The 50,924-nt window shown below is 41.5% G+C and overlaps 2 protein-coding genes across 3 annotated transcripts; one reads left to right on the forward strand and one right to left on the reverse strand.

The window, feature by feature from the left end:
- Positions 1 to 445: 445 nt before the first annotated feature.
- On the reverse strand, positions 446 to 31,323 carry TADA2A (transcriptional adaptor 2A). 2 transcript variants are annotated; one of them, XM_007438792.4, is made up of 16 exons: positions 31,168 to 31,323; positions 28,945 to 29,032; positions 27,376 to 27,482; positions 26,850 to 26,909; positions 24,640 to 24,731; positions 23,273 to 23,430; positions 22,126 to 22,214; positions 18,750 to 18,822; positions 17,622 to 17,685; positions 14,571 to 14,614; positions 13,550 to 13,660; positions 10,838 to 10,909; positions 8,356 to 8,488; positions 6,371 to 6,414; positions 2,604 to 2,677; positions 446 to 860 (listed from the first exon to the last, which is right to left on the reverse strand). In XM_007438792.4, exons 2-16 carry the CDS (start codon positions 28,967 to 28,969, stop codon positions 675 to 677), a joined length of 1,332 nt encoding a protein of 443 aa, XP_007438854.1. In that variant the 5' UTR covers positions 28,970 to 29,032; positions 31,168 to 31,323; the 3' UTR covers positions 446 to 674. The 2 variants fall into 2 exon arrangements, with proteins under 2 accessions (XP_007438854.1, XP_025029323.1); XM_025173555.2 differs by lacking the exons at positions 13,550 to 13,660; positions 14,571 to 14,614; positions 17,622 to 17,685.
- Positions 31,324 to 31,435: 112 nt separating this feature from the next.
- On the forward strand, positions 31,436 to 44,986 carry RRP15 (ribosomal RNA processing 15 homolog). The gene is made up of 5 exons (XM_007438794.4): positions 31,436 to 32,432; positions 36,876 to 37,150; positions 39,831 to 39,928; positions 40,328 to 40,529; positions 41,698 to 44,986. Exons 1-5 carry the CDS (start codon positions 32,360 to 32,362, stop codon positions 41,857 to 41,859), a joined length of 810 nt encoding a protein of 269 aa, XP_007438856.1. The 5' UTR covers positions 31,436 to 32,359; the 3' UTR covers positions 41,860 to 44,986.
- The last annotated feature ends 5,938 nt before the right edge of the window (positions 44,987 to 50,924 follow it).

Raw genomic sequence — 50,924 nt, forward strand, 5'->3', positions numbered from 1 at the left:
ACTCTTGCTTTCAACATCCTAAATCTCATGGCCCTACCAGTTCAGCCACCCCAAAAACACCCTAGGTGCACATACTTCAAATTCTTGATACAGAATTTAGATACACAAAAAAGAGGTGATTGATAATTATTCTGCTCCACACATCATCCTGAACTGTATTTGCTCCCTCCTCCCCGCTTCTGAATGGGGTAATTTTAGAATGGGGTAATATGAGCATGTGGTGGAGGTTTTCTCTCCTCTAGCATGAGCCGAGCCTCTTGAAAAAATGAGCTGAAGCGGAATTTTTCTGCTGGTTCTTCCACACAAAAGCTGAGCACAAAACGTGTTCCAAGAAGTGAGCGTGAAGTGTGTTTCAGACCTGTAGTTATGCCACTGGTAGCACTGAAGCAAAAATCCTCCATGCCTCTCTTTTATAGCTACAAGAAGTGTGAGAAACAACTACCCACTCATATTTTATTAATAGATTACATGTCCTACAGTTCTTTCCAAAAAGTTCATAGCAGCACAGGACACACAATCGTTATACACCAGAGTTAAAACGAACCAATGAAGGGAAACGTAAAGGAAGTTTGCAAAGAGGCCTCTCCATCTTGCACGGCAGCCATGATAGGAGAAATCCCAGTCTTTGCATCAAAAGCGCTGGTAGAAAAGTTTCCATAGTGATTGCTTTTCCGTTAGGCTTTGGTGATGTACCCTTCTCGGATGAGGAAGTCGTAGATCTTCCTGGTCTTGTTCACGTCAATCTTGATTAGGGCTCGGGCCTGAGCTAGCCTCAGGCCCCCTTGTTTGTGGCACTCGTTGACTAAGGCAGCTTTGTACTCTAAATACGCTCCAGGAACCAACCGTACTATTTGGCAGAGCTAAGAGAAACCACAACAGGTTAGTCATGTGTCTCGCATCCCCATCACCCACTCCTCTTCACTTCCTCCCTCCCTCCCTCCCATCTTCACCAAGACTGCATCTGCCTAATGACCCATCAATGTTCGTTCTAGATAATGGACACCTTTCAAAACTGTGCCACAACCTTTTAAGAGGGTGCAGTGCAAAAGGATATGCGGTCTCACGCCAGCTGCAAAGGGCAGGGAAGTTTCGCTGCACTGTCCCCTTCGCTGCGCAAGGAGTAGAACTTGAGAACTGGTGAGTCACATATATGAGATAAGCGGCCTATAAATTTACTAAATAAATCAATACAATTTTCAGAGCAGTTCACCTAAGTATAGATGCAGTAGAGAACTTTAAGGAATCAACATGTCCTCCCCACCATCTGTTGGAAGAGGATACCCTGTGTCCAAAACATCTGGTCTTGATAACAGACAGAAATTCCACTCTTCTAAAATTGGGTGTGCTGGAGGGGAGGAAAGTTTGCTTCGTAATAGAGCTGGGTGTTCTAACTCAGAGATCTAGCTGTGCTTAACACAGGATGACCGACAGGTGCTAATCAGGCCGTCTCTTAACTGCCCCCCCTTCCCCAGCAAGATTAGTCAGTCCTTTTCTGTACCTTTTCATAAACTCAGGATGTGGCTCTGCCAACTATGGAAAGCAGAAACTGTCTGTGGAATGAGGTATGCAGACAGCGGGCTTACATGCTAGACATTAATTACAGTACACAATAAATCCCTTGCCTCTGCTGGAGGCTGAAATAAGAGCTTAGGTCAAAATCTGCTGTTTGACTCAGTAATGCTGGAACAGCACCAGCAGATCCTAAAAACTCTAGCCCATTTCTTAAGTTCCCAATGCTATAATGACCAGCTGCCCACATTTAATAAACCTTCCCCCTTTAATAAGGAAATGCTCTGATATAACCCAGCAGAATTGCAGCCACCAAGGAAAATGAAGCTTCTGTCAAGGCTGTGGGTGAAGAAGGTTCACCCGTGACACTGAAAGGCATGAAAAGTATCAGTTGAATAGCTAGCCAGAGTTTGTCTTGAAGGTTTGGGAGATTTGGGGGTGGGGGGGAGGCAACAAATCTCTTACTTTCCTGAGAGGAAGGAAGGAAGATAATCCAAAATATGCCCACCTCATAGTCCTAAGCACTTCTATTCAGGAATTCAGTGAATTGAAGGAAGTTTTTAAGATTTTTAAAGGCTATTTCTCCTGTATATTTCCTGAATTCCCCCCCCCCCTTTTGCACAAGGAATTCATTTCGTCTACTTCTGGTGCGTGTGTCTGAACATGAAAATGATTGAACTGGTAAGGGTGGCAGGGAAAATATTTAGACCCCTATGTGCTCCTGGAAGCTGGCGTTCCCAGTTGCCACTCTGATAGTTTATACACACGGGCATCTTGTGATCAGAGCTACTGGCACAGTTCTTCCTTGGACAAGCCCTGTCTGGCGATGGCATCATTTCAACTGACCTGCATTTGCAGGCCAATCCCAGAAAACAATGGTGGTTTCCTATGAAACAGTGATGGAAAAGATTACATGAGCAGGAAATACAGTAGCGTATTCCTTGCACTAGACTAGATTTGCATATCTGTCAGACAAAACAGGCGTTTGGGACTACAAACACTTCGACTGGGTGCAATCCGCGTTGTCCAAACAAGGCCAACAGTAATTTAACAGGATGGGGTTACTGTTTCCAATGAGTTTCTGTCTCTGTTACCTCTTTTTCTTTCTCATTCAGTTTTTCTGTCCCAGGGAGGCCAGTGAGGTTCAGCGGGGGGGCGCTTCTCCTACCTGTGGAAAGGTAACACAACCAACTCTGGTTAGAAGGAGGCAGGATTTGGAGAACCAGTTCTTGCTGTATTTCCCACACAGGCGCTGGGGGATTAGAAGGGGGAAGGAGGAGAGGGGGGATGGTTAAAATGGGGGCAGACAGATTTATGAAAAAGGTGCCCCACTGTTTCGATTTTGGCCCTGTTCTGAGAGGGCCAAAAAGGTTAACCTTGAGATGTGCAACTGGAGTCACTGATGCATCAGTGTGGGGAAAAATATGCTTTTCGTCAAAGCAGCCTTTTGAAGGCATTAGCCGCCTTTTGTAGTGTGGCAATGGAAGAAACTGGATGCTATTGATTACCCGTAATCTGTGATCTTGGGCTATCTTCCAAAGTCATTAATAACTATCAAATCAAATCAGGCCTCTTTCTCCTCTGGTACCTCAGTGGGAAAGGGGGTGTCCTGGCCTTATTTTGGTCCTGCCATCTCTGCCCCTGGCAAGAAAGATCTGCTTAATCACAGATCTTTCTTGCCAGGGGCAGAGATGGCAGGACCAAAATAAGGCCAGGACACCCCCTTTCCCACTGAGGTACCAGAGAAGAAAGAGGCCTGATTTCTCCTCTGAGGAGCCTTCCCCTTGGGTTAAAGACTCCCAAATATGGTAGTACAGCTTCTTAATGCTGTACTAACATATTTGGGAGTCTTTAACCCAAGGGGAAGGCTCCTCAGAGGAGAATAAGGTAATTTCTTGACTTGCCTTTGCTATAAACCTCTGCATTTCAATGGTAATCTAGAGAATTTAACAGGATCCTATGGGATTTGAACGTGAGACATGATAGCAGTCTTCCAATACTTGAAGGGCTGTCCCACAGAAGAGGAAGCAGTTACATTCTCCATAGTGTCTGAGACAGTGTTTCTCAACCTTAGCAACTTTAAGATGTGTGGACTTCAACTCCCAGAATTCCCCAACCAGCATGGCTGGCTAGGGAATTCTGGGAGTTGAAGTCCACAGATCTTAAAGTTGCCGAAGTTGAGAAACGCTGGTCTGAGGATGGAACAAGAACTAACAGGTGGAGGCTTTACAAAGGCAGATCCAAACGTGAGAGGAGGAGGAATTTCCTGACCATGAGAGCTATGAAGATTTGGAACAGCCTACCTCCTGGAATCATGGAGGACTTTATCAATGGAAGTTTTCAAGCAAAGGTTAGGTGGCTGGTTGTCTGCGATGGTCTGAGAATTCTTCCCTGGGCAGGAATCATGATTCTACGATTCCAAGGGTTTATTTAGCAATTAAGCCCCACCAAGTTAATTGGTGTTTCAGGATATTTTGCAGGAAATGAAGGAGCATATTGAGGATCATGGTGTGCAATACTTGGCATTATCATAAAGCTGGGAAAAGTAATTCCCTTAGAAGAGCCATTAGATTTAGTGGACATCTGAAGCCAAATGTCCCCTTATGGCTACTGTGTGTTGGGCCATACTTGTCCATGCAGAGAACAGGCAATTTTGAGTATTCAGAACACATCTGACAGGCTTGGGTGGTCTTACTGAGCAGGTTCAAGCCCTGAGCAAGTTACCCATCAGACACCAAAAATGTAGCTGAATGATTCACACTGAAACTTGTTCACATTATGAGAGGTAGTCACTGGAAAGATGCAGTTAAGTAAATGAGTAGGAGCATTTACTAGGCAATGAGCTGTCACAAGAGAAATGCCACTATTATTTCCCGTGGTCTTAGTCTATTGCAGCAAAGCCTACAAAAGAGTCCCGTGCCACCTTAAAGATTAACACGCTTATGGTGGCATGATTGAAGTCCACCAGATACATTCACAGTTATTCTGAAATAGGACTATATATACACCAAGGAGTGGGTGGGAGAAAATGTAAACAGGGAGCTCAGAGGGAAATGAAATGCCAGTGATAATTACCTTATGGACAGTGGTTGTTCTTAAAATGAAAAAAAGAACACAGCCTGCAAGTTTTTAGCTTGGAGCAAATGCAGGTGAAGGGAGACAGAAGAGAGGCATCTGAAACCATGCACAGAAAGAAAAAGATGGATAAAAAGAAGATTCTGTCTCTCCTAATATTAGAAATTGGAACTATCCATTAAAACTAGATGTGGAGAGATTCAAAACTGATCAAGGGGAACCCTTCTTTACAGAATCTGTAGCTGAATGGTGGAATGGAATAATGTCAGACCACTATTTTAGATGGCTTTCAAAAAGGCTAGGCAAACTCATGAGCTACACCTAGAAGCTTATGAACTCCCTAAGGGTGCCTATTTGGCTAGTGTAACTCAGAAAACTGGACTAGACAGGCCAAAGCTTGTATTTCCAAGTTGTTGGATGTAACATAGACATTCTTGCATCATCATCATCATCATCATCATCATTTATTTGTCATATCATTATTTATTGTGAACCACCCAGAGTCACTTTTTCGTGAGACGGGTGGCATATAAATTTGAAATATAAATAAATAAATAAATAAATATCATCATCATCATCATCTACATTCAATAGCTTCCCTTCCCCTTTGAGGTCCTACAAGTAACATTAATTGCTAATGTGTTTCATATATGCCTCATTTGTGTTCTAATGATTCCCAATTTAATATCAAGATCCTGATTGGGGAAAGACATCCTAGGACCCATTTTATGGGTGCATGCTGCACATTCTTGTGAACACCTGTCAAACAATCAGTCATGTACATAATGAGTGTGAATATGTCACAGGGATGTGTGTAATAAATGCTTCATTGCTGTAACATGTCATGGGATGTCCTGGCTTTCTTAAATCCAGTTGGCTGGTAATTCTGGAAAGGGTGTGTTTCTTGTGCGCGCTGCTTGCTTCACTGCAAGTTTTCTAATGTTCTATCGTGACTTTCTGGATTGCTGTTTGTGTAGCATACTGCAATTACCAAGAGAAGAGAATATCTGTAGCTCAGAGTTGAACTGTGGAGTCCTTGGTGCTCTCTGAGCTTGGTGGTTTGCTTGCAGACGTTTCATGACCCAACTAGGTAACATCATCAGTGCAAGTGGGTGTGGGGTTTGCTCCCTGTTTATATACAGTGGCTTGCCCTGCTAGTGTTGGTGGAGGTGTGATTTTCTCCTTGGTAGAAACACCAGGCAAACAATCAAGCAGAAAACTGTATATAAACAGGGAGCAAACCCCACACTCACTAGCACTGTTGATACAGTCGGGTCATGAAATGCCTGTAAGCAAACAACCAAGCTCAGAGAGCACCAAGGAGTCTGTACTGAAAATAATCTGCTGAAAAAAACCCTACTTTGGGCACTTGTAAGTTTGAAAAACCACCACAACTGCTTCTTTTTTATGGGCTCTTTGAAGTCATTTTAAAAAAAACATTTCCTGTTAATTTGAATGAATTATGTTGATATATGTTGCGTGCATTTTAGCTTACGTGCAGCTGATGTTACATTAGGAGGTTAAATTGATTTTAATATTTATGGTTATTTTATTGTGTTTCCACTGTGCTCAGTTAGAAGCACATGACAAACAAAACAATTCCTACTTATCCATTTGTGGCCTTCTGCAAAGAAGGGAGTGAGAACCAGAAACCTGCCAATCTTTCAGAACAGTTTTCACCAAGGCCTTCCTTCTCAAACTGGAGAGATGGCGAGCGCATTAATAGTTAGGGAGCCCGACTCCCTTTTCAGCATAACAACTGATGGATGAGCATGGAAGAAAATACCTGAATTTGATGTAACTGGTATTGTGAGACTCAGGCCAGAATCGCTGTAAATGGGGGAAAAAATGAAGCAGGTTAGCAGAAAGTAAGTTCCACACATTAGGGTTAAGTAGACCTCTCTGGGCCCCAAGGCAAAGCTCTCAGATCCCTCCCTTCCCCCATGATGAAATAAGCGATGTGCTAGCTGCTTCCAGGCTGCAGCCCTTGAGGAGAAAGAAAGGGAAAGTGGGTCACATGGTTGCTTCTCCAGCTGTAGTAGTAGGCCTGAACTTGGTGAGGGTTTCCTGCAATGTACAGGTAGTCCTCGCTTAACAACTGCCCTGTTTAGCAACCATTCAAAGTTATGACAGCACTGAAAAAGTAACTTTATGACTGGTCCTCACACTTATGATGTCCCGCAGTCATGTGATTGCCATTTGCACACTTCACAGTGACAAGCAGAGTCAATGGAGAAGCTGGCAGTGATATCACAAATTGCAGTCATGCGATGCCTCGCTTAACAACTGTGGTGATTTGCTTAACAACTGTGGGGAAAAGTGACGCTGTAAGTCAGGTGTGGTCACAAGATGTCTTGCTTAACAACTGTGTCACTCAGCAATGGAGTTGCCAGTCCCAATTGTGGTCGTTAAGCGAGGACTAGCTGTATCTCTTCTATAAATGAGTTCAAGAAGAGGTGCTGTTGCTGCTGAGGTGAGCGGCATAGGAGGAAGAGATGTAGTAGTATTACAGCAATAGCAGGTCTTTCTCCTCCCTCCAGCTCCAAGGCCCTGTGCTACCAAGTTTGCTTTCATTTCAGGATTAAAGGTTGCATTGCAAGGAGGCTCCCTGTGTCTGCAGACCCCCAAGGTGGGCATCTCCTCTTCCTTCACTGCTTGCATGCCTCATTCAGTATGTTCTCTCCTGCCACATCCTGAGTTTACATAATTTGTTTCTTGCCATGTGCCCCATATGTCTTCAGCAGACAGCAGCTAGGTGACCCAATGTGGTGGCCAGGGATGCATAAGTATCACTCTTTAGCTGTAGCATTGTGCAGCTGAGCAACAGATTGGGAGAACAAAAACCCCATAAGCAGCTGAGGACCAAGAGAAGACAGAGTGCTGGCCTCCCAGAGAAAAGAACCAATAAAGGCAGGGTTTGGGGAAGCTTAGACTGAATCAAGGGGGCACATTATTTGGGGGCAGTAGGGGGGAGGGTGGCAACAAAGCGCAGTTTCAGCTGAGCCCCACCACCTTTTCCCTTTGCCGAGAAGATAAAGGCCTCCCTGTGATTTCTCTCTGTTGCTTCTAGGAGTGAATGAGCTCAGAAAAGCATTAAGACTCTGGGGGTGGTCAATCTGGATTCCACAAAGGACATGAGGTTGAGGCCAGTCGTCTCTGAAGAACCTGGATGGAGGTCTCATGCTCATGCCAGTTGTGTGTGTGTGTGGGGTGTTCCTAATTGTTGGTCCCAACATTTGACTAGAAGTTGGGGGTGATGTCAGCCACAGATGCAGGAGAGTGCCAGAACTCGGGTGTGCTGTGGCTGCACAATTTTCAGAAGCCAGAGATGGTTGGATTCTTGCCTGGCTTGGCACAGCATGTGCACATCCTGCTTCCCAAGAACAATTGCTCATATCTGGGAAAATAGGGATATCTGCTTTGTCTGGGAATGTCCTTAAAAGGGCCAGTCCCCTCCTTCTTTTATAAAAGAAACCTGAACTTATCCTGTATTTTCACCCAAGATTGACAGAGCTCTCAAAAGATGGATATATAACTAGTGGCTTATTTTTTTTTATACTATCTAATCCAGTGTTGTCCAAACTTGGCCACTTTAAGACGAGTGGATTTCAACTCATGCTGGCTGGGGAATTCTGGGAGTTGACGTCCACTCATCTTAAAGTGACCAAGTTTGGACAACACTGATCTAATCATTCATTCCTCAAGCAAACCTGACAGTTTAAAAAATACCCAATTTCTTTTCTTTTAAGCCCAAAGCAAACCGGGACGCACATGTCAGCTTGTCGGCTGAGCCACTGCTGGCAGGCACTGCTGTCCTGGATGTACTGAAGGACTTCGGAAAGCATGGTGCGTTTTAATCGCTCCTCTTCGCGCACCTTCTTGAGGCGATCATACGTCCTCGCACCTGTGCCCAGAGAACAGAGAGGAGAGTTGTGTGTGTAAGAGGCCTGCTGTGGCAGATTTTCCAAAAAAAAAAAAAGTCGTCAAAAAAACCCAAGTAATTTTGCCCCTTCAAAAGTAACCAAATTTTCATCTGTGCAAAGATAATAAATGTAAAATGTGGTAAAATGCTAACCCTTACCACTAAATCTTAAGACTGCACATAGCCAAGGAATCATTGAAAAAAACAATCCTAATGTTTATCAGATCATGTGAAAACTGAATACGGCTATAAATAATTCTTACCTAGTTGTAAAAAAAAATCAGGTGCAATGAAATCAAAGTGTCTGAAATTTCCTGAGAAGTCACGCAGATTTGCTAGAGGTGCAATATAAGCTAGGAAACGTATTTTCTCATGACTACTAAGAACTACTACCATATATAAATGACTACTGCAGTTCATATTAGACAGCAAGAATAGGCTATGGTTCTCTGAGTGCATAATAAGAGGTAAACCCAAATTCGTTGTTTCCATAACCTGACTATAGGGTTTTTTCAGAATGCAGATAGTCCTCGAGTTACAATGGCAACTGGGACTGGAATTTCCATTGCTAAGTGATGTGGTCATAAAGTGTGACCACATCGCTTAGCGACAGCAATCCCTGCAGTCCCCGTTGCCATGGTTAACTGAGGATCATGGGTCATTAAGTGAGCACCTCCTTGAAACTTCCTGCAGGCTTCCAACAACCAAAGTCAGCAGGGAAGTCGGCAGGAAGTTGCAAGTCCCAGGCAGCTTGCAAGCAGGCCGGCAGGCAGGTAAGTGGCTGCTGCTGGGTGGAGAGGGAGTGAGGGGGTGTGCAGGTGGCCTTGAGGCACAGCATAAGTGTGGCGGGGCATGGGGTGGCTGCTTTCGGGTGGGAGAAGATGCGTGAGGGGTGGGGGAGACACAGCGTGGGAGCAGTGGGGCTTGGGGTGCAGGTGGGGGAGACCTACCCGAGCAACTTGCAACCTTCCCTGCTGGCTTCCCCACTGACTTTGCTTGTGGAAAGCTGGCAGGGAAGGTTGCAAATCGCGATTATGTGACCATGGGATACTGCAACCGTTGTAAGTGCGAGCCAATTGCCAAGCACCCAGATTGCGATCACATGACTGTGGGGATGCTGGGACAGCTGGAACTTCGGGGATCAGTTGTAACCACCACTCATTCAGCACCATCATGACTCTGAACGGTCACTGAACGAGTGGTCGTTAACTGAGGTCTACCTGTAACGCTCGCTGGAAAAGACCAGTTCTGCTTGTATTTATAGTGCCCATTTTATACTGGGATGCCAGAGTGAGGCTGAGCATCCCCCGCTCTGCTAACTGATTACTAACTTGTTTTCAGTATGAGACTGAAATGAGTTCAGGGTTCATTCTCCTAGAGTAATTTATTGCAAAAACAAGGCTTACTTTGGGATCCTGAATATTTGATGGTTTGAACTCTCATACTAAGAATTGTTGGGCACAGCTGACAGCAGATTATTTTTTTCTTGCAGGAAGCTGGACTCTAATGACAGAGCACATAGTTACCGTATTCTCTGATGAAAAGTACTCACATGGGTTTGTGAGTCAGCTAGCTCATTCTCAGGTGCACTGGGAATTGGTCACTGCTGCAGAATTTAGCAATTGCCATCTGGGGCATTCCCTAAATATCCAAGGCACTCTTCTATTCAGAGTGCTGGTTGTCACTAACAGCTTAGGTTTCAAAACACAAGTGACTTTTCTGATTTAGGAGTGGCAGTACCACACAACAGACACAGACAATTTATCTGTATTGGCAGTCCTCACTTAGTGACCACAATTGGGACCAGCAACTTGGTTGCTAAGCACTGTGGCCACTAAGTGGAAAACCACGTGACCACAATGGGCTTATAACCTTACTTCCCACTCGATTGTTAAGCAAAGTGCCACAATCACTAAGCAAAAAATCACACGACTTTGACTTACGATTTTACTTCCACCTTCTCTACTGACTCTGCTGGTCGCAAGCCAGTTGGAAAATACGTGAATCGTAATCATGTGACCATGGGATGCTGCAACCGTTGTAAATGTGAGGACTGGCCGCAAAGTTGGGTTTTTTTCCGCCATCATAACTGTGAAAGGTTGCTGCACAAGGTAAGCAACAACTACCTGGACTGTACTTACAAGTGCATACTAAATAATAATTCCCATACTATCTAGTCCAGTGTTCCTCAACCTCAGTCACTTGAAGATGTGTGGACTTCAACTCCCAGAATTCCCCAGCCAGCATGGCTGGCTGGGGAATTCTGGGAGTTGAAGTCCACACATCTTCAAGTGACTGAGGTTGAGAAACACTGATCTAGTTCATACTTACTGCAGAAATTGGTGATTCCTGCTACCCTGTATTCCTGTAGGCGTTTGATTTCAGTTCGCAGCTCAAACTCCACTGTGTCCCCATTAGAATAATGGAAAAATGAAGGAAAAAAAAAATAAAGAACAGGTTAAGTTGTGGCCCTCTGTTTTTACAGATTTATTATTTGTATTTAAAACAGATACTTTATGTGCTGTATAAAGTATAAAACAAACATTTAAAAACTTCAACAAAAAAGCAACATGTTAAAATGTAGAAGTAAAAAGTTAGTATGATAAAAAAAAAAAAGACAAAAATATCCTGTTCTTTCTTTAAGCAGTAGAAGCATCATGATAATTTTATTGGGCTGGGATGAGAGCTTAACTCTGGAGTAGGCTGGGCTAAGAGAGCGTGAAGTCCCCCAGGGAGCTTCTATGGGATCTCCCTGCTTCTAGTTCACCACTGGACCAGACTGGCTCTTGAGATGAGAGAGAAGGATGGGCCCAAGTCCCCCAGGAAGCTTCTGCAGCTGAAGAGGGACTTGAGCCTGGGCCTCCCTGCTCCTAGTCCAGTGCCTTCCCCACTAGACCAGACTGACTTAGAGAGGAGACTGATTTAGAGAGAAGAACTGGCCCAAAGTCCCCAGGGAGGTTCCATGACTCCACACTCTTAATCAGCATCTTTAACACTGCATCACACCAATGCTTGGGCTGAGAGGGAGGGACTGGTCCAAAGTTACCCAGAGAGTTTTTGTAGCTGATGACAGAATTGAAGCTGGGTCTCCCTGTTTGTAGTCCAACACCTTTAACACTATACCACCCCAACTAAACCACCCCAAACAGTGTTTCTCAACCTGAGCAACAATAAGATGTGTGGACTTCAACTCCCAGAATTCCCCAGAAAAATGCAGCTCTTAGTCACAAAAAAACAGCTCACTTCTGATTTACAGCATGCCACTTGGCTAAAATTGGCTTCTAAAGCAACTCATGGCACCTAAAATTGATAATATTATATTTGAGATATGTATCTATGTGTGAGAGGGAGAAAGGATCTAATCTGGCCCTGGTAGTTAATGGTCTATATCCAATCTCCAAGCTCTTCTCTCCAGAGCAGTGTTTCTCAACCTGAACAATAAGATGTGTGGACTTCAACTCCCAGCATAGCTGGCTGGGGAATTCTGGGAGTTGCAGTCCACACTTCTTAAAAGTTGCTGAGGTTGAGGAACACTGCCTTAGAGCATCAGTTAGACTAATTTTCCAGTTCAATGAACAGAAAAGTGGTCTTTGTGAAGGTGCTTCCAGTCAGCTGCAGGGTTGTCACAACCCTGCACTGATGGTGGAAATGCAGTGAGGCAATGGGGCCGATGGCACCTCTCATTCAGCTCTGAAAGGAGAAAACCCAAACTGAGGGCTGTGAGCTGTTCTGATCATTCCTGTGGACAAAAGCAGTTTCCACCTATCAACAACTGACAAAATGAGTAAAACAACTGAGTAAAACACTGACAGTGAAAAATGACATTCAGCACTTGTCAAAGGTAAAAACCAAACTCTTGAAAAACACTGGTAAAAATTCTAAATGGGTTCTATATTTTTACAATATTAATTTACAGAAATGGACAACAGGTAAGGTTTCTGGCTCAGTCCTTGGGACCTGTAATTAAGACGAATTAACATTGTGCAAAACATTTCAAATCAAATATTTTGAATGTGGAACACCCCATTTTGAGTTAGGGACATTTCACTGAAAAGTCACTCTGAGGTTTTTGTAAGCTGAAAGATCTCCGAAGGTCTCCAAACTACCATTTTATTAGATGGTATTGTAGTGGGTTGTGTATACATACTTCCTTTTAAAGACACAAGGATGAGGCTTTTGTTCTTACATTCCTTATTAAAGGTAAGAGATCGATCTGTTTAATTTCTCTAATTAATTTAATTGGGTTTATTCCAATTCTCAGTGCGTCTGCATCAACCCTTTAAAACCCTATTGCTTTGTTTGGGAAACGATAGCCAGAACTGCACACATGGTATTTTGTTTCAGGAAAAGAAAAATAAAATTGTTTAACTTCTAAGCAACAATTTCTGACAAGATAATTACTGCTTTTCTTTAGGGCCTGTGTAAAAGGAAACTATGTGTTGTGCACACAGACCAGTATTTTATTTACATACTGATTTCCTCTACTAAGAGCCATCCAAAGCAGCTGTAATACCCATTCTGGTCAACACATTTTATAACTGAAGTGCTAAAACTCAAGCAGGCTCATCAACTAAAAGTAGAAAAAATAAATTAACCATGCAATCTTCCCTGTATGAATGGTAGATTTTTAATTATTATATTGCATTCATTAATTCACTCCTTATCCATTTTAATTTGAACATGGTTATTTTATCCCTGTTTTTACTCTTTGAAATATTTTATGACAAGCAGTATATAAATGGTTTACAGAAAGCAATATAATGAAGGCAAAAGCAAATTCAATGTGTGTGAGTCTGGGCAATACCACTCTTTTTTATGAAAAGCTTAGAGAAGCTCCAACTTTACATCATCCTCCACTAAGCAGATCATGATTCACTAAACAGGCGTTCTCTGTCTTTCATTTTGTGGCAAGAAACACAGTAATTCTATATCAAGTGCACCAAGATGTATTTTACATTCAGGGTTGAGCCTTCCATCCCCGAAAAATTTCTCTCCCATGAGAAAGGTAAATAAATATGAAAAAGACAAACTAAAAATGCCTACGTGCATGGCTCTCTATGAATTTATCATGTTCCACTGGTCCCAATATTCTTGCAAAGCGCCTCATTGTCTCATAGAGATCTTGAACCTTTTTTGGATATCTTCTTTCCAGAACTGCAAGACAAATGCACCGAAAGTGGCACTCTTAATGTATACTGAGTCAAGAATATAATACTAAAGTCATATTTCCCCAAATGCTGCTGTGCTGATAAGCTGACACCAGGGCATCCATGGGGAGGAGGGGGGTGTCAAAAAGTCAAGATGGGGGCCACAACCACGTGGTTGCAGTGAGGATGCATGAAGACACCCCTGGTTGAGACTGCAATCCCAGAATTCCTAACACTTTGCACAGTGCTAAGATCAGACAGAAGTAGCCAACATCACCTTAAAATGTTCTCTTTTACTACTTTATGGGGGTTCTCCAAATTCTAGACTCTTATCAATATAATTGGAATTTAGACCGGTTTAAGCCTTATATCGTCCTTCCTTCATCCCCCCACTTAAATATCTGCCACAACCTGGTACACTAACATGGTTGATGTTGTGTGGGCACAGGTATTAACACCTTCCACACGCTTGTATGTTAGTACTGAAAGGAGGAGGAGTGAAATCAAAATGTTCTAACCAGAGAAAGCCAAACCTTTCATAGGTTTCAGTAGGATAAATGAGGCAGTGAAGACAGATATAACTAAGCTAACCAGTCAAAGGGGGTCTAGATGATTTTGGGGAACAAATGTCAAATGCTTCACCACTGTAAAAGAACGCTGCACATTTTAAAAATGCATATGCTGCTTTTCCATGGAGGTCTCAGAGACTTCCCATCCAAGAGTCTGCTTCAATTACACAATAGATCTAGGCTAGCAGATGTTTTCCTACCCCAGAAGCCTGTAACTTGTCTTTCATTTATCTCAGACATAATTACATGAAGAGCAAGCCATAGTTAAAATGTGAATCAAGTGGCACTGTTTCCGACTAATTTTAGTGAGGCAGCATCAAATGAAGGTCAACTACTTCAGGTACTTACTCTGAAACTTTCTGAGATTGATTAGTCCATGGTCTCTTATGATTCTGTAAGTTAAAAGGTGCTTATTAACAGCATTTCTAAGCACGAACAAGCACCAGCAGCAAACAACACCAACAACAACCTAGAGCGCCCTCTAGGACAGTATTTCTCAACCTTGGCGGCTTGAAGATGCGTGGACTTCAACTCCCAGAATTCCCCAGCCAGCATGGCTGGCTAGGGAATTCTGGGAGTTGAAGTCCATGCATCTTCAAGCCGCCAAGGTTGAGAAACATTGCTCTAGGGAAATGGCATCATCTTCTCCTTCATGATCTCCCAGAAAAGGCTTGTTAGAGTTTGTTGGAGGAGGCAGAAAAGTTTCCTTCTGGGCCTACTCATTTAGCAGAGTGACAGCCTGGGAACCTGAGCTTGCCTACTGGAGATAAAATTTTATTTTTAAAGTCTTGGCCAGTTTTTTTTTTTTTTAAATAATGCTGGGGGGATAAGAGTCCAACTCTGTTGTTTGATGTATCCAGCTCCAAGGACCTGTGCAAAATAGGATCTTCATTTGCAATGGGCAGACCATACAACCACTTCGTTTCATTTTTAACAAATGCCCAAGCTACAGGCTACCTTTTCAAATTCCTAAAATGAACATTGCTGACATGCCAAATGACAGGCTTGCAGTGATCCAGTTTAGGTGGTTGGATGTAGCAGATGAAATTTGCAAATAAATTATCTCCAAATAGATTCCCATCACTGTAGGTGCAACAGCCACTATAATACTGTCTCAACTTTACATAAAGCAACACTAAGACAACTAACCATGTACTTCAATTCCTCGGGGTGCTGGGAAAATACCTGGCGTGGAGCAATGAGCAGAAGAAGAGGGGTGACCAGCCTCTTGAGTTTTCAGTTTATCTAGCTGACTACATTTATTTCCTGTTTCTATTCTTTTTTTTTCTGTACATTTTATAAACACAGTAGACATAATTGCAATGATCTGTAGCAGTATTTCTCAACATCAGCAACTTTAAGATGTGTGGACTTCAACTCCCAGAATTCCCCAACCCATGCTGACTAGGGAATTCTGGGAGTTGAAGTCCACACATCTTAAAGTTGCCAAGGTTGAGAAACACTGAACTAGTGTGACAGAAAAACTTGAGCCATCCAATGGAAACACAAGTAGAAAAATAGCCTTGGAAGCCATTTTGATCTACAACAACTAGTGGTTAAGGGAGGTACTTTTATGCAACTTTTAGGCAGCCTGTGACCTTCTAAAACTAGGGCCAACATTATGTCAGCAGAGGCAAAATATCTTTTAAAAATGCAAGTTTGGGGACACTAAAACTACTCATCCCTCCCAAAGCTGGAGACAGTGGCTCATTCCCACTCCATTTCATATAGTCTAGCTGTTCCCTTCAAGAAGAGATTCCACCAAATCATGAGTCTAACCACTTCCCATAATGCTACAGAAAAGACTGCAACAGATATTTTAGCTGGCCACGGGGAAAGCAACAGAGGATCCTTTCCAGAAAATATTCTGTTCTCGTTTGGGAGAAGTATACAATGTCGGGTGAGTCAAACCTTTTTGTTAATGAAGCCAAATTTGAAGTGAGTTTTTGAAAAATACTGGGGCACTGATGGAGTCATTAGATAATTTTAAGGAGAATGAGGTCACTGACTGAATACAGGATGAAAAGTATTGTTAGCGAACTTGTCAGCAGCATGTTGTGAACCAGGCATAGCTGAAATGGAAGTGCACAGAAGCAGGGAGGATGGAATGTATTCATGTCTCTTAAAAACGTACTTGCCCCTCATTCGTGTTAATGGCTCTAGGTGTCTTTCAAATAAATTGATCAAATACCCAGCTAAAAAAATTTAAAACATTCACAAACATTTCCAAAAGACCTGGGCAAAAAGGAAAACATTAATCTCACGTCTAAGAAGGCTGGCCTCTACACTACCAGCAGGTTGCTTCACAGTTAGGATAAGCAACAACAACAAAGCAGAATTAGTCTCGGCACCATCTGCAACAGGACTTCTCAGAGTGGGGGACAAGCCACATGAGTCTAAGCCAGTGTTTCTCAGACTTGGCAATTTTAAGATGGGTGGGCTTTGACTCGTAGAATTCCTCAGCCAGCATGGCTGGCTGAGGAATTCTACAAGTCAAAGTCCACCCATCTTAAAGTTGCCAAGTCTGAGAAACATTGGTCTAGGCAGTCCAAGATGTGCCATTACACTTATATCAAGTTATGCACAGTCTATACCTCTTAATGAACAATGACATCTATGAGTTAGTTCTCATACTGAGAGGAATCCCAGTCACTCAGACAGTAAACAGATGTAGAGTACCTTTCCTTCACAAAAGAGGCTAACTACTAGCCTTGTGCACAGAAAAAGCGGAAGGAAACTGAAAAGAGTTTTGCCATCTTTAATTGCACACACATCCACATATTTATGTGGGTGTCTGGTTGTCTCACTTGAAAGTAGGGCATTCATTGGAATTCTTGTGTTGCAACCTCAACCTTAACCTTAACCTTCCTTCTAATGAATGTTAATCAGAGCTCTTTAATTCTTGTTCTTCAGATTGACTGTTTCCAGTTTCGGAGGCAAGGAGCCAATCCTAACAATATCTTCAAGGTTCTAGAGCAGAACACTCACCTTCTACCAGGTAGACAGTGGGCCGCTCTGTGATGAAAAACCTGATTTTTGGAGAGGTGGAACAAAGAAGGAATTCTGAGGGCCTATTTGACCCAAAAGGTGGCGGGGTGGGGGGTGGGGGAGAGTCTTTACTTTAAGCATATCCAAACTTCCTACTTTTCTAAGAACTGTAACTACTAAAAGAGTATAAACATCTGGCCACTCCACCTTTCAACTCCCCTCATCAGTACTCCCCATTTGATGCCAACATCTAACACCATACCTTTCCTGCTACATATATAAATGGAGCATCTAACAGAATTGGTTCCTGTTGTATCATGTTTATCCCTTTTGGTACAGAACTGCAATTAAGCTCCAAGGAACTGTGTAACTGTGGTGAAACAGTAGGGGGAAAAATTGCCAAGGACTCACTTTTTCCGTCTTTGCCTTTCCTTTAACCGAGAGTGGTAGATATCTACGACTGCAATCTTCAAAGCTGTGAAAAGTTCAGTGTCAGGGAGGGTGGGGAGAGAGACCAAAAGAATAAAAATCCTTCATGCAGGGAAAGAATACAACACTGATCTTCCAAATCTCCACAGCAGCTGCCTGTTTTCTTTACAGCGTGGAAAAGGGCACAAGAACGAGCAAACAAGGTGACCCAAATCTTGCTTTCAGACTTTGAAGAAAATCTTTTTCAAGGCACTGCCATATGAGACTCTCTTCCTACCTATACCCTTATGGTCGGGAGCCATTTATGAAGGATGCCCTTCAGTGTGACTGTTGTATGCTCATGAATAGCAGAATCCCACGCACCTGCTGACGTGGCCATGTTCTTCATTTCAGCACTCTACATCCAAGGTCCATTTTAAGGTTTGCTTTTTATGTGCTGTGAGACTTTTCCATACCAAGCTTCTGCTTGTCTGATAGTTGCAAATGTGCGATGCTGTTTTGTTTTATTAGAAACTGTGATTTTATGTTCTATGAGATGAATTTTATAGTGTAATTATGCTGTGAGTTGCTTTGGGAGCGCCTGCCTTGAAGTATAAATAAATCAGACTGAGAAATAAAATAATCCCCTGTAGCGTAAAGATGTTTCGTGCTGTGGAAAACTTATATGAAAATGTCCTAAAATTGCTATTTTTTTTAAAAGGTAACCTAGTGTGAAATATGCATTTTCAAATAATAAGAAAGAAAACCAGCATATTTCCAAGGACTTCAATATTATTGGATACCAAATGGCAGCTCCAGCCAAGTCTGTCTGGGCTTGGAAGCTAAGCAGAGTCCAGCCTGATAAATATCTGGATGGGACACTACCAGGAAACTCTAAGCTGTAACTAGACTAGAATTAAAAAAAAAAAAAAAAATCCTGGAAGAAATTACTTGGCAACTACTTCTGTACTGTTGCCACACACACACACACACGCACGCACACACACAAAACTACATGGACATGTTCACAAAATCATTACGAATCAAAACTGACTCCAAGGAGATTTTACTACTCTGGGGGTGGAGAAAAGGGGAAATATTCAGGATTTCATCAATGGAAGCAAAACTCACTGTGTAAAAGGTCTGAGTCATCCTCCACAAAATCTATATCTCTTAAATCCCATTCAGCATAATTGTCAAACTCCTGTGGAAAACGGATCAAAAAGAGGAAAAATTGTTCCCAGTTAGCTCTCAGTAACTCTTCATAGAGTTGGAAGGCAGACAAATAACTGAGTATGGCAAGGTTCACAAACATGCTTACTCATGTTTAACCAAGAAACACTGATTAATGAACATGATTTTCTGAATATGTACAAACCAATGAAGCTTAATCGCACAGGCTGGATTCACAAAATACATTTGATTAAAATGCAGCTGGCTAATTTTAAAGAGTGCCCGTGTGCACCTAGCTGCTGAAGCAACTTCTCTTTACAAAAATGTTCACAGAACAAATGGGTCAAAGTGCCAGTTGTACTGAGCAATTCAACTATTTTCTGCTGAGTATGGAGAAAAAAGAACTTTTAAACTTCCAGAGAATCCAACGGGTAGAAAATACTCTGGTTAGATTTCATCTGACCCATCAGTAAAGATACTAAATATTGCAGAAGTGGGTCCATTACTGGAATTTCGGTTTTCTAAATAGTATTTTTTAAATTTCTGATACTAACAAGCCCTATCCTAAAGATTAATAAACTGGCATTAAAGATTTGCACTTTACACTCTTTTGTATTGAATGGCAACCTTGATTGAACAGTCCTTCTTGTCTGACTTGGAAGAGAGCTGTTCGGTTCCAACCTGCTGCAGAATATCTGTCTTCACCACATAATAGTTAACTGTGGGTTATTGCAATGTTACTTAAGAAGTCTTTTACCATGTTTCTTCACGTTTAAGTTGGTGATGGGGAAAGCCCTTTTTGGCTTAGTTCCCATGGTTAAGTTTTACTTTGGACTGTTTTAATTTCTAGCTTGCTGTTATAAGTGGTTTCAGCATTTATAACTGCCTAGAGTTTGTTGGATTTTGTGGGTGTATTTTTAATATTTTGGATTATTGTACTGTTTTAATTATGCTATAATCTGCCTTGGGGGCTCCTGAAACAGAACACTGGGTTGTACATTTCCAAATAAATAAACGTTGTAAGAATACAGGTATGTAATAAAACTAGTAGAAAAAGTAAATTGCCCCCAAACTGGTCTTTAATCTTTCACTATGAGAAAGTAGGACTTTCCCTTGCTAATTAGGAACAGGTTATTAAAAGTAAGTAATATATTTATTTCTTGTCCAGCCCTAACCAGAATGAAATATTAGTCTGGCGAGGGGGGTGAATCCACACAAATTCATTTATCATTTCAGAGAGTCATAGTAGTAAACAGTTGCACTTGCAAATACAGACAGTCCCCAGTTTAAGAAAAAGTTCTGTTCCCAACGTCTGTCCTTAAGTCGATTTTCTATGTAAGCTAGAACAGTATTATTGTATAATACTGTATAAGTAGTATTGTGTAATGAACATGAACCATTGTGTATTCAACTCAAATTTTGCTACAACAGACTCTGTTCTTAACTATGGGTCGTCTGTAACCCAGGCATTCTTAACACGGAGACTACCTGTAATAGATATTTTATATATCTGGTAAAGGACATCACACCAGCTATATCTGGTATGTCTCTTTGCCTTAAGTGTGCTTTACCCTCCCCCTGCTGGTTCTAAGCACTGATTACACTGTGGGTAATTGCTGTGTTTTAACGTTCTACAGTAAGTCCCCAAATTTCATTTTTGTAGCCTTTTCATCAACTGCTCTGGCATTTTTGAGATCAGGAGTTGAGGACAAGGAGAAGTGGAGGAAGTAACATCTCTCTGGCAGGGCAACTGGCTTCTACTACATGACATTGAGTTCAACTGTGGGTAAAGATTAGTACTGTATATAGAGGGGACCATAAGTTGTTGATTTTCCATTATTCATCAAAAAGATTTATATAATGCTCTTCAGCAGAGCTCCAAGGTAGTTCACAGAAGCAAACTTATTAACAGATTATGGTCTAGACCAGAAGTCAAAAATAGCCAAGAAACACATCACCTATTAATGGTAACAGGTGGTCAATAAACTGAAACATTTGTACAATATTATAATAACAATCAGCAGCTCTCATGGAGAAATCATAGAATAATTAGATAAAATTGCCAGGTTTCACCACACATTTCCAGACTCTAAAACAAAATTTGGCAACTTTAAAAGTGACATCAAAATTAGTGGAAGGAATAATGAAATTGCCACTGTGGAGGAATGGATTGTGAAAATGTCAAAATTTGAAGAAATGGCAAAACTGACCTGTTTGGTCAGAGAACAAACAACAAAAAATTTTTTTGAAAGACTGGAAGCCTTATCTGAACTTTTTGCTGAAAGAAGAAAAAAATGAATTGATGATTTATGGATTTGAAGATTAAGACACGATTAAATGAGGGGTGAGGGGATTTGCAAAATGTTTAAGAGGGAGGAGGGACAATAAGATTGTCATTACAGTGGAACCTCGGTTTACGAACTTAATTCGTTCCGTGACTCTGGTCGCACCCCGAACCAAATTTCCCCATAAGGTTCAATGTAATTACCGTTAATCCGTTCTGGCGTGGAGGACAGGGAGGCAGCTATTGCTTGGAGGGAGAGTCCCCCTCCCTACAACCACGTGTCAGGGGCGGAAAATGGCCGCAGACCATGTGTCAGGGGCGGAAAAATGGCCGCGGACCACGTGTCAGGGGCAGAAAATGGCCGTGGACCACATGTCGGGGCGGAAAAATGGCCGCGGACCGTGTCACGGGAGGGAAAATGGCCGCGTATCCTGTTTGTACCCCGAGGCGGAGTTCGCAAACTGAGGTAAATTTTTGCGGCCGGAGCTGGTCGTAACCCGAAAAGTTTGTTAACAGAGGCGTTCGTAACCCGAGGTACCACTGTATCTGTTCAAAAGAAGGTTGGAAGTCATTTATATATTTCTGATCTTTAGTTTTTTTCTTTTCTTGCCCTCCCTTATTTTTATTTCTTTTCTTTTTTCTCTTTTTTGTTTTTTATTGTATGAAAACCATTAATAAATATACATTTTTAAAAAGTGGCATCAAAATTAGAATCTGTGAGGTAAAATGAATTTTTAAAAAATCTAGTCTACTAGGAAATTTACTTTTTATTTAAATGACTGCAAAGTGTTGTACATGGAACTGGTTCTTATAAGAGACTTGTAGCTTGTCAAAATAAGAGCACCAGGATGAGGAATTTAAAGTGGGCATTTCAGTTGCATGGCTGCAATGTGCTGCTTGCTGCAATGGCTCCTGTCCATTCTAGTAAACATCTGAGATCAAATTATATTTGTTCATGGTTAATCATAAAACAGTTATTTATATGCATACATACACACATACATAAATTAAAAATAGGAAAAACAAAAGTAAGCCCAGAGAAATTCCTACCTCAATGAAATCTGCCCTTGCTGGCATGTATCCTGCCATATCTCTGGAAAGAAGGGAATCAAAGGTAGGTCGGGGAGGATCTTCAGATGCTAAGAAAAAAAAATAAGCAATTAAAAAATAAAAGCTGCACCTTCACAGATTCCAAAGCTTACTAAGAGTAATAGAGAGCAGTGTTTCTCAACCTTGGCAACTTTAAGATGTCTGGACTTCAATTCCCAGAATTCCCCAGCCAGCATGCTGGCTGAGGAATTCTGGGAGTTGAAGTCCAGACATCTTAAAGTTGCCAAGGTTGAGAAACACTGATGTAGAGGAAAACTGACTTTTTAAAAAAGAAAAAATATTTTGTTAATTGTATGCTGAAGTTTCCTATAATTTATTTATTCATAGTTTCAGTTTCTATAGCTGCCCACCTGCATGCAACTCAGCTTACGGGGAGTTAAAAGCAACAATATAATTAATTAAAAGGCAGTAATAAAAATGGGGAAAAACACGATTAAACAGAAAAAGTAATCTATACCTCCAGAGGGCAAGTGCGACTGAAGAGAAGGCACGCACCTTGAGTCTCATAATGTGACACTGTTTAATAGGCAGGGCCCAAAGCATGCCAAAACCTATCAAATCCTCCTGGAAAGGTAGATATAGTTGGAGAGGCAGTCTGGGAAATATCTAGGCCCTATGCCATGTAGCACTTTATAGATGGCAACGAGAACCTTGAATTGTATCCAAAAGCCTAGTGGTTACTCATGCAGTGTGAAAAGGAGAGATGTTGCATGGGCATACTGTGATGTGCCCATGATTATTTGCACTGTGGCATTCTGGACCATTCTCTGCCACCACTCTGTAGCTCCTGAGTGGTTTTGAGGTCAGCCCAACGAACCTTCCTTCTGCAATTCTCCAAATATGTTGGACTGAATTACTTAATTAGGTGCCACCTAGTTAGGCCTATAACTCCCAAAATCCCAAGCCAATGTGGCTGAGAATTCTGGCAGGGATCCTCTCAAAATACCTGGAAAAACCAGGTTAGGGAGGTTGGCTTTTAATACCGATTTGTCTCTGATAACTCCATTCCTGTCCTTAAAGCCTGATCTTCAAACACAGAAGAAAAGAACAGGAAATCCTTTCATCTTTCGTTGTGACTGGCACTTACCATAAAACGGAATCGCTAAGCTGCTGTGCTGTTTCTCCTCTGTCTGCTTCAGATGTAATAATGAGGATGCAAAAAGGGGGTTATTGATGAAATGTTTCATGTAATGCTTTTCACATTCTTCTTTTGTCTTCGTGATCATCTGGTTGGCTACATCATGCCTGTGAGAGGGCAAGAAATAGGACCAATAACATGCTTGGCTCATAAAAACTGTGATGATTAGAGATGTGCAAAACCTGTTGATTCAGAAATGAAATGTTTTGGAGAACTCTGGAACGTTCAGTTTTCTTCTGGACCATGCCAGGAGCTCTCCAGGATCGACATACACAGAGAGGCTGCACAGGCACAATCTGAACCAAAGCCACTGTCTCCCTCACATTCCGAGTGGCAACTAAGACCTTGGTTAAACTGTGGATCAGAGCACCAGAAACAACCCACGTTCCCTCTGGAACCCAGTAGGGTCCGTCAGGTGCCTGGGGTGGACCAATCAAATAGGTTCCACCTTCCTGTAGTGGGGGGCAGCTTTCAAGAACTCCAAGGTCAACAAGGAGTGATTTGTTGATGACAAGGGACTGATGGTAACATCCCCCAACTCCAGATCACATCACCACTGTTCCAAGATAAAAACCAGTCTAACGTGTGACTCCAACTCCATGAATCAGGCCAGAGATAACTTGGGTCAAGTCCATGGCAGCCATGGAACACCCAAGCTGCCTCCGAGTCCACGCCCAGCAACAGCAGATTAAAGTCCCCCAGAATCATAAGCCTGGGGAACTCTACCACCATCGCCTAGCCATGGACTCCAGCTCAGGTATGGAGGTGGCTGGGAAGCAAAGAGGCTGGTACACAGGTAACCATTCCCTCTGATCCCTACAGCCCAACTTCACAAATAGGCTCTCACAACCAGCCATCTTGGGAGGAGCAGCCCTGGAATCCATCAGGGTTTCTCAGATGACACCTCCACCCTGGGACCTGTCAGAGAAGATCTCCAAGGAAGGAACTCTCCCTCCTGGGTCCAGCCAGGTAATGCAAGCAAGGTCAGCCCTCTCATTCATGATTCAATTTATTACAGGCTGACTGTGCATTAAATAGCAGCAGCTGGAAGTCAGGCTTTCTGATTAACAGGCCTTGAAATACAGCACAGGATACTGGAAGGTGATTATCAGTACCATACCCTGATGTTGCCTTCCTTGCAAGCTGCCACTTCTGACCTCCATCACATCTCCTTTGGCCAGTCACCACCGTAATACCCTTGCCTGCTCTCTTTTCCCTGGTCCCATTCTTATGACCATTCTAACTGGGTATCCACTGACATCTGCAAGATTCCCCAACCAGATCCATCAGCCAGGTTAATCTGCACCAATTCTCACCAATTTCCAAAGCCACAATCCATCACTGCTTCCAAAAGAGCCATTTCTTCTTGAGCTGTCCAAGTAGGATCAAGGACAGGGAAGTTAGAGGTCTGCAGTGGGAAGCAAGTATCAAAAGAAATCATTTTGGGTTGCAATTGTGTAGACTGCTGAAATCCCCCTAACTTTTCTGGAAACCCCTGCAGACAGGACTTTTATTTGCACTTCCACTAAATATGTGTGTTTCAGTGTACACACACACACACACACATTCTCTGAGATAAATGAGACAAGCTTATCTCCTGACAATAACTCCTTGAATCCTAATCTCTTCCAGGCAACTAAAAACTTAAACGCAAGTTGTTATCTTACCTCTGCAGATGCTGAAGTTCTAGTTGCAGAAATATCTCACTTATTCCCACAGAGAAGCAGGGAATCCCAATCATTATAGCACAGAGATAAGAACTTTTAGTCAATTTCACCCACTTTCTCACAAGATTCATGTTTAACCTGATAGAATAAGCAGAACTTGTTCTGTTTTTCAATTTTGTGACGGGTCCTGTTCTATTACAAGGTCTGCAATTTCAAATGATGGGCAACACTGTGTGGTATGTGCTGTGTGGTTTGGTCACAGGTGACCAAAGAGATTTTAAAAAAAATGGAGAACATTTAACTCATTTTTAATGGCCCAAATCTCATGAGATGTCATGAGAACTTGTGAGATTTATGTACCTCACAAGGTTTTGATCCTTCTCACACATACACATAATACACACACACACACTTTTTTTTAGTCTTCTTACTTTTGGGCCCCTTTCTTCATACACACGCACACACAGAGGTAATCCTCATTTAGCAACTGCCTCGAATAGCAACCATTTGCAAATATGATAGTAATAAACAGTAAAAAAAAAATCATTTTCCAACCAAAGCCTCCAGTGTGAAATTGATTAAGGTCTGGTCAGTTTCAGGCAGCAGCTGTGAGCCTGAGAGACTTCTAATCCACTAATTAAGGTCAGAGAGCTGAGCTTTTTAGTTTGTGGTTGACACTTTTTAGAAACCCTCCTGTCCTATACAGTGAAGAACCTTAAAAAAATTAATATCCATTTACTACAACCTAAATGGGAATGTTAAGTACAAAGTTCAGTGTGCTTAAATGAAATGGTTGAGTGATTTGAATTGATATCATTGACATAGTTTTAAGATTATAATCACAAGAATACAGGTTGCTTTGTTCAATTTAATTTTGAATTTATTCAAGGGGATGAGGTGAATTTCCTTTTTTCTCATACTTGCAGACATTGAAAATGGTATCCATATTTGTCCACAGTGCCCCTAAAAAAGTCTGAGAGTGAGGTTCAGTGTCCAGTGCTGACTAACAGATTTAACATGCAGAACAGTCAAATCAATACTTTTTAACCTGCAAACTGCTGCTTATGTACCGGCAATTTCAGAGTTCCAACAGCACCCCACAGGAATTTTAAATAATTATGCCACCCAAAGTAAACATTACTCAAGCTGTAATTATTGTTAGCTATGAAGCATTGTTATGGAATGTAACTTCTTGCTAACTTATCTGTGGGCCAGCTAATCCCAGGAGGAACATGGCATGAGTCATTAAAATAAAGCAAAATTTGTTTTAGGAGTGTTAATGGGTTGGAAAATGTAATTGCTCTGCATGACAAATTGTTAACAAATGCATTTTCTGATTCAAGCTCTACGTGAACAAAAACATTACATAAGGGACATTTCGTTCAGATTATCCCAACTGGACATGTTAACTGGGGGTTGTGGAAGTTCGTTGAAATCGACATTATCTGGAGAACACCCAGTTGGGAAAAAACCCAGGTTTGTTACATCTTCTAACACTGGTGGGGGCAACCCACAGTTTCTCAGCTCCTTCTTTGTGGTTCCTGCTAAATTAAACTACTGAAATTCAGTGGCAAACTACCAAATTAGGCAGCATGTGTTTTTTTCTCTAGGTATGAGAGATTAGTAGGAGACCTCTCAGGCCCATTTTGTCTGTGGACCTTCCGAAAGAATTTTGAAAATCCCATTCCCAGTTTTTTTGGTACTGGCATCTTATTCCCACACTTTCAGGGAGTGAAATAATCATTTAAAAGGGTAGACCTAAACATAAAAATTCCCCACACCTGTATTGATGGGACATTCTCATAAAGACTGATGAGAACTGATGAAAACAAGACAGATAATTAGAACTGTATATTTACCATTATTTCATAGGAATGGTCACTCTGATGTTTCTTATATTCAAATCCTCTTGTGAAGCACTGGAAAACAAGGTTATTCTTCTTCTTTCTTGGTACAGACAGTTTTGAGGAATCATGGCATGCAGGGTCCCCGCCTCCCTTTCCCACCAATACCATTTCATCACAGAAAAAGGTGTTCTGTCATCACTGTTATTTCCAGAAACATTTTAAGCAGGAGCTTTCCTTTTACTGGTATTCTTTAATAAAAACATCAAGAAATAATGCACACAGAATAAAGCTTAGGGGCCAACCCCTCTCCCTTACAAAACAGGTGAATATGATCAATGTCCCAAATTAACAAAGAATCTCTTCTGGAAGAAAGAAGAGAATTCTTGTCTGTTCTTGCTTGAGGATGCCACTTAACAAGCCAGGCCCAACTATGGAATAAAGAGCAGCCCCAGGGGCGAAGGGATCTGATCTGCTTCTATGAACTTGGCAACTTGATCCTCCTTGCATGCTGTTCTCTCCCCTTGTAAATATAATTTACCTGCAAACATAGCAAAAAAGGAGGTGGGCCACATTCTGCACATTTGATGTACGGTTCTGCAAGGTAAGAGGAACACCCTCGGCATGGTGGCTTGTCAAAAGGGTCATCTGTGAAGGAGCAAAACCAATATGTATTTCAAAAATAAGGGGTAGGCTCCTTTTAGCAAACTCCTTTCCTCCCTAACAGAATAATGGGTATGTACACATTTGAAACCTGGATGTCGATTGATGGTGACTAAGAAATACAAGCTACGCAGTCTTTTACAATTCAGTTATGTGACCATTCATGACAACAGTGTTGAATGATAATTACTTAGCATCATTATGTTTATTAACACATGTAGCGAGACAAGAAACCTTTGTCCTTAGTCATGCCCAGGTAGAATTCTCTCTTACAAACTTGACCCTGGAGTCTCCCTTTAAAATTCCTCTGTTAGAAAATGGCAACTTTCAGATGAGCAACAGTATGAGATGGAAGAGAACATTTTGTTCCACCTGCCAGCTAGGGTTAAGGTGGACATCAGGAGGACCACAGCATGTAAAAAACAGAAGGTTTAACCCTTTCATTCCTTGCTGTGAATCACCCTTGGGTCTGCTCCTAGCCCTGGAAGCGAATGGTGACAACAGTACGGCTATTTGTCAACCAAACGTCTTTACTGCCATCTAGTGGTTATCCAAATGTTTGTAGACCAGATACAAAAAATAGCTGTTTTATTGGGGAAGAGATGAAACAGATGTAAAAATTAAACTTCCTATTTATACAGTATAATTCTGACAAAAATGGGGTATCTCTGGTAGCTGCTATTTATGGTTACTTTATTTGAATCGACATGCTGTTTAAAGATGCATACATCTTTATCTCCACTCTCACATTTACTAAAATACTCCATGCATCTGATAAAGAGAACCTGAGTTTGATAAAGCTTAAGCCAACCCTCTTCATCCTGCTTCCAGGATTAACATTTGTAGAATTTCCAGCTGGAATGCCTTTGGTTTATATCGTAATAAAATATGTGTAGTTAAGACGCCATAATACTCTTGGTTGCCTTTGCTACAACAGATTAATAGGACTAATGTTTAAGAGGTAGCTATGTTCATATCTTTCCTCTACTCAGTTTGAAGGCATTTTTTGAAAGTAAGAATTTGCAAGTTAAGCTCTAAGATGTCTGGCCTCTGCTCTTTTTCACAGAAAGCAGAGGAGCTGATCTGCCTTACTGGTGTGTAAAAAAGTGGGCAACTGCCTCTGAATGACCGAACTGTGGAATTGGAAGGGACAATACCAGTGGCTACGCCAACGCTCTACAGTTTGCTGAAAAACCAATTATTCCATCCTTGAGAGGAGGCTGTTTAGCCTCTTCTTAAAACCTCCAGAGACAGAGAACCCACAACCTCCACTGTTAACATTGCTCCACAACAGAAGGATATTGTGCCTCATATATTTGTCTCCTGACTTCACCAAGTCACATAGTCTAATGCTAAATGCCTACTAATTTAACCTATTTAACATAGGTTAAACAACATTATGGCTTCTAAAGAGTTTTTTGCAATCCCAGAAGTTAACATTACTTACTGCTGAATGAAGCCAGGTGATCCATGATCCTTCCAAGGTTGCAAAGGTAATCGCCTTTTGAATGATGGTTTTTGGACACACTCAGCCACTGCAACAATGAAAAAAAAAAAAGACACATATCTAAGAATTTCTAAGCATCAAGAAGTGTCCTGAATTCCTCTCCATTAGATTCAGGTGAAACAAGCTCTGCATGCAGCTTATATGCAAGCATATATATTCAAAACGAATCATTATATAGTATGATGGGTAACTTTTTACAGTTTGCAAACTCATAGGATTCAAGGCAATTGCCTCCACTGAGTAAAGATGTATTCATTTTAGTGGTTAGGGAATGGATTGAGTACAAGTAGTCCTTGCTTAATGACCACTTGTTTAGCGACTATTTGAACTTATGATGCCGTTGAAAGAGTAGTACTTATAACCGGTCCTTGTAGCTGCAGCAGTCACAGAATCCCCACAGTCATGTGATCATGATCCCGGTGCTCAGCAATTGTCTCACAATTACGATATCCTGCGGTCTCCAGATCGCCATTTGTGACTTTCGCTGCCGGCTTCCAATAAGCAGTCAACAATGGCGCGGGAGTCTCTTAATGACAGCAACTGGAACTGTTGTCACTAAGCAGCATGGTCACGTGACATCGCGCTTTATTTCCACATCACTTAGCAACAAAGATTCTGGTCCCAATTACCGTTGTTAAGCAAGGACTACCTGTACTTTATTAGAATGAGAAAATGTATGGAGAAATTTTAAGATGTGCAAACGCTGTTAGAAAGTGAGAATATGCTAAGCAATCACTTGCAAGGAAAGATTATTTGGCCAAAGAAGCAAAAATAGCTGTATTGTATTCAAGAATGTGTTTCCACTCAGTTCCATGGAGATATGAGTTGGGTACATCACAAGAAACATAAAAGTAATTTGAATGGAGTGGGAAGGGAATGGTTAAGAAGTGTGTGGTGTAAAGACATTCAAGACAACAATGAACAGGTGCTGAATGAGCATGGAGTGAACACAAAAGCTATTGACAAGACAGATTGAACAAGGATCGCATCACAAAACTAATACATGAAGGAGGAATGAACGGACAGGAAGGGGAAGATAGTGAAAGTCACGGTTGTTGGAAAGAAAATCCCAAAGCGAGTAGTGAGAAATGTAAAGAATGAAAGGCAATATGTAAAGTGTTGCACGGATGTGGGAGAAACAAAGATGGTTTGCAAAGAGAGAAAAGTAAGCGGGCATATTAGTGGCATTGGGGTAGCCCAGATTTGGCTGTTTCTTTTTCTTACTTGCCTACCTCTGACTTTTTCTTCTTTTTTTTGCACTGTCATAACACTCGCTTACACTAAAAGGGTAATGGGATGGGAATGTATGTACACAAAAGCGAAACACGTTGAGCCAGGTTGGGCTGAGATACTGGCACTGGCCTCCGGATCCAGTGGGAATCTGAATCAGAGGACCCCCAATCCCCAACCAGTATCTTAACCTCTACACCAGCGTTTTTCAACCTTGGCCCCTTGCAGATGTGTGGACTTCAACTCCCAGAATTGGAGTTGGCTGGCTGGGGAATTCTGGGAGTTGAAGTTCACACATCTGCAAGGGGCCAAGGTTGAAAAACAGCGCTCTACATCAGTGTAAAGTCTCCTCGAAAAAGGCTGACTCTTGGGGACTCCATGACTACGTTCAGTTTTCTTGGAAATTATACCAAAGTGGTTTGGCCCTTGCTTTCTTCTTAGGCATTTTTCCAGCTTCCCAGCCCAGGGAAAATCTCCCATCCAAATCCTAAAACCGGCTGGGCTTCAGCTGGAATTGGCGCTGCTGCCCCCTAGCGGACGACCACCGCTACACCACGCCGTGACAATTTTCGAGCGCGGCCCAACCGCTCCTTTCCCGCTCCCTCCCGAGGCTGCTGCTTACGTCAGCGCCACGCGCCGCTCCTCCCTTCGTCACGCGCCCCCTCGTCCAATGAGCGGGAACCGCTGCCAGCGCACGCGCGCCGCCGCTCGCGTGGCTCTTCACAGCACGCGCTCCCCGCTTTTGCTTCCCCCCGCCTTCTCCCGCGCATGCCCTATATCCGGCTCTTCTTTCTCCCGCCTCCCCTCCCTCCGAATCACCTCCCCGGCTTATTTATTGATTGATTGTTTGTTTCTTCCTTCACTCTTTTCGTTCCACCGAAGCCGGCTGCTTTGCCTACACCCTTGGCCGGCCTTTCGACGTTCAAACGATACCTGCTTTGGGCAACCTCCGGGCGGGAGGGCCTCATCTTTCTCTCTTTTCTTTCTTTCCCTCCCTGTTGATGCTTTTCCGGCGCGCGCGCGCCTCCTCACGCTCCAACTCGAGCGTGCTCGGGCCCGGCCGGGAGTGGGAGGGGCGTCAGGGAGGTCGCGCGCGAGGAGCTTTTCTCCCTCCCGGCGGGCACCGCCCCCTCCCGCTTTCCCGCCTTTTCGAGCGCGCGCCCAGAAACGTTCTTTCGGCGCGCGAGCGAGGGAGGGATTGACGGGCGCGCGCCCGCCCCACGAGTCCGTATAGCGTGCGGAAGGACGAGTGAGGAAGAGCGAGAGGGGAGGAAGAGGAGGGCGGCCTGAGGGGTTTTCAGTTGGGTGCCCACGCCGCCCCCCCATTGAAAATTAGCCCTTATAATGGGAAATTAGCACTCAAATGGGTAGTTAGCACTTAAAATGAAATATTAGCGCTTAAAATGGACAATTAGCCGTTAAAATGCGCCTGTGTGGTAGATCTGTTTCTTAACCCTCAGAGACTTTTAAGACCTGTTGAAGTCCGCACATCTTAAGTTGCTGAGGTTGAGAAACACTGTTGTACGGGGCCGCACTCAGTCTGGTTTCCAACCCGCAGGAAGTGGATTCCTGCAACGCCTTCCATTAAATCCCCACAAAGCCCATCATGGCTCCTTTTAATGTGTTCCCGCAGGCATTTTTTACATCTTTCCGGGCACCGAGCTCAGCCAGCAGCTCCAAGAGCAGGCCGTGTCGCTTTATTATGGTACTGTAACCCATGAGTCCGGTTATTCGGAATGAAATTCCACAAGAGTTGCCAATCCTTCATAGAAGGGGCTTCTTGGTCCATTTCTTGCATTTGTCGAGCCTCCCCTTCTTGCATGCTTCTTCCTGTACCTTCCTCTCTTGGAGGAGGTACATTTTGCTGAAACACCGAGGTTCCCCCAGATCCCACTGTCTTTCCTCATTAGCAAAAGACCACTTCCAATCGCTATTGCATTCTGCCAACCAGTATTAAACGTGGGCGCTACGTGGATGCAACATTCACCCTTAGGAAGCCTTCCCTCGCCCACAGAAATCCCACTCATCCCCGTCCGGTCGGTCTCTCGAGAGAGTTGGTTCTGCCCGGAACGTTTGTGGCGACTGTGTGTTTTCCCCGGATCGCTTAAAGGAAAGAACAAGCAAGATGGCGGCTGCTACGGTCGGTCCACGTGGGGTGGCGAAAGTCCACGGCGCTGAATTGAAGGAAAGCGATAGTGGTAAGGTGGCGTGTGTGGTTGTAACCGATTATCCGGCTAGCGGAAGGCCGGGTGGGAAAGAGGGGGCGGCAGTTGTGAAGGAAGCGATGGGGTTTCTGCCCATAAATCGACGGAGGAAACAAATCCTCTCCTGAATTTACAACGGGAAGTGCAGGATGAAGGGGTCCCTGTGGGAGTGTCTGATCAACATTGCTTCCACCTCTGGTTAATCCTAAAAGGCAGAAGCTATCTACCATTTGGATATCTTCATTGTCAATTCTAAGACTGCTTGTTGTACCTTTGTCATTAGTCTGGCCATCTTTATATTGAATGTTAGCCCATTTTTTTTCGCTGTGCTCCTTGACATGTATTACTGGAGCTTGCGGATCCTTTGCAGTTTTGGCTATCACAGTAGTGTCATCCGCATAGCACAGGTTATTGATGTTTCTTCCTCCCATTTTAAAACCATGTTCATCTTCTTTCAATCCAACTTCCCTTAATATATATTCAGCGGATAGTTGAATAAATAAGGAGAGAGTATACAACCTTGTCTCACTTCTTTGCCAGCTTGGAGCCAGTCTGTTTCGCCATGTTCGGTCCAGACTGTGGCTTCCTGACCTGTATATAGGTTTTGCATGAGAACAATGAAACTACTGCAATCCAGAAACCAAAACTTTAACTATGCTATATGGCAACCCTCACTACCATTAAAACATCATTAACTTTCCAAAGCCACCCAGACTTCTTTTTTTTTATGGAAAAGCAGTTTTAATATGTTCTGCTCTTGAAAGTGTGCACACACCAAGAGATCATATCCATCACCCTGTAGCAAGAGAAAAGTTAATGGGGTTGCTCTCTCACAGTACGAAGGAGCTAGAGTTTCTATTTTCATTGATTACATTCATGCTGTTCAAATTTGCTCTCCCACTTTGCAGAAGTGGAAATCTATTTGGAGTCAAAGAGCTCTCAACTGTAATTAAAGCTTTTTTTAATGCTTTTAGCCACACTGTTATAAGACTTCAGGATGCATTTTTTATTTTGCCTAAATAGAGCAATATTAAATACTGGTGACTATGTCATTAGTATAACTCCAATGTAACTGAAGGTTTTTTATTTCCATTTGCTCTTAGACTGCATTTCTATACCACACTATTTGGCGATAGTCCCATAGAACTTGGCAGGCTTTATTTTTGAGTACATATATACAGATCTCTGCAAGTACTTCTGAGGGGTTTTGCTACCCCCATTAGCTATGTTACCTGGAGCGGATGTTTACATCTGTAACAGCTGGGGAGCATCAGATTACTTAACTGCTGATGCCAAAGTCTTCATGAAACTGTTGAGCAGTGACTTGAAGGAAAGAGTTGGCTCACAGATTATTGTGGGAGGTAGTGTGAAGGCATAAATGGTGTGCGAAACAAGCAACACAAATCTCTCTCTGGGTTAGTCAGAAGTAAAGTTTTATTGGAAGCGTTTGCAAAGGCTGGTGGGCTTCATTGCAAATAAGAAGCCACACCCACATACACACTCCGGCCTAATTATATACATTCCCGATCGCAAGTCCTTCCCCTTTTCCCCATTGGCTAAGGTACTCTGGGTGTACAGTCTTTCCGGCCGCTCTATGATTTCTTCCTGGTCCCTCCCACCTCATCCATTGCAAGTCTATGGTCATTTGCTCAAGGTTTCAGCTAATTGCATTATACTGATAAAGACTGCCCCAGGTTAAATTAGTTTTTATTTACATTGTCCCACACAAGGAGACAACTTCCTCTCCATCTACCACTATTTGATAACCATAACACTTAACACTACTTCCTTATCTCTCACACAGCTGCACTTTTAGCATGCTCAAGCTACTATTTCTTTGTCAGTAATAACGTATTTTATCCATCTCTCACAATGGTAACAAGAAAAAGGAAGAGATGTTCAAATGGCTAACCATACTAAAATTGGATAAACTCTTTGTCTTTTATGAAAGTGTTCTGAATGACGTGCTGCTTCATCAGTTTAATATTTGGACATGTTCTTTATGAACTGTTTTACTAAATCATATTTCTGATAATTTCTTGACTTTTGTATTTTCCATTTCTCTATATATAATTTAAAAGGTGCTCCATAACATGTTCATATCAATATTTCTCTACAACCAGGCTAGTTATATACATTTAAGACCAGTCATCCTTGACTTGCTTTCTTGCAATTGTGTGTCTTCCTTCACTCCCCTAATCATCAGTCAACATATTTAATGAGCCCATTTCTTTAGATTTATGGGAGTTGTGGTGCAATACAAATAGAGGATGTGAGGTCAGGGAAGACTGAAGATGTACATCATATCACATTCAAACACTTAACTTGCTCCAAACCAGGCAACAGTGTTTGGGGAACACCCAGTTTAGGCTAAAAATGTTTGTAACTAAAGCACCACATATGTGCACCTGTAAATAAAATATTCACATGTAATGATTTAGCAAATTATTTTAGAAAAATCCCTTAGATAAGGCAGAGAGCAGACTTAAATAAAGAACTTCTGTAATAGGGCTAGTGCATTCATTTGATTTAACTTGTCCTTCCATTATTGTTGTCAGTGGACTGAACATTTTATGAGAACTAGAACAGATTAAATTATCATGGTTAAGGTGATTAAAATAAAGTTGTATAGTAGCTGTAATATGGTCGTAATTATATTTTCTGTGTAGAGAAAGCACTGACAATTATAACGGAGGCTGCCTTTTATCAAATCAACTGCGTATATAGAAAGTATATACTGACTGTGCTATATCCTCATTTCAGCCCATCTTGTTTTTTGAAATATAGCACTAGATGTCAGTGTTGCAGTTTTAATTTTTTAGGTAAACCAAATCTTGCTGAAATGTCCCTGTGATGCCCTCAGTTAATAATTATTTCAGTGAATTATTGGCCTTAATTTGTTTTCCTTCATGACTCGTTCAGAGGAGAACTATGTTTTATTTTTATTTTATTTATTCTTATTTACAGGGCTTATAGGCCACTATTTATTCTTATTTACAGGGCTTATAGGCCACTACAGTCAGCTAACTTTGAATACAGTGTAGTACCTGGTATTAAGAACATATAAGTTCAGATCAAATTAAAATCAAACCACACATTATAATTACATACAACTGGGAGTTGTATTCAAAAAGTAGCAACTAATTCATCATCTGGAGAGATAATCATAACAACTAAGCCCCCTGGTTTGGTGAAACAATTTTCTAAAACCCAGGAGAAAGAGAGCTGTTTCAAAGTCAAGGGAGTGGGAACTGAAAAGGCATACTTCTGTGCCCCTGAAGATGACAATCAGGGTGACATGTAGACAGCCTGATCTACTAAATCTTATTAGGTAGGCAGATGTTACTGGAGGAAGGTGGTCTCACAGGTCCTGAATCATGAAAGGCATTCAAGGTGACAAGCAGCACCTTGAACTGCACCCAGAAGCCACCTGGGAACCAGCGCAGCTCTCAAATTAAAGGAGTTACATGTGCTTCAAGGTGTACCCATAACTCTTTAAACTGCTGCATTCTGACCCAGCTGTGACTTTCGAATACTCTTCAAGGGCAGCCTCACGTAGAGCATGTTGTAGTAGTCCAATTGAGAGATGACTGAGCCATAGTGACAGTGAATCACACCTCCTGTTCCAGAAAGGCTCACAATTTATGTGCAAGACCATGCTGTGCAAAAGTCCTCTTGACTGCAGCTACCAACTGCTCCTTGAGCAGGAACTTTGAGTTGACCCCTCCCCCCCCAGATTGCAAACCATCTCCGTTCGAGGGAGTTCAAAGTTAACAATGGAATTTCACAGGCATTAGTAAGCCTTTGAACCCAAAGCTGCTCTATCTTGTTTGAGTTCATTTTCAGCCTATTCTTTCCAATCCAGATCACCTTCGAGCACTTCAGCAGCATCACTTATTCAGCCAGAGGTCAAGATGTAAAGTTGGATATTATCAATGTACTGATGAAACCTTACCTCATGCTGATGAATGATCTCGCTCAGCAGTTTCATGTAGGTGGTAAATAGGAGTGGGAAGAGCACTGAGTCCTGTGGCACTCTACAGTTGTGGGACCTAGGGCTCAATCTCTCCACCCTGAACAACTGAAACCATATTTTCAAGGAGGAGGAGTACTATTGCAAGACAGTGCCCTCCGCTCCTAACCATTGGACAGTTCAGAAAGATATAATGATTAATGGTATCAAAAGCCACTGAGAGATCAAGCAGAGCTAGGAGGACTGCGCTACCCCCATCTTGGTCCTGCCAGAAATCATCTTTGTTGTGCAAAATACACGTTCCCATCATTTCCTTGAAATGATACTAGCTCCCCTTGTTATTGTGGGCTATTAGCTAAAGCAAATGACAGATATTTGAATTCAATCAATTTACACAAATGTAGATAAAATTTTTCTTGCTTATGGATATGATGCAAGTGACAAGGATATGCCGTTTCTTTTAGGATCTGAGTGGAGCTCAGGGGTTCCAGAAGATAGCTTCTCAAGTGACGATGAAGCGCAGGATGATGAAGTTGATGATAAACCTAAGACTCCAAATACCAGAGTTAAAGATGCAGCAGAATCCAGAGGTGCAGGAAACGCTGGATGGGCTGAAGCCATGGCCAAAGTGCTTAATAAAAAGGTTTCTGATGATAAGCCCATGATCCTGTTGAAAAACAAGGAGCGGGATGTAGAACAAAAAAAAGAAAAACAAGAGAGGTTGGAGAAGAGGAAACAGGTATGGAAAGCAGTGGAATATCACCATCAGTATTCAAGAGATGTGCAGAGGTTGAGATGCCACAAAACCCTAATTTTGGTTTAATTTATCATTAGAGTTTCTTGGATAGATGGGTGGCCAAATAGGATTAATAAATAAATATAATCTCTTGTTAAATGTATAAAATTAATATTTTAATTCTATTTTTATGTTACAAAATTTAGAGGCCACCTACCTCCAGGTGGTCCTGGGTGGTGTACACTTCCAATAGTATATACAGTCCACCTTCTCTTAAACTCTGGGAACAAAGAGATGCAGAGGATACATTATGTCATGCCCCCAGGTATAGGGTTTTACATGACTTCTACCTCCCTCTTCCTTGGGGAGGGCATTTTTCACAGTGGGTATCCTGTGTGACCTTTTTCAGTTACTCTGACAATCAGGAGGCAGGTAATATGTGAAATATAATTTTTAAAAACAGTGAACAATAAAATAAAAGGAAAAATCATGCCCAGCCAGAGAAAATAAATGCATTACCCTCCGCCCCCCAAAAAAACTGACAAGGGCTCAACAAGGCCTGGAGAACATCCAGGTTTTCAAAGATACCATATCATGTCCAGAAGGTATGTGAATCTAATCTTTGTCTTGCCCTGTGGTTTAGAAAAGAGCCTTCTCATGGCTTGTCCCCAGTGAGACATTCTCAAATCAGGATTCAAAGACTACTAGTAGTAATGTTGTGGCTGTAGTTACATTTCTGAATGGTTATATTTTAGGAAGAAAATTGGACACCTCATCCTAAAATGTTGGGCATCCTTCTGGCTATATTGTAGAACCTTGAGGAGTTTTTGTTTTTGTTTTATCCTATCAGCATTAAACAGTACTTTAGGGAATTTACAAACTTGTTTCATAATTAACAGCAGACATCTAGTAAGCCATATTCCTATCCTTCTAAGCCTTAAAATTTTTCCTCTCTTGTTAATAACAGCATAATGACTGGAGCTACTAGTTGCTGAATAACTTATATACAGGACATATAGACAGTGTAAATTATTAATCATCCAAGGAAGTCAGCATACTTTGTAACTTCTTAAGTTTTCTAACTCCCTAAAGAGTCTGTGTCCTTGAACAGTGTTAATGCCATTCCATTCTAATAAATGTGAAAAATCTAAAGCATCTGTCTCTAACTCTGTAACAGCTGTTACTTTATATCAGAAAACGTAATGGGGTTTGTTTTTATGGTCAAAATTGATGAATTATTACTTATTTCCTTCTCATACCAATATTGTCTCAAAGTTGTTATTGTTGTTCGGTCGTTAAGTCATGTCCGAGTCTTCGTGACCCCATGAACCATATCACACCAGGCCTTCTGTCCTTCACTGCCTCCCTGAGTTTGCTCAGTTTCATGCTCATTGCTTCAGTGATGCCATCTAACCATCTCATCTTCTGCTGTCCTCTTCTCCTTTTGCCTTCAATCTTTCCCAGCATCAGGGTCTTTTCCAAAGAGCCCTCTCTTCGCATTAGGTGACCAAAGTATCTGAGCTTGAGCTTCAGTATCAATCCTTCCAATGAGCAATCAGGGTTGATTTCCTTTAAGGCTTAGCTGTTTTTAGTGGAGATACTCTACCCATTAGCAGAGATAGGAAGCCTAAATTAAATTAATATTGTTTAAAATAAATTGGAGAATGTCCACTCTTACAAACTACAAAAGAGTTCATTGTCTCAAAATGAATAGTCCCCTCATGTTGGCTTTGTAACTACAAACAAGTAATCTGCATGTTAGCAATGAAGCTACCTGTTCTCTTAATGTAAATGCACACTTACATTAAAATGATGTAATTGTAACAAATAAGTACAGATGCAGCATGTAGAGGCTTGATAAATATTCTTTCTAGAAAAGGTTAGCATCTTTTTATTTCAAAAAAACCTAAGCTCATTCAAAATTATATATCCTGAGATCAATCATAGAAATTACAGAGGGTTTTAAAATACACATATTTAGTTTAATGTTTCAGCTTCAACCTTTTCTTAATAATGGAGTTTAGGTAACTGTAACCTTTCAGAATATTTTGAATACAACCCTAATTAAATTCTAAGACTCTGGATATGAGAACACTTAAAAACCCCTTCAAGGACCATCTTGAGACCAAAGTAGACAATACAACAAATTGTATTGTCTATTGGGGGTGGGGGTTAGCGTACTATGATACAAGAAGTGCCTTATCACGTGGCAGTGTCTAGCCAACTTTGACCAGTCCCAAAAGAATGAAAGAGGTTTGGATTTGGCTATTACTTGGATGGGAGACAACTAGAAGAGCCCAGGAGTGTAAATTGGGAAGTGAATAAAACATTCTGGAAGAAGGAGCAAACCACTTCTGTACTGTTGCCAAAAAAACCTCCATGGAAATGGTCAGGATTTCCCCAGGAGTCTCAAACTAGATTTGAAGGAAATTTAACTGCAAGAAAGCAAGTTTATCCTTCCTGCACTGTAATCCTAATGAAAAAGTTTTCTCTGCCCCTTCCCCAAAGTTGCTGTTTGGTCTGGAAGAGTGATTACCAGTCATCCTATAATGACAGTGCTCTTCCTGTAGCAGATAATAGCTTGGACGGCATTTTTACTTCAACCATTTAGCTAGGAAGGGTCGATTCTTCCTCCAATCCTTTCTATTAAATGACTGATTTCTCCCCCTTATTTATAACACAGCTGAATAAAAAGTGGGAGTGGGAAATGATGTGCCGAGTGAAGCCAGACGTTACCAAAGACAGAGAAGTTGAGAGAAACCTTCAGAGAATTGCCACAAGGTAAAAGTGAGTGTTTGGGCTTTGGAAAGCAAATCTAATAGCGTGCCAGGGTGATTTGCTTCTGATCAAATACAATTCTTAAGTGACTCAAGTGAGTCAAATGATTTATATGTAGTTCTGTCTCATGAAATATCAGTTTCAGCAAAAGATTTCGGAAGTCTTATAAAAAACATAATGGTTTAGATGTAATGTATTAAGTTGTGTAATTTGGCTGGATTTCCTTGACTTTTGAATAAGCTTGCTAATTGAAAAAAAAATATTTCTGATATCCTGACCCTAATTATTTTTCCTTGTTGAATGTCTTCGCTGTGTCCAATGGGCTGTAAATCTTCAGTCCCTCTAAGAAAATTGTTTCTTTCATTAAACTTAGCCTGGCTAATGATTTCTTTTAATTTCCAGGGGCGTGGTTCAGTTATTCAATGCAGTCCGGAAGCACCAAACTAATGTGGATGAGAAGATGAAAGAAGCAGGCAGTTCTGAGAGGAAACGAGCTAAATTGATCTCCTCTGTTTCCAAAAGAGACTTTATCAGCGTCCTGCGAGGAATGGATGGAAAAGAAACGGAGCAAAGTGCTGCTAGAAAGTCATCAAAGAGCCACCAGGTACACATTACTCCTTGGAGCAATTTTTCGGTATGATTAAGGCAACTGTTCAGCTTGAACATTTTGGCCTCAAATGAGATTGGGCTGGAGTTTTATCATATGTACTAATTCTCACACCTGAGTAGCTCCAAGTCTCTTTAGGCAGCAGGCAGGTGCAAAGAAAAATATACATAAAATGGACACTAATGGATATTGGTCTCTCAAAAACAAAATAGTGGTCAGTTATACTAGGAGTGTTCTGAACTGTATCCAAGGTGGCAGATGTAAATGCATTAGCATTATCTTATTGAAGAAGTTGAAAAATTCTGTAGGTTTTTTTATATGTGAAATTCAAGCTAGACCTGGGAGGGTTTTTTTTTTCTCTCAATATGAGGCAGTATGTTGACTAATGGTTTCAAAGCCCCATGAACAGCTGTCCAAGACTATTAGCTGATATATCAAATAACCCTTAGAGAAGAGGTGTCTGTTGTTTTGGCTAGACTTACTTTGCAGAAAGAGAATGCTTCTTCAGCAGACATGTTTCCAAATGGCATAGTTTTGCATGAGAAATATTGGATAGCAATGGAAAAAAAGACATTTGCAATGGAAAAAAGCAGTGGAAAAAAGAAAAATGATCCTTGCTAGGGGTGGTACGATGTTTCAAATGCAAAATATCCTGTCTTAAACTAGATGTAATAAAGATTCCCAGATTAATAAAGATTCCGGAGACTGATAGGGAGATAGCCAGCTGCGAGCTTTCCCATTACCAGTGAAGAGATCCACCTTTGCTGGATCGCGGAAAGGTTGTTGGAAAGAAAAACAAGAACGTTCTGCCCTCATGTACACAGGGATATAGTAGTTCTGAAGGGAAATCATTCAGTTGCTAGAAACCACCCAAGAGGATAGGGTTCTGTGGAGTGGGAATTCTGCTACCCGTGGGCTGGATCCATGCTCCTCTTGGCTCCTTGGTCAGCTAGAAGAAATGCAAATACCTGGATATGAAAGGTGGTAAAGGCCTCTTTGAGGAGGGTAAGTTAATGCCAGCCTTGAAGGAGATAATGGCTTGCCCTCCCTTGAAGATGCTGTCTCTCGATCCAGGCATACAGGATAACTGCCGTCCTGTCTCCAGCCTTCCATTTCAGTTATCATATGCTCAACTTTCCCCTACTTTCCATCTCCAAATTCTCAGGACAAATCGAAATCTGAAGACGGTCCAGCATGGAGTATATTGCGAGATGATTACATGATGGGAGCCTCAATGAAGGACTGGGATAAAGAAAGTGAGGAGGAGAACAATGCTGGAGAAGACAGTGGTATCAAGCAGGAGAGTGGAAGTGATTCAGATCGATAATATTCAGAGTAGTTCGCAAATCCAAGGGAATTTTTGATACTATGTAGGGATTTGGGTTTAAAGAAGGATGCCTTTTGTACAACAAAGACCACTTTGAAGAACATGGAAGTCCACTGGAATTGGGCGGCCAATAACTTTAAATAAATAATAATAATCTTAACAATGCATTGGTTAACAGTCCTGTGGTTCTTTAGCAGTATTTCATCAGCTCAGCCAGTCCAAATTCCACTGCATAGTCATGAACATTTGTAAGCCACCTAAAGCCAGAAACTGGAGTGGGCTGCACGTATGCCTGTCTGTTGTATCTTTGCAGTCAAGAAAGGAAGATGGTTTTGTAGTGGAAACTAGATAAACTTCCCCATCAGGCACCCATCATTAGATCAATCATTTTTACACTCCAGGTGTATTTGAGGCTTGAGAGATTCAGCTTTACCAGGTTGATAGACCAGACAGGAAATCAGATGAGCTCATTCTATTTTAGTGTAAGGCTACCTTAACAGAATCTTGCAAGTTTGAAAGTACAAATCTCCTGACATCTCCTTTATACCCAAGAAACTAGGGAGAGTCCCTTCTGAGCATCTTGCCCTGCCAACTATTTTATTTATTTATTTATATGTCACGGTTATATCCAACTGCTGGCTATGCTCTTTTATGTGACCGCCCTAGGCAGCATCTATTTGCCCTGTCCCCCAAGTTCTTTCCCACATACCATTACACAGATGTAACAGCTGAAATTATATATTGTTTTTATGGAAGCCCTATGCCTGAGGTTATAAGAAGGTTTTGATCTGGGATTAGTCTGTAACAGCTCAATCACACATGCCTGGCACCAGTTAAAAGCAAAGAATTGCATGTACTTCAGTTAGGACAATGAGGCAAGAGGTTTTTTTTTTTTATATTACAAACAGGTCAAATAGACAGCTTCTGTAATGGGAGAAGACGTAGATTTATTTGGTTCCCTTATCTGTAAAAGCAGCCATTAAGTTCTAATTTTCATTAGGTCTATATTTGCCTCAAATCTGAAACACCTAGGGAGAAAACTTTCATTTGGTTTCAGTGGAAACTGCAGTTTTGAGGAAACATGCAGATTTGTGGATGAAATTCCATGGTTCCTGCTTACTCATTCCATGGTCTTAAGCAGCTATTTGGCATTTCAGAAGAGAAGAAAAACGGTATAATTATAAGAAAAAAATTGAAAGTCACGTTATATATTTTTTCTCTCATTTTCTACATATACGTATATACGTATAATTTGAAGGAATAATATATTGCTATGTTACCAGCAATAATTGCTATTGCTGAATTTTGTGTATTTATTTTTTTAAATAGTCTGTCCATAAAGGTAAAATCTGGCTTGTTAGTTCCCATAGTATAGTTAATACTTCCCTCAAGTTATGTCAAGCTAATATGGAAGTAGATGTGGCCTTTCAAGTTTCAGTCCTATATTGTTACCATATGAATTAATATCTATAGGCACAGCATAATGTAGAAATGGGAAAAATATTTTCAAGCATTTGCTGTTCTTAATGCAAAAATCAAATCTTAATCAAACAGCTGCAAGGAACTGGGCCCTGGTTGAGTCTTCTATCAAAAACTGAGCAGAGGAAGAAACCCAAAATAATTTGAGACAGGCTTCCAGAACCCTCTTGACCAAGGAAAACTGGTTGCTCTAGGACATTCCTTCCCAAACTTCAACTTCTCACCATCCTCCCCTGCTGCTGGGGGAATGTTGGTAGCTGAAGTCTGGATATCTGGAGGGCATCATGCTGAGTGTGGCTTGCACTAAAGAGCTTAGTCCTGTTTTGATAAGAACAATGATATAAAAACAATGTATTTACAAATCAGTTGTTTAAAGTCAAAATAATACATACAATTACAGAGATTTTGGTGGCCTTTTTTTAAGGGGAGATACAGTAGTGCAGAGCAGCTAGACTCACATCTTACTCCTGAGTACACAATCAGTTTTTAGGATTTTTTTCCTATTTTGGGGTAGGATGTCTGTCTGTTAACCTAATTTAAATTTGAATGACTATTTCCTGCCTCAGAATGTTGGAAAACCAACTTTTCAGAAGAGGTTCTGCTGACGGAAGAAATATTTCCATTTGTATTGATTTTTTAAAAACTTTAAACTCCTAATGCCATGTTGCAATGTCTTCCATAACTTTCCTTCATGTTCTAAAACAATGTTTTCTTTTGTTAGTCCTGAATATAGTGTTGCAGAATTTTCAGTGGGTGGCCCAAATCCTGCTGTTGTATGTGTTTGAGAGAGAGAAAGAGAACCGATTTATTCTGAACAAGTAAACATTTTAGAGAGGTTTGCTTTGACCTCACTTAGATAACAATTAATTCATCTTAATTTTGGCAAACCTTAGTGGTATGCCAAATGTTTTGAACTCAAAATGGTTTCACCTGCCCACTCTGTTCTGAATTCAAAACAATTGTTTTGAGCTTGAAAACAGGTGGTTCCAACTTTATTGGAAATGATCCAATGATGTTTTGACCATTCAGCAAGGCAAAATTCCTGATTTGAACACTGTTGAGAGAATTGGTTTATGAGCCAGCCAAGATTTCACTAGAGCAGAAACCAGTAGATGCTAACAACTAGATGGAATTTGGTATCTGCTCCAGAAATTGTAGCAGACAACCATGATTTCAAGTCTATGTCAGCAAAGTACCTTGAGCAACTTACTTTCCCTAAATACCCCAGAATGTTTATACTCCCTTGATTTTTAGAGGTAGTGGAAGGCAGATTTACAACATTCTCTAGCCCTTCTCCTTGTGGCTCAGGTGTCATTGAAACCTTGGACCACACCCTGCTTTATTGTTCCTTTCATAAGGGTAATCTGCCAGTATAGAATTGGTCTTGATTAGGAATATTCCCAGGTACTCTAATGAATTTTGTTAGAGATCATATGGTCGACCAAGACTCAAACAATACACTCTCAATTTGCAAAGCTTTGCTACTCCACCCCTAACTTTAGGTGCCAGCATCTACTGTATAGCTGTGTAGATTATGGTTGTGCTTGATGCTGGATATTAAAGTCTGTAGCTCACAGTGACTTTTATTGTGAATGCTATTGTAAATTACAACTGCTGTTTACAATGACTGTAATAAAGTTTTATTAACCTTTTACACCCTGCTATAAATTTTTTACACCCTGCTAGTGAATTCAATACCTGATCATTTCTGAGCTAGACGAAAAGCTACTGATCCCCAGAGCACCCAAAGTTTATGGTTGGGTAAACCCCGGAGGACTCCCTGTATCAGGCAAATTTAGAAGACAGGATTCACTTAGGTTAATCCTCCCTCTTGGATTCCAGCCTAGAGGTGAGAGTCTAGAGTGGCATGGCAAAAACAGGCTGTTCTAGATCCTTTCCTGTTTTTCTCTTCAATCCTGTGGGTGAACTGGGCACAAAGAGGGCATGGGGATGGTTAGGTTGGGGGCACGTTCACAAAATGGCTGCCGTGGTTGAAGTTTGTCCATGCAGGAAGGTAAATGAATGCAGAGATATTTCCTGGTGCACCATCTAGCCCCAAAATTTCTCTGGAGGCCACCCACATAGTTGAATTCCTCCTGCCCACACCTGCTTTCCAATAAAGTACTAGATTGCAGCTATTCAGATGATGTCCCAGGTTTATAAGAAGTAGACCATTGGTTTTGCAACCCTGCCATAAAGTCTAAGTCTCTTGTGCCAAATACCTGCATCTATGCTGACAACTGGCATATTCGGGGAACAGATCAGAGGATGGAAGAGAGGATCTAGACGTCTTCCAACATGCACAGGACCAAAGAGCTACAAAATACTCATACCTTGGGCGTATTCTGCTTCTGATTTGGGTTACCTTGACTTTTCTATTTTTTGGATCTCCTCTGACCAAACCAATGCTTTCTTGTTTATATTATTTGACTAGGCTAATATTCTGCTACGATCATGTCTGACTGAACAGCTTACAGGTCTCCAAAACAATAGCTAAATTAAAAACTAAGCATAAGAGCATAAAGCTCACAATATAAGAAACAAGTACCAAGGAACAACAGAAACATAACCACCGTTCAGGAGAAACTAAGACGATCCCATTGGCTGCTGAAGGCCTGCTAAAACAGCCAGCTCGTAATTGTTTTAGAAAAGATGAGCAGACTCAGAGGCTGCATGATACCAAGGAGAAGGCTTTTCAAGAGATGACACACCATAGCGGATGAGACTCAGAAGGGAGCCTTCTCCTCCAGGTCTCAAAGGATAGAGAAGGCAATCTTGCAGATATCTAAATCCAAAGACACCAACGTATCTGACTCCTGCTGGTCTCCAGTCAAAACTTTTGTTCTGCCTCTTACTGGCTTAATCTTCTATCCAATATCCAGCCGTTCTGTAACTAGATCTCTTCCCTTTGATCCATGTGATTACTTTCAGTGTCCGAGTCCCAGGTCTGACAGACTGGCATTCACTTCCCCAGTTATTTAACTGGCAAGTAATTGGTTAAAGAGCCAAACAGATTAGCACCCATGCATTCCTGGAAAATTCTCTACCTTTCATACAGTATTCATGTGTTTTTCGAAAACATTTCTGAGTATCTTTACCATTTACAATAAATAATCTCTGAACAGAAGGGATTGGATTCAAAGTTTTATATGTCCATTGCTGGTTTTGTCATTGTTCTGTTTTCAGACTGGAGTTTTTGAAAAGAAAAACATTTTAAAGCAAAAAATTTGAATGTCTCAACTTATACCTGTTGTTCTGTAGTGCATCAAGCCTTCCTTGATGTTCCCATCAGTTTCACTTTAGGTAAGCCTAAACTTGCCACTTTTTCTAAGTTTCAAGGAATGTACCTTATTTAGGATTACAATTTAGTGTTTCTTTTTAAATTAATAAGCAACTACTTTTGTTCTTCTCTTTCTTTCTTTTTGGCCTTGGAGCAATGAACACAAAAGGAATTTTAATTTAAACTGCTATCTCCATAAAGTGTCTGAAATGGGATTGCTATCCAGTTCTGCTGTTTTCTTTTAATGCTGCATTTCAAAAATTATGAATGAATTATGGGATTTTTTAATGGCATAATATTTTGACTAAGTTACTCAGAAGCACCACTGAAATCAGTGAGACAGTTCATTGTGACTAACTGAAGTCCCATTAATTTCAATAAAATTTAGTTGTACAACTAACTTACTCTGAATTCTATTAATGAAGTCCAAAAATAACTTACTTAGGAAAGCAGACTAGACATAGATCAATCACTGGTAGTCCTCACTTAGCGACCACAATTGAGACTGGCAACTCTGCTGTTAAGCACCGCAGTCGCTAAGCAGAAAATCACATGACTGTGACAGGCTTATGATCCCACTTCCCCTTCAGTTGTTAAGCAAAATATTATGTGACCGCAATTTATGATTTTACTTCCACCTTCTCTATTAACTCTGCTTGTTGCAAGCCTTTTGTGAAACACACAAATAGTGATCATGTGACCACAGGATGCTGCAATGGTCATAAATGTGAGGATTGGTCACAAGGCTTTTTTTTTAACACCATAACTTTGAACGGTTGCGAAACAAAGCATTTGGTAAGCAAGGACTACCTGTACTTGCCCAAAGGGGTCAACCCAGTCACACTCAGGGTTAAACTAGCTCTACCCAGTCAGTTATGGCATGGGAACTCTTAAATCAGTCTATAAATGTCTGGGCTGTCCACAGGGTGTGGTAAAAAAAAAAAATGTGTCCCATATATAAAACAGGCAGGGCTTTGATCACAGTTTGGCTGCCATCGTGGCCAAATCTATGGAGTTTTCTTGGCAAAAATATGGAAACATATTGTGCCTGCTTTCATTGAGATATTTCCTCAACTTTCCAGTCCAGCCTACACCCCTGGGATTTCCTGCTAGTCTCTCATCCACAACCTGATCTGGCTTGGGTTCTTTTTTGAGATCAAGCAACATGCTCCAACCATGAAGCATGACTGAAGAGGAGTTTGACCAATTTTATGGACAATTTCATTTGAAATCAGCAGAACATACAAGGAAGATAGGCTGTTTGTGGTTGGATACTGGAATGCAAAAATTGGAAATATTGAGGAAAATAGAGTTGGGTTAGTTTCTGCTCCTGAGACTACCACAGATAGACAGGAAAACAAATGATTATACAACAAATCAGTCCAGAGTTCTCACTGGAAGCACAAATTACCAGGGTCAAATTCTCATATTTTGGACATGTTATGTGAAGATCCAGTTCCTCTGAGAAGTCCATAATGCTGAGAAAGATGGAAGGAAAGAGAAGAAGAGGACATCCAGCAGCGGCATAGACTTGAGTGACAGCACCTATGGATGCTTGGGAAAGTTGAGGGACCAGGCTGGTCAGATGATGCTAGAAAAGGTCTGTGTGTTCCCTAATAGTTGACGCCAGCTTGATGCCACAGAATCAGTCAATTAGCTAGGTGTTGCCATCTGCTCTGGTAGTAGTGTTCAAAGGTTTGCTCATGGATATATTCCATAATAAAAAGCTTGTTCCAAACCATATATTTTAAGAGGATTTGCTCTGAGTTTTTAAAAATGCCACGCAGCACCTAGAGATACTTCTGGCCTGATATTACGCGATATAAAATAACAGGTTTGCCACCACCCCGAAAAGGCATCCCTGGTTTCCAGAAGTGCAGCAGTGAAGAAACTTTTTTCACATGGTTTTATTAATCCTTAAGAGTGTCTGCTTGAAGATCCTCTCATCTTGTAAATCCAGTTATTTACATCAGCCCCTGCTGGGACAAACTTTTATGCAATGTTCCATTTTAAGCAGCTTAAGGATTGCACCTAAATATATTGCAAAAATTTTGGATTTGCCCCAACCGAGTTTGAAAAGCCTTTGAGTTTCAGAAGAGTTGACCTGGAAAAACACTTTATGAAGGTTACGGCAAAATGGTTAAGCTCTCTGTTTGCCCCCCTGCCCCCTTTCTGTACCAACAGAAATCTTACTACCTAGTCTAATTACATGAGGCAACTACAGTGGGGCAAAAAAGTATTTAGTCAGCCACCAATTGTGCAAGTTCTCCCACTTAAAAAGATGAGAGAGGCCTGTAATTTTCATCATAGGTATACCTCAACTATGAGAGACAAAATGGGGGGGGGGGGAATCCAGAAAATCACATTGTCTGATTTTTAAAGAATTTATTTGCAAATCATGGTGGAAAATAAGTATTTGGTCACCTACAAACAAGCAAGAGGTCTGGCTCTCACAGACCAGTAACTACTTCTTTAACAGGCTCCTCTGTCCTCCACTCGTTACCTGTAGTAATGGCACCTGTTTGACCTTGTTATCAGTATAAAAGACACCTGTCCACAACCTCAAACAGTCACACTCCAAACTCCACTATGGCCAAGACCAAAGAGCTGTCGAAGGACACCAGAAACAAAATTGTAGACCTGCACCAGGCTGGGAAGACTGAATCTGCAATAGGCAAGCAGCTTGGTGTGAAGAAATCAACTGTGGGAGCAATAATTAGAAAATGGAAGACATACAAGACCACTGATAATCTCCCTTGATCTGGGGCTCCATGCAAGATCTCACCCTGTGGGGTCAAAATGATCACAAGAATGGTGAGCAAAAATCCCAGAACCACATGGGGGGACCTAGTGAATGACCTGCAGAGAGCTGGGACCAAAGTAACAAAGGCTACCATCAGTAACACACTATGCCGCCAGGGACTCAAATCCTGCAGTGCCAGATGTGTCCCCCTGCTTAAGCCAGTACATGTCCGGGCCCGTCTGAAGTTTGCTAGAGAGCATTTGGATGATCCAGAAGAGGATTGGGAGAATGTCATATGGTCAGATGAAACCAAAGTAGAATGTTTTGGTCTAAACTCAACTCGTTGTGTTTGGAGGAGAGAGAATGCCGAGTTGCATCCAAAGAACACCATACCTACTGTGAGGCATGGGGGTGGAAACATCATGCTTTGGGGCTGTTTTTCTGCAAAGGGACCAGGATGACTGATCTGTGTAAAGGAAAGAATGAATGGGGCCACGTATCGTGAGATTTTGAGTGAACACCTCCTTCCATCAGCAAGGACATTGAAGGTGAAATGTGGCTGGGTCTTTCAGCATGACAGTGATCCCAAACACACCGCCTGGGCAACGAAGGAGTGGCTTTGTAAGAAGCATTTCAAGGTCCTGGAGTGGCCTAGCCAGTCTCCAGATCTCAACCTCATGGAAAACCTTTGGAGGGAGTTGAAAGTCCGTGTTGCCCAGCGACAGCCCCAAAACATCACTGCTCTAGAGGAGATCTGCATGGAGGAATGGGCCAAAATACCAGCAACAGTTTGTGAAAACCTTGTGAAGACTTACAGAAAACGTTTGACCTCTGTCATTGCCAACAAAGGATATATAACAAAGTATTGAGATGAACTTTTGATATTGACCAAATACTTATTTTCCACCATGATTTGCAAATAAATTCTTTAAAAATCAGACAATGTGATTTTCTGGATTTCCCCCCCCCCCGTTTTGTCTCTCATAGTTGAGGTATACCTATGATGAAAATTACAGGCCTCTCTCATCTTTTTAAGTGGGAGAACTTGCACAATTGGTGGCTGACTAAAAACTTTTTTGCCCCACTGTATGCCAAAATAAAAAGAAGCATAGCTAATAATCGTGACATATTTTTTATTCTTTCGCAACACACTGGAGAGCAACACTAATCATTGGCCAGGGAGTGGTTTCAACAATCTTATCTCTGCAAGTTATACTTTTGCATCAGGAAAAATTGTTCCCATTGAAACCTAGCACAACTCTCAGCAAGGTATTATGTTATATTTGAGTGGTGACAATGTATGATTCATTTTTTCCCCAAATATAAAAACTATAGGTACTGTATATAGTACGATAGATAAAGCACATTGTATCCAGATTCACTCATTGTGGGAAGGCCCAATAGTTTATCAATCTGGTAGTCATTTGTAATCAGTGATTTTTGTCTCAGCCTGTTGCGTGAACCTATAATTGTGATAGAATTGTGATTTGCTGAATAAACCATGGTTAAGTAAAATATGTCTCTGTATGTTGTGTGAATTACACAGATATAGAGCAGACAAAT

This window comes from Python bivittatus, unplaced genomic scaffold (genome assembly GCF_059951505.1).
Source record: "Python bivittatus isolate LINGU-HERP-01145 unplaced genomic scaffold, Pbiv_v1 ctg000690_np1212, whole genome shotgun sequence".
Lineage (NCBI taxonomy): Eukaryota > Metazoa > Chordata > Lepidosauria > Squamata > Pythonidae > Python > Python bivittatus.

Excerpts from the sequence above, each read along its gene's own strand:
- TADA2A (XM_007438792.4), bottom strand. The coding sequence starts at position 28,969 with ATGGATCACCTGGCTTCATTCAGCA. Across the intron at positions 13,661-14,570 it reads CAATCTCAGAAAGTTTCAGA|TTCTGGAAAGAAGATATCCA; the intron begins GTAAGTACCTGA and ends TTTGTCTTGCAG. Across the intron at positions 10,910-13,549 it reads ATTCATAGAGAGCCATGCAC|TGGAGTTTGAGCTGCGAACT; the intron begins GTAGGCATTTTT and ends ATGGGGACACAG.
- RRP15 (XM_007438794.4), top strand. The coding sequence starts at position 32,360 with ATGGCGGCTGCTACGGTCGGTCCACGTGGGGTGGCGAAAGTCCACGGC. Across the intron at positions 32,433-36,875 it reads ATTGAAGGAAAGCGATAGTG|GATCTGAGTGGAGCTCAGGG; the intron begins GTAAGGTGGCGT and ends CGTTTCTTTTAG. Across the intron at positions 39,929-40,327 it reads CTTCAGAGAATTGCCACAAG|GGGCGTGGTTCAGTTATTCA; the intron begins GTAAAAGTGAGT and ends TTTAATTTCCAG.